This window comes from Gopherus flavomarginatus, chromosome 3 (genome assembly GCF_025201925.1).
Source record: "Gopherus flavomarginatus isolate rGopFla2 chromosome 3, rGopFla2.mat.asm, whole genome shotgun sequence".
Classification (NCBI taxonomy): Eukaryota; Metazoa; Chordata; order Testudines; family Testudinidae; genus Gopherus; species Gopherus flavomarginatus.
In genome coordinates, this window is record NC_066619.1 from 2,994,683 (window position 1) to 3,065,640 (window position 70,958).

General features: G+C 50.4%; 1 protein-coding gene across 2 annotated transcripts; it reads left to right on the forward strand.

Moving 5' to 3' along the window:
- Positions 1–6,614: 6,614 nt before the first annotated feature.
- Positions 6,615–21,966, forward strand: LOC127046544 (dynactin subunit 3-like). Of its 2 annotated transcripts, none has more exons than XM_050943718.1 (7): positions 6,615–6,783; positions 7,561–7,645; positions 9,824–9,910; positions 10,966–11,049; positions 12,041–12,099; positions 20,402–20,461; positions 21,404–21,966. In XM_050943718.1, exons 1-7 carry the CDS (start codon positions 6,655–6,657, stop codon positions 21,491–21,493), a joined length of 594 nt encoding a protein of 197 aa, XP_050799675.1. In that variant the 5' UTR covers positions 6,615–6,654; the 3' UTR covers positions 21,494–21,966. The 2 variants fall into 2 exon arrangements, with proteins under 2 accessions (XP_050799675.1, XP_050799677.1); XM_050943720.1 differs by having other exon boundaries at positions 6,616–6,741.
- Positions 21,967–70,958: the final 48,992 nt, after the last annotated feature.

The window sequence follows — 70,958 nt, forward strand, 5'->3', positions numbered from 1 at the left end:
ACGTTGGAAGTGACAAACCCTGGTTTGGAATGAGCGATAGTGGCATAAGGTGTGTGTGGCTGTAGCCCAGATTCGCCAGAATGCTTCTGGCAGTCCTCCCTCTGCTATCCCATACTGCATTGCTTCCTGGCCTTGTGCCTTCTGCTGCTCTGGGCTCCTCTTGACCAGATGTCACCTCCCTTTGTCAATGCTCATGGCCAGCGGCGTGGCGAGTTCACAGACATGGGCACGGACCCATTATTGCAGCCATGTGCCAGGTGTCTGTGTGTCTGGTCCGGAGGTTCTGGACTTCCTTGGCCTGTGGGGACAAGAGCACGGCTAGTCCCATCGGAACAGAAGTCAGCCGCATGCGAAGCTATAGGAGCAGCTAGTGGAGAAATGTGGGGGAATGGGCTGAAGCCAGGGAGCTCTGGCAGAATCACAGTACCACTCAGCACAGAACAGGACCTGCAGTGATGCTCCCATTGCCTGCACTTCCTCTGAGGAGCTGGACCAGATGTTTGCCGGGAGACCACCACTGGGTCCTGGCCTGGGTTTCTGCACAGCTTAGCTGGGGCATCAGAAGGTGCCCAAGTGACCAGGGATCCCGGCCTGGAGGAAGTTGCCTCGGATGGTCTAGATCTCTTTGCAAGACCTAACCCCACCTCAGAGATTCAGTCAGAGACGGAGCCAGCGATGCCCTGAACTCCGGGCAGAAGGCCAGCCGGCCAGAGCTGGGGAGGAGAGCTCTGCCGGGCTGTGCCCTGTGCTCTGGTGCAGATTTCAGCCACCTTATGCTGGGTGCCGTCAGGGTGTTGCCACGTCAGATGGATAAGAACTAGTTGTCTCTCTCCCCCACTCAACTTTTCTCCTCCCCGCCCAGCATGCACTAAATGGTGTCCACACCAGAGACTTCAAAGGGTTTATATCCCTGAAGTATCAACTCCTCCAACCAGCTCCCCAACATGCCCCCTGTGACGGAGCCACGGGATCGGTGCTATGCCCCCAGCTTCGGAATGGTCTCTGGGAGGAACCTCTTAGATGTGCCAGACCCCGAGGGGTCTCACTCTTCAGGGTAGGCCACCCAGCCTCACCGCCTCTGGAGACCGAGCCCTGGGACTGCAGCCCTCCTGCTACCCTCCCTGAGATCTGCCCTGCGTGTCCCATGGACACGGTATTTGCAGGGACTCTCAGTCTTTGCAGTGACACTCAGGCAGCACTTTGCAAACAGTCGGGTTTATTAGTCAGCTGGGCACAGCCTGGGAAGGCCTTAGGTTAGCACAGAGAGATGAAGGTTACAGCGATGGGAGGGGTTCTCCCATCCTCAGTAATCCACCCCCCTGAGAGGCAGGAGCTAGGCTGACAGAAGAAAGCTTTCGTCCACCCAGCGCTGCCATTGCTCAGGGGGTGGATTTTCCACACTCTGAGCCACGTAGCGGGGTCAACCTAACTTTTTAGCATAGACCTGGCCTCGTATTGAGCTCAGCTTGGCATCCCAGGGTGCAGCGCTGTTAGAAGGGAGAGGTCAAGCCAAGGCTGTGACTGCGGGCTGCTCGGCATGTCCTGCAGGGTTACGGGGGTGTCGGGTCTGCAAAGGTCTGCAGCTGTGGACGGGATCTGCCCCCCACTTCTGAACATTGCTTTCCATCGGCTGCCAGGCCCCAGGGGAGGTGGTGATGACTCCTCTTCGTGCAGGACAGGCGGCGCTGGGAGGAAAGGCACCAGCCCCAGGCATGAGGCTCTTTGAAGTGTGACTCCTGCTGCAGGGAGCGCCCAGCTCCGACTCGCGTCAGTACCGGCCCCTCTGGAATGAGGTGAGCGGCGGCTGCAGCCTGCGAGCGCTGATGAGGTCACACCTCAGCTGGCACCACTGCCCCAGCGTTGCAGATTAAACGGCTGTTGCCAAGCTGCGTGTTTTATTTCAATGCAAAGAAATCTCCCGGGTCGGGGCCGTTCTGCTGCGGGACATTGAAACGCAGAGTGAGGGGAGGTGATGGGAGCCAGGCAGCCGCCTGTGAGCATCGCGGACGCTCCAGTCCAGCCGCACTCACCAAGGATGCTGTGGCCCAGGCTTGCTGGGCTGTGGAGTGCAGGTAGGACCTGCCAGCTGCCACGGGCACGGAACCAGGACAGTCCCCTGCCTCTGCCCTACCTCCAGCGGCCCTACATTGCCCCCCTGTACCAAGCACTACACAGGCCGCGGCCCTAGCCCAGCCCACGGCACCAATGGGGCAGCATCTGGGGCCCTCGCTGTAGGATGCTGCAGGGTTTTTGGGTCAGGGCTCGAGGAGGGGGCTTGTGAGTCCCTGAACAAAGCTCTAACTAGTGCTGGATGCCGGGGGAGTCACTTCAGATTAGGGGCAGCGTTCGGGTTCAGCCCCAGAGTTCAGTGACCCCGACCTGATGTGCACCCCAGTGAGACGAGGTCACTATGCAAGCCCTGGGCTGTGGAAGCAGCGGGCGCCTCCTTCTCTGCACATTCCTTGGCTGAGCTGCTGGAGTGCGGAGGGCACCTGGCCGAGCCATCCATCTTCTGCTCCCTACCCCAGTGTTCGTGCCAGCCCGCTCAGGGTGTGCACCGCTGCCCGCTGCGGGGCAGAGTCCTGGGACCAGCCCAGGGGCAGCCAGGCCTCGGTGTTGGAGTGGGAGTCAGGTCTAGTGGTTAGAATAGGAGAAGGGAGCCAGGAATCAGAGCCCAGGTGGCAGAGCCAAGGGCCAATCAGCTGACTCTGCCCACCAGTCAGGCAGCCAGCTGTGCTCGTTAGCATACCTGGGTGCTGGCTCTGCTGCAGGCCCAGATTCCTGACACACAGACTGAGCTGCTCAGGGATATGTGGCTTCCTTCTATGGGTGTGTGTGTGTGTGTGTGAAGGTCACTGACGCAGCCCCCTTAGTGACTGTGCCCTGTTACCGGCTAGTCGCTGTCCTGAGTGTAAGCTGGCACCTCCACCGCAGTCCTTCCCTGCAGGCCTGTGCAGCCAGTGCCCAGCCAGCTGCCCCTCGGCTCCTGGGGGCCTGGGAGTGCTGGGGTTGGTAGCCACACGATGGGTTCAGCGTGCCCTGGGCACTTAGCAACCTTTGGGAACAAGGTTTAGTTTCTGGAGGCTCTGCGCTAACTCTAGGGCTGTTTGCACGAGGGCTGCAGGGCGAATGCCACTCCGAGTCCTGCCCGCCCTCTGTGCTTGGAGCGGTGCCCGCTGGGGCAGGGTCCACATGTGGGTGCAGCCCTTAGGTTGGCACGTAGCAGCTGTGAGTTGTGAGCCTCCCCCAGCCCCTCGCTGGCACTGCTATGCCATGGCTGCCAGCGTTACCCCTCTGGTCGCCCAGCACGGCCTCCTCCAGGAACGCAGGCTGCGGGCACCAGGCACCCCACAGGGCAGCAGAGTGAATTTCCTGGGCATGACATTTCTTATGGCAACGGGCAGCTCAGTGTGTTCTCTCGCTAACACCCAGCCAGCTCCGGAGGTCTATGCACCGTTAGTGAGCATGGCGACAGGACTGGCGCTAGGGTTTTGAGCGCCCTAGGCAGACGGCAATTTCGCCGCCCGCGCGCTGGTCCCGCGGCTCCGGTGCAGCTGCTGCAGTGGTGTCTGCGGGAGGTCCACCGGAGCCGCGCGAGCAGCCCACTGTCCGCAGGCACGACTGCTGCAGCTCCACCTAAGCCACGGACCACCGGACTGCCCGCAGGCACCACTGTGGCAGTTCCATGGGAGCTGCCTGCCACCCCCTCCAGCGGCGCCCTGACCCAGGGGACACCCTGGGCGGGCGGCTGCCACGGCGGCGCCCTGACCCAGGAGGCCCCTGGGCTGGCGGCTGCCGCGGCAGCGCCCTGACTCAGGGGACACCCTGGACTGCGGGCTGCCGCAGTGGCGCCCTGACCCAGGGGACACCCTGGGCTGCCAGCTGCCGCTGGCAGCTCAGACTCCCTCTCTGTCCCAGCAGCAGCGGCTGCTCAACCATTTAAAAAAAAATTTGGGGGCGCTTTTTGGCACCCCCAAATCTCGGTGCCCTAGGCAACCGCCTAGTCCGCCTAAATGGTTGCACTGGCCCTGCATGGCGAGTCCATTGGGTGCACCCCCTAGGGGTGGGGACTGGCTTGCTGCCGCCAGGCTGGGTGTGCGGGGTGGACACGGGTTGGCTAGTGTGCTGACACTTGCTAGCTCCGTCCTTCCCTTCCTGGGCGGAGCAGCCATGCTTCATCCTCGATGTGCCCGACTCCTGGGCTGCAGGACCGAGCAGCTGGGCGACGCCTCGGAGCTGGCATTAGGCCCAGCCCGTGGCTGAGAGAGTCACTGTGCAAATTCTGCTGCCATCTAGCCTTTGGCACAGCCGTGCACCCTCCCGGTTCTGTGCTGAGGCAGCATTTCCCAAACTTGGGCTGAGATCCTGGCCCTGCTCCATGGGCCGAAGGGGAGGGGGAGGGGCCCTCTGTACCAAAAATGGCATCCCCTGTTTTCCAGTCACCCACTACTTGCAAGGATATGATCCTGGGTGCGTCTGGCTCAGTGTCCTAGCAGAGATGGCACAGGAGGGGGTGTCAGTTGGTGTCTGCTCCAGACCAGCACAGCACACTGGGGAACAGGACCACTGGCTCCTTATGCACCAGCTATAACGTGTAGGGGACATGCTGCATGAGTACAGGGGACTTCAATTTGCCTGACAGATGCTGGGGTCTCCTGCTGCCAGGGCTAAAACATCCTGGGAATTTATTAACATTGCAGATCAGTGTTTCCTACCACAAACAGTGTTGCATCCAACACGGAGATTTCTATATTGGATCTCGTCTGAGGCTGGTGCGACCGCTGCTGGAATACTGCCTGGTTCTGTGCCCACCTTTCCAGAAGGATGTTCTAAATTAGAGAGAATTCACAAAAGAGCCTCAAGAATGCTTCAAAGGTTAGAAAACCTGCCTCCTGGTGAGACCCTCATGGAGCTCAGTCTATTGATCCTAACAAAGAGAAGGTTAAGGGGTGACTTGCTCACAGTCAATCGGTACCTACATGGGGAATCCATATTGGATAGTGGGCTCTTCCACAAACACCTAACATGATCCAATGGCTGGAAGTTGAAGCCAGATGAACTCTGATTGGAAATAAGGTGCACATGTCTTAACAGGGAGGGTAATGAACCACTGGATCAACTTCCCAAGGGGCGTGGTGGATTCTCCATTGCCGACAATTTTAATCAGGATTGGCTGTTTGTCTAAAAGCTCTGCTCTGGGAATTAGTGTGGGGCAGGTCTCTGGCCTGAGCTGTGCAGGTGGGCAGAGTAGATCACAGCCTGGAACCTGTGTAGCTAGAAATCAATAGGAGTTTGGCCATTAATGTCAACAGAATCAGGATTCCCTCCAAGATACCTCAAACCAGACCCCTAAATCCACCTATGGGGCTGGATTTCCAAAAGGACTAAGCACACACAGATCCCCCTGAAGCCACAGGGGTGTGTGGGGCGGTCACAGCAACTCTGCATGGCACAGGATCATAGCCTACGCAATTCGCTCCCGGGCACGAGGCAGAGAGGAGGCAGCGGCACGTGGAGAGCCTCAGAGTTCTCGACCGCAAGCATCCTGCTCAGCTGTTCGAAAGGCCTGTTCAGGACTCAGACGGCGCGTCCCTCCCCTCAGCCGGGTGGGATAAGCAAGTGCAGAACTGTGCAAATCCTCTCCTGTCCGAGACGTCCCTCCCAGGGAAATGGCGCCTTCTGCCCAAAGACCCCTTAGTGTTTTACACATCTGGCCTCGTGCCTTGACTCGGGCAAACTTGCCTTGTCTTCAGTGGGAGTTCTCTGCACTAGGACTGTACGGTCAGGATCTGCGTTCACAGGGATATCCCACCCGGCACGGACGTGCAGCCACCTCTAGGCTGGGATGCAGTAGCTGTTTAACAGCAGCGCTACGGAAGAGGCCGGGGGAGAAGGTGGAGGATCCTGTACCCAAGTGAGACGGGCTGGGGAATCAGTGGGGAACTTGCCCAGACATCAGGATTAGCTGCCCTGCCCTTGCTGGAATCTCTGGGAGCTGGGGGGTCCGTGTCCCCCTACCGAGGGACAGAGGAATTGCTAGCAGAGTTTGTGATGACGGGGGGTCTGTCTGGGGGCAGGGTGTGAATTCTGGCCCACGGTGCGGAACTGTGCTTATGAAATAGTGGTACCAGCGCAGAGGGGCCGCACCCAGGGACCCCAGCCCGGGGAGCTGGGCGGGAGGCGAGGGGAGCAGGCTGGACAGCTCTCCGGGCAGCGCTGGGGGGACGCCTGGCTCGGTCCCGGGGAGCCGGGCAGGAGGCAGCGGGACGCGAGGGGGAGCAGGCCCAGGCCCGGTGAACCCGACGCGCCCGGCCCGAGGGCAGTGCGCTGCTCCCCATCAGCCCCCTACCCCGGGGGCAGGAGTCACCCCGGGGGCGCACGCGGGGCACGGCGCCCCTCCCCCCCGGAGGCGGGGTGTTTGTCACCCAGCGCAGGGCAGGCTGGGGACACCGTCTCCATGGCAACACTTGGAGCTGAGGGGAGCGGCCCGTGCGGGGACATATAATCTCCATGGCAACACCCCGTCGTTTTAAATGAAGCACGTCCGGGTCATTAGCCCCCGCCTTCGTCTCTGACTTGAGGAGAGGCCGCGTCCGATTGGCTACCGTCACGGAGAAGATCCGCCCCCACTTCCGGCTTGCTGGTGTTGACAAGATGGCGTCTACCGCGGGGCTGCAGGAGCGGGTGGAGGCGCTGGAGCGCCGGGTGTTCGGGGCCGGGGCGGCCCGCGGGCCGCGCAAGGTGCGGGGGTGGGCGGGCTCTTCAGCACCCCCCGCCCGGCCTGTGTGTGACCTCCCGGAGCGGGCCCCAGGCGGGGGGCTGCCCCCCTCCCCCCCCGGGAGCATCCAGGGGCCCTGGGCTGGGCCAGCGGGGCCCGTTCCCTGCGGCTCGGGGCCGAGTGCCGGGGCAGGTGGCTGCAGCCTCCGCATTGGGGGCAGGCGCGCGGGGGGGATTGGCCCCCGAGGGACACGGGGGGGAGGGAGGCGCGCGGGGGGCGGGATTGGCCCCTCACGGACACACGGGGGGGAGAGAGGCGCGCACGAGGGGGGCGGGGATTGGCCCCCGAGGGACACACGGGGGGGGGCGGGCGGGGATTGGACCCCCGGGGGATGTGGGGGGGGGCAGCCAAGCTCTGGCTGTTTGTTCTTTCAGCAGCCAGGCCCTGTTCCCCCCCCCGGCTGCGGTTCTTCTCCAGCGGGCCTGGCTCGCTCCACTGCTGCCCTGAGCGAGGCTCCCCGGGGCACAGGGGAGCCCGAGAATAGTGCGAAGCCTTTTGTCCCAGTGCCCCGGACGGGCTGCCTAGCGCAGGCTGCTTCATTTACTTCTGAACTGCAGCCACCTCTGGGGTACAACCTGGGCTCTGTTTAGCAGCCTGTAGTGACGTTACGGACCCGTTCAGGCTGCTAGTTGAAATATGTTGTGTGTGAATGTCAGTAACTGAAACAGCTTTAAATAGACGTTTTATCTTCTCTTTTTGCTGGTCTGTTCCTGACAGTTGAGTTGTGGGATCCTGGTCACTTAATCATGGTTTGGTTTATAATACCATCTCTTTCTTTCCAGGCAGCAGATGGCTTGGTGAAAGTTCAGGTGGCTTTGGGGAACATCGCAAGCAAAAGAGAGAGAATTAAAATTTTGTACAAGAAAAGTAAGTATTCATCCAGCATTTGTGTGTTCTGTTTTTTTTGTTTTACCCCCAGGGTTTAGATCCAAACTGTGTGTTACATGGTGGTCTTGTTGGGTGGCCTGTCTGAGATTATTTGAGTTGGGTTTTGGAGTGGGTTTAAAAACAACCCTCATCATTAGCTCCTTGGGAGGCAAAGGACTGAGTAGACAAGCTGGGATCTCTCGAGTGCAGTGCACCTCTTGAGAGGTGAGAGTACGGAATCTGCTTTGGTTTCTGTTTTGGTATCAGAGATCTAAAACCTAAGGATTCAGCTTTATTCCTTCCCTAGGACTGTGTGTGCTCTCCACTGTGATCAGATCCCCCTAGAAATCTGCAGCCCATCAGGCCTGGTGTCATCAGAAAGGGGTAGGACATGTTCAGTGTATGTCCAGCTGGAGAAAATCAGGGACTCTGACTGCTCACTGGCATTGGAGTTTATTTCTCCCTGTTGAGTCTATCAAGGACAACTCAGGCCCGGTGTACACTGTGGGGGGATCGATCTATGTTATGCAACTTCAGCTACTGAATAATGTAGCTGAAGTCAACATACTTAGACCTGCTCACCATGATGTCTTCACTGCGGTGAGTTGACTGCTGCTGTTCCCCTGTCGACTCTGCCTTTGCCTCTCGTGATTGTGGAGGCAACCTTGGGATTTTTGTAACAGAGAAGAGATGTCGGAGAAATAGCATGCTGTTCCTGGAGGGGACAGAGTGGTGCCACTTTAGCACACCCTCAGCCAGCTTCAGAAGGCAAGACTTGGGTGTGCAAAGGAAAGACATTTCAGAGGGCAGGGGAACTAGCAGGCCACATGATGGAAAGTGAGCACTCTGTGCCCTCCCTTTAAAGAATGGACTGTGAATTCTGCAGCTGAATTTAAAATTGGCCAATGTGATACTTAGCACGTTAGTGGGACCTTCTGTAAATAATGGATGCCTGTTGGCTTGGGCCATGTATGTACACACTTTTTTAATAAGATCAAACAAAGAAACTTACAGGCTTGGTGCAGCAGCAATGTTGTACTGTTGACTCAAAAGCCATTCCTCTCCGATCCCCCACTGAAGATGCCTCTGCATCTTGATACATCTGAATTGTGGTCTAATACAGTTAGCCAGCTCAGATTTGTAAGCTCTTTGAAGAAGTGTGTATCTTTCAGATGTTCTATAAAATGCTGTGTAAATTCATGGTACTGTAGAAGTACTGTAGCTGCTGATTCTTTTTAATAACTGTCATAAACAGATAGTTAAGGGTTAATGTCTCTCTTACCTGTAAAGGGTTAACAAACAGGGACCCCAAACACCTGACCAGAGGACCAATCAGAAGACAAGCAACTTTCAAATCCCTCGGGGAGGGAAGCCTTTGTTTGTGGGTTTTGGGTTTGGCTTTGTTCTCTCTGAGTCCTGGACGGGGCTAGAGGTGTAACCAGGTTTCTGCCAATCTCCCTGCTATCGTCTCTTATCTGTTCAGAATTGTAAGTAGAAAAGGCGGTCATAGTCTTTTAATTTGTTTTTCATTTGCATATGTGTACTTGCTGGAAATAGCTTAAATTGTGTTTCTGCTGGAGAAAGTTTTTCTGTTCTTTATAAGTTGAAAGACCCCTGTAACTTTTTACCATTTAAGTGCAGAGATAAACCTGTTACTTTTTTTTCTTTTTTTTCTTAAAAGCTTTGCTTTAAGACCTGTTTGAGTTTTTCTCCTAGTTAAGGCTCAAAGGAGCTTAAGTTTGTATTGCCTGAGGGAGGCAATGGTAAAGTTCCTCTTTGTGTTAGATTCACGGAGTTGAATCAGGTGATCTCCTAGTGTTCCCAGGGCGGGAAAGAGCTGGGAGAAAAGAGGGAGGGGGAAGGGAATAGTTTATTCCCCTTGGTTGTGAGACTCAGGGAATCTGAGTCTTTTGGGTCCCCAGGGGAAGGTTTGGGGAGACCAGAGTTTATCAGGCGCTCTAAATAAGTCCTGATTGGTGGCAGCCTATCAAATCTAAGCTGATAATTAAGCTTAGGGAATTTCATGCTAATACCTGTATTTTGGACGCGAAGGTCCAGAATTGGGAATTATATTATGACAATAACATCTTGTAGTAAGTAGGAAATTGTGACAGGCAGTACTTCCAGAACTAGTCACTTCTCTTCTTCTCCCTCTCTGTCACCTACTTCTGATCTTAGTTGAAGATTTAATAAAATATCTGGATCCTCAGTACATTGATCGAATGGCTGTTCCCGATGCCATGAAACTGCAGTTCATCTTAGCAGGTACGTCATGAAATGGAAGGAGTATGCTCATTTCCCAAAAGGTCACAAGTTATGGGGGTGGGATTTTAATTGAATGCATTTCATTTAATCTCTCTCAATCATGCGCTTAGGACAGAAATGCCTCCTTTGGTGTCTAGTCTTCCTCTGTAAACTGGCTAATGCTTCAGTAAAAGATCAGAAATTGAGAAAGTACAGTATGAATCGTACAGAGAAGAACAAGTGTGGTTCAGTCCCCAGGCTCTGGCTCCCTGGCAAGCACTTGGCATGCAGCTGGCACAGTGGAGCCAGTGCCTGCATGAGGAGTGCTTTTCTCGCTGTTGAAGGCCTTCCCTTAATGAGTGACCGTGACTCCCTCTGACTCTGTCTGGCCTTTGGTCAGAAGCTTTGGGGGGAGCGGGGAAAGGGTTGTGTGGAATTGCTGCCCTGTGTCTTGCAACTGTTGCTGTAACAATAGTGTTCATAAGAACAGTTAAGTGTATATGTACTGTGATGTGCATTAAGTATCCATGCCTTGAGCTTGTAACCCTGTCCAGCTCTCTCACAGGGGATCTGAGTCGCCCCTCTCCTGTGGTAGGTGTGTGTAACTCCATTGTCTCCAGTGGTGTTTCCCCCGATTCAGACTGGTGTAAGTGAGGGAAAGTCGGAGCCATGAAGTTGACTTTTTTAATGAGGATCAACAACTGAGCCAATGAAAGAACAAAAAGCATGTGCTTTTTCCATCACTAGTTTAGTGAGGAACATCCTGGCATCTGCTCCTGGTTCTTCTGTTTATGTACTGTGTGCTGCCTTTCAGCTTCTGTTTCCCTATCTGATAATACCTACCCCAGAAAAGGCTGGGGAGGTGTTTGCGAAAGGCACAGAGATTCTTGGCTGAAAGGTGCAGTAGTAATGTAAAGTATCATTGTGGTGAAGTCTTTCTGCTGCATGTAGGTTTGATTGCCTTATGAGAAGGGGAAACTGAAACAGGCCAATTAATCAACTGATTTTTTTTTTCTCATCTGTGAAAAGCTGAAAGTTTTTGACTTAAACTTCTCCTTCTCTGTCTTTTAAACCAGAGGAGCAGTTTATTCTTTCCCAAGTTGCTCTTCTGGAACAGGTGAACAACCTCCAGCCGTTCTTGGACAGTGCACACATCAAAGGTAACCCATGCTCATCTGCAAGCTGCCTTTTCATAGCTGCTGTCCTGTAGTTAGTGAAGATAAGTGGCCTCTCTTTCGTTACCCTGGGCACTAAGAACAGTGTGGAAATGCTGTTTTTAAAAGTTCTCTAGCTGTCTGCCTCAAATAACCAGAAACCATTGTAAGCGTTTCCAATTCTGACAAGTTTGCAGTCTAAGAAGGTTGTGGGTGCTAAAGCAGTGCAGCAGCATGCAGAAGAAATGCAGAATGTGGCACGGTTGTCATCTTCAGCAACATGGGCATGAATGTATTCTCCTGGTTACGATACTGCCACTGTACAGGGAGGCTGAATTTAAGTGACCCCAGAACCATGTTATACTGGCAAGGCTGTTAAATATTCCTGAGAAGTTGGTCCAGTGAACCAGTGTAATTGTGAGGGGAAAATGGAGGCCAACAAATGCACACGTTACTCTACACAATCCTTAGAATCTTATAGGGGGAAAACTCAGTAGAACGTCTCCCTTCTAAGGTGTAGCTTCCTGTTCACTGAGTATCTCTGCCCCTTGCATTGTGAGGTCTCTGTAGTCTCCATGCAGTTGCTTACCAGTAATAGTCACACACAGTAATCCAGTTGCCTGCTTCATACAAGTCTCTTGTGCATCTAATCTTCCGCACGGGACCCACCTCTCATGGCCCCAGAGGCAGCAGAGGGGTGACTTTGGAACGTTGTTTTCAGTTGGTTCTGATCAGTGTATACACAAACAACTAAAATGTTGGCATTTCACTTACTTAGCAGTAAAGTGGCAGTAAGCAGTGGTGGTCCGGTGGCCAGCAGTATTTATCTTCAGGGCATTTCTGAGCTGTAATGTGCTTCTACTGACAAGAAATGTATTAAATTAATCCCAATAGAAAGATTTTAAAGATGCTCTTAGACAGTCGTCTCTAGTTTGGGAACTGCAATTCCTGGATGTCAAAACTAAGCCAGGACTGACTTTTGTTCTGTACTTTGCAGCTGCTCCTGACCATGCTGCCAAACTGCAGCGACTTGCGCAAATCCACATACAGCAGCAGGTAGAGTGAATACTCATCACGGTTAATCTTCAGTGGGCAGGGATGGGGCCTCTTGTTAACTGTAGGTAATTCGTGGGCAAGGATGGGGTAATTAGTAGCACAGACTAAAACCACTCTAGTTACGATTATCAGTATTTCTTCTTTCCATTACGTTGTTTTCAGTTTGTCTAGATCATGGAATTTCCAGGAGTCAGAAGGGATCTCTGCTCCGGAACATCTCAATGTACAAATAGCTTTGGGTGGCTTTTTAAAAACCGCAGTGGATTTAACAGAGTAACATTTCTACATTAGAGAGTAACTGGGGCATGGAGAGGTGAAGCGACCAGCCCAACCTCACACAGGAAGTTTGGGGTAGAGCTTGGAAGTGAACCCAGGGCTCCTGAGTCCCAGACCAGTGTCTTACTCCCCAAACCATTCATCCTTGTATCCTGGTGTGTTTGTGTTACTAGCTCCTTTGTCTCTTCTTCCCCCAGGTCTGTACCTCCGCATTAGGGCTTGTCTCTTCTGCAGCCTTAGGCTCATTGGGAGGGTGATTTGCTGACTGTGTCTGTAGATTGCCTAGCCCAATAAGGCCCTGATCCCAACTGGGGCATGTGGCCACTAGTGCAGTGTAGATTTTGTAGTACACCTCTACCCCGATATAACGTGACTCGATATAACACAAATTCGGATATAACGCGGTAAAGCAGTGCTCCGGGGGAGGAGGGGGGGTCTGCACACTCTGGTGGATCAAAGCAAGTTCAATAAAACGCGGTTTCACCTATAATGCGGTATGGTTTTTTTTGGCTCCCAAGGACAGCATTATATCGGGGTAGAGGTGTAGTTACAGTAGCACCTGGAGGCCTCACTCAGGATCCTGTTGTGTAGGAGCTGTACAGAGTACAGTTGCTGCCCAAAACGCTTGCACTCCGGGGAGAAAAGGTGCAGTGAGAGGGAGGCAGTCAAATATTATAGTGGTGGAGTCATTTAACTGCAAGGTTCCTGAATTACAGGCCTTCCTCTCCACTGCCACCCCCCCACCCCACCCCCCGGTTTCCTTTTGCTGCCTTGTACTGCTCAGTTTAACAGCACTAATAAGGGATGAATCTCAGACCTGTTGACGGCTGTGAACTCACCCTTCAGTGAACATAACAAGCCCCCATCTAGGTTAAAAGTTGTTTTGGACTGAGTGACTGGAGGTTGCTATCATTTGTGAATCATGGGAAGCAATTTTATTTTGTGGGGAATGTTGGGGGGGATGGGCAGTATTAGACGGTTGAAGCCTTCTTAGGAAGGGAGAGGTATCTGGGGGTGGGGCAGTAGAGGAATAGAGGGATGGGTTTGGGAATGCAGCGAGGGGAGTTATGGGGAGAGGGATAAATGGAGATGGATGGTAGGGGAGGCAAGAGAGGTTGTGGGTGCAGGAAGTGCAGCACCCCCTAGCTCTGCCAGTCTCCCTTAACTGCTGTGCCAGTGCACCCCAATGCCCTGTAGCCCCTGCAGCTCTGCCAGCCTCCCTACTCCACCCTATCCCACTGTACTGTAGTTGCCTTTTGCTCCAGGCACTGCATGTGAGCTGGGTTATAGGCAGGGGAAGTAATGGAAATAGAAGTGTTTGTAGACAAGGGAATGAAGCCTTCAGGGAGATGCATTCCCAGATGGGAGGCCTGGTGTGTCTGTGTCTGTGTGTGGGGGGGGGAGTTGGAGGAGGGGGCACCTTGAAGAGGTTAGGAGCATGGCTTGGGAGGTGTGCTGAAGCTTGGCTGGTGGGGTGCAGCTGGTGTATGTGGGGATGAGGGGAGACTGGGACAGCTGGCTCAGCATGCTGATACCTACAGCCGCTTAAGTGACCACTGACTCCTACCAACAACCTATCTTTTGTTTAACACCCCTAGGGAATCCCTTGGCAAAGAAAGCACAGTTAGTGGAATTCAGGGTGCTCTGTAGTATGTTGTCCCCTTGCAGAACAGCAAGCTGAGTAAAACTCCACTGCTTGAAAACCAGAAAATGCCCAGTTATGGGTGCCCATGTGAGCTTAGCTCTGCCCTCTTTCAGCAATGCCCCAATATACCCCCCAGCTGCTGAAACGTGCGAGCTCTTCACCTCCTCTTACGGACCAGTTGTGCTCAGCCACAGGATTCCATCGAGTGCTGTTCAAGCCTATGCCACGTTCCTGGTGTTCTCAGGGGCCACTGCCAGCTCTGGGGAAGCATTTTGATGCACTTCAGCTGCAGATAGTGTGTTAGGTGGACCTTCACTAACTGGTGGAGGCAATAATTGGGCCTGAGGATATATGTGGATTTCTTTGAGGTGCATGCAGAGCTGTGGTTGCGATAGAAGGAGATCTGTGTTTTGCACCCTCTGATACTTGTGAGCGAAGGGAAGAGGTACGTGGGTACCCTCAGGATGCAGCATGCATCAATTGTATTTAGGTTATGTCCGTAGCAGGACAAAGAGCTTTTCTAATCTAGGGTATCAGCAGTGAGGGGGAAGAAGTGGATTCTAATGCTTTTGGGATGGATAAGTGAAATGAGATGGTCTCCTAGGAGGAGGTTTAAGGGAGTGGTAAAAGGCTGAGAAGTGGTTCTCAAATTGTATACTTGTGCTCTTTCTGGGGAGCTGGCTACGGGCTTGTCCGCACTTGAAGTTCTGCAGCGGCACTGCTGTTCTGCTTCAGTGTAGATGTTACCTACGCTGTCGGGAAGGGTTCTCCCATTGGCATAGGGAATCCACGTCCCCACAGGCAGCGTAGCTTGGTGTCAAGCGGAGTGCCCCAAGTGTCAATCCCGGGGCCGATTTTGTTCAATGTCTTCATTAATGATCTGGAGGATGACGTGGACTGCACCCTCAGCAAGTTTGCATATGACACTAAACTTGGGGGAGTGGTAGATATGCTGGAGGGTAGGGATAGGATGCAGAGGGACCTAGACAAATTAGAGGATTGGGCCAAAAGAAACCTGATGAGGTTCAGCAAGGACAAGTGCAGAGTCCTGCATTTAGGATGGAAGAATCCCATGCACCTCGACAGGCTGGAGACGGAGTGACTAGGCAGCAGTTCTGCAGAAAAGGACCTAAGGGTTACAGGAGATGAGAAGCTGGATCTGAGTCACCAGTGTGCCCTTCTTGCCATGAAGGCTAACAGCATTTTGGGCGTATAGGTAGGGGTATTGCCAGCAGATTGAGGGACGTAATCATTTCCCTCTATTCAACATTGGTGAGGCCTCATTTGGAGCACTGTGTCCAGTTTTGGGCCCCACACTACAAGAAGGAGGTGGAAAAATTGGAGAGAGTCCAGCGGAGGGCAACAAAAATGATTTAGGGGGCTGGAGCACATGATGTATGAGGAGAGGCTGAGGGAACTGGGATTGTTTAGTCTGCAGAAGAGAAGAATGAGGGGAGATTTGATAGCTGCTTTCAACTACCTGAAAGGGGGCTCCAAAGAGATGGATCTAGACTGTTCTCAGCGGTACCTGATGACAGAACAAGGAGTAATGGTCTCAAGTTGCAGTGGGGGAGGTTTATGTTGGATATTAGAAAAAACTTTTTCCCTAGGAGGGTGGTGAAGCACTGGAATGGGTTCCCTAGGGAGATGGTGGAATCTCCTTCCTTAGAGGTTTTTAAGGTCAGGCTTGACAAAGCCCTGGCTGGGATGATTTAGTTGGTGTTTGGTCCTGCTCTGAGGTCCCTTCCAACCCTGATATTCTATTATGAAAGAATTCTTCTGATGACCTAGCACTGGCTACACTGGGGGTTAGGTCAGCTGAACTGCATCGCTCAGGGGTGGATTTTTCTCATCCCTGACCATTGTAGTTAAACCAACCTGATTTGCTAGTGTACACTAGGCCTGCGTGTGAGTGTACGGCAGGGTCTGGAACTTCCAGAATCGCACGGTGCCAAGGGCCAGCGTGAGTGTGCGCTCTTGAGGCATTGCTAGAGGAGAGGGAAGGTGACATGCGGCAGCTCTTTGCTCCTTCAGTAGTGCTAGATGGCATCCTGTGGATAATGGTAGATGGGCTTTTTGTGACAGGCAGGGTCCAGGCCCCCCAGGAGAGAACAGGGGTCTGAACCCTAAAGAATAAGCAACTGAATCAACTGGTTATACCCAGTGTTACTGTGTAGGAATATGTCAAGTGAGGTCTTTTATGGAAACTTGTGATGGTCATGAGGTGATATGTACACAGGTAATGGTTTTGTGTGTGTGTAGAACAGTGTAACTGTAACTAGAGCCTGGCCTACACTAAAGAGTTAGGTCAGCCCATCTTACGCCACTGAGGATGTAAAAAATCCACCCCCCTGAGTGAAATTAAGTTGAACTAGCCCCGGCCATTAGCATAGGCACTGTCCATGCTGCGTCTGTCCTACTGTAGCATTTCGGGTGTAGACAAGCCGTACAATGCAACTGCAGCATCACCTCACAACAGAAGGTGAATTAATCAGGCAGGGAGGGTTACAGGGTAGTTGTTTGCAAAGCTAACTGCAAGGATCTAGCACTGTACGACCTAGGGAAAGACAATGGGGACCATTACGTTTAATGGAAGGACATGGAAACTGAAAAGAAAACCTCAGGTCTTGAAAAACTAAGGCCTGGTCTATGCTAAAAAGGAAAAAATCTACAGCCCTGAACAGTATAGTGAAGTCAGCATACCCCCTGTCTAGACAGTGCTAGGTCAGTGACCTATCTACAGCTTCCCAGGGACATGGATTACCTACACCAACGGGAGAACCCCTCCCATCAGCATAGGTCGCGTCTGCAGCTGGAGCACTTTAGTGTACAGCTGTAGCGTTTCAGATGCAGATGAGCCCTAAAGAAGTGGGGGAGGTCCCCTACACCTCTCACAGCTGCTCTGCTGTGTAACCAGGAATTACTACCCGAGTCGGGGAGGGGGAGGGAAACCCTGCACACCCTGTTAAAAGGGAAGAGGGTTTGAAGTGAAGGTTATTCAGAAACAGAGAGCCAGGATCTAAGCAGGTGGCATCAGTATGAGACTGGATCCTCTCGAGGACACAGTAACTTGTACTAGAAAAGGCAATTTAGTAGGTGTGGCGAACTGGGAATGTTCTTAATGTTTTCTCTGAATACTGTGTTGGTGCCTCAGTGTCCCCTATGCAGTTCTTAAGTATCTAGGTGGTGGAATAAGGGTGTGTGATTGCTGCAGAGCAAAGGGCCAGTGCACCTAAATGCCTGGCACTCTGTCTCCTAGCAGCTGATGGCCTGGGCCCCTTCTCTGCAAAGGTGCCAGCTAAAGGTGTTGGAGACAGAGGTCAGGTGACCTCCTGGTTTGGGAAAGGAACTGAGCAGAGGAGGAGGGGCTGGAGGGGGTTTTTCAGTCTGGAGCTGGCTGGGGATGAGGAGTGAAGTGCAGATGTGGGGGTCTGGCTCACTGCCCCCCAGAATGGACCCGGCCGAGGGGTCTGGTTCGCAGTACCTACAAGCTCTGTTTTAGACCGTATTCCTGTCATTGAATAAACCTCTGTTTTACTGGCTGGCTGAGGGTCACGTCTGACTGCGAAGTGGGAGTGCAGGACCCGGTGGCTTCCCCAGGACCCCACTGGGGCGGGCTCGCTGTGGGAAGCACACGGAGGGGCAGAGGATGCTGAGTGCTCCAAGGAGAGACCCAGGAGGTGAAGCCATGTGAGCTTCTTGCCCTGAACAAGTCTGCTCCAAGGGAGAGGAGACTCCCCAAAGTCCTGCCTGGCTTTGTGGGGAGCAGTTCCAGAGCATCGCCCGGGGACTCCGTGACAGTAGGGCTGTCAAGTGATTAAAAAAAATTAATTACAATTAATTGTGCTGTTAAACAATAGTATACCATTTATTTAAATATTTTTGGCTGTTTTCTACGTTTTCAAATATATTGATTTTAGTACAAAGTGCTCACTTCATATTTATTTTTTATTACGAATATTTGCACTGTAAAAAAACAAAAGAAATTTTCGATTCACCTAATTCAAGCACTGTAGTGCAATCTCTTTATCATGAAAGTTGAACTTAACAAATGTAGAATTACATACAAAAACAAAACAATGTAAAACTTTAGAGCCTGCAAGTCCGATCAGTCCTACTTGTTCAGCCATCACTCAGATTAACAAGTTCGTTTACATTTGCAGAAGATAATACTGCCGGCGTTGCAAGATATTTACATGCCAGATGTGCTAATGATTCATATGTCCCTTATTGCTTCAACCACTGTTCCAAAGGACATGCCTCCATGCTGATGACGGGTTCTGCTCGATAACAATCCAAAGCAGTGCGGACCGACACATGTTCATTTTCATTATCTGAGTCAGATGCCACCAGCAGAAAGTTGATTTTTCTTTTTGGTGGTTTGGATTCTGCAGTTTCCACATTAGAGTGTTGCTCTTTTAAGACTTCTGAAAGCATGCTCCATACCTCGTCCCTCTCAGATTTTGGAAGGCACTTCAGATTCTTAAATCTTGGGTTGAGTGCTGTAGCTATCTTTAGAAATTTCACATTCGTATCTTCTTTGCATTTTGTCAGATTTGCAGTGAAAGTGAACAACATGTGCTGGGTCATCATCCAAGACTGCTATAACATGGAACATATGGCAGAATGTGGGTAAGACTGAGCAGGAGACATACAGTTCTCCCCCAAGGAGTTCAGTCGTAAATTTAATTAATGCATTCATTTTTTAACAAGCGTCATCAGCATGGATGCATGTCTTCTGAAACGATGGCCAAAACATGAAGAAGCATATCGAACTTTAGCCCATCTGGCATGTAAATATTTTGCGATGCCAGCTACAAAAGTGCCATGTGAATACCTGTTCTCACTTTCAGGTGACATTGTAAATAAGAAGTGGGCAGCATTATCTCCCATAAACGTAAATAAACTTGTTTGTCTTAGCGATTGGCTGAACAAGAAATAGGACTGAGTGGACTTATTGTCTCTAAAGTTTTACATTGTTTTGGTTTTGAGTGCAGTTGTGTAACACAAACTACATTTGTAAGTTGCACTTTCACAGTAAAGAGGTTTCACTACAGTACTTGTATGAGATGAATTGAAAAATACTGTTTCTTTTGTTTATCATTTTTACAGTGCAAATATCTGTAATAAAAATAATATAAAGTGAGCACTGTGCACTTTGTATTCTGTGTTGTAACTGAAATCGATGTATTTGAAAATGTAGAAACCCATCCAAAAATATTTAATACATTTCAATTGATATTCTATTGTTTAACAGTGTGATTAATCGCAATTACTTTTTTTGAGTTAATCGTGTGAGTTAACTGTGATTAATTGTGTAAAAGCAGCAAAGGATCCTGTGGCACCTTATAGACTAACAGATGTTTTGGAGCATGAGCTTTTGTGGGTGAATACCCACTTCATCGGATGCATGGGATTAATCGACATCTCTAGAATTTAGCTAGTACAGAAGTGAAGCCTGAGATTGCCTGTGTCTTTTTTTTGTGTGTGTAACTTTGCTTTTCCTCACTCTTTCATCTTTGGATCTGCGTTTTCTGTGAAATTCTGTTTGCTTTTACCCCAAACTGTGGGGAGTGTGTGCACCAAAGTGAAGTGATAACGGGGCAGGTTTCACTCCTTCGGGAGTGACGAACCAGAGGGGAAAAGTCTGTGTGTCTGGTAGTTAAGAACTCAGGGAGATGGATTTGGGGGGTGGGGGTGACTCAGGACCAGAAGGGCTAGTAGATCATCCTGCAGGGAGTAACTATGGGTGTGGAAACCAGTGTTGAGAACCTTATGCTTGTAAGCTGGCTAGTGGTGTCAGGGCTCTGAGCCACAGCAGCACAGCCAGAAGGCACCGAAAATTACAGGCATGCGGGGACAACCCCTTACTGGTCTGGGTGATCCCCACAATGTGTGTGGTACTGGGGCATTGCTGGAAAAGAGAGCTGAGGCTGTTGTCTGGGCAACCTGAGCATTGCCTGGGTTTCAGAAGCTTGGGTTTTGCTCAGCTCCGTGGTCTACAGGGTGATGACGTTCCTCCCAGCAGCCGTATCTCTGCATTAGCATAGATGTTGCCGTTGAGTGTCCAGTCCTGCCAGCTCCTGTGCTTTAGACACTTCATTTGCTTTGTGGTTTCCTGCACCTTGTTTGATTGTCCTTTTCTGTGACTGTCAGAACTTCCCGCAGCAACCCCGATCACAGCCTGGAATGGCCAAATGCGAAGCCAGGCTCTGACCTGGGCCAAGGTGCTTCCCCCTGCCTCAGTTTCCCTGGGACAGTTACCTTCCTCCTGGGGGCTGGGAGGTAAATGCTCTGAAGTGCTTTGGAGCTGGAAAGTGCTGTATCCAGATTAGGATGTCCCTTATTGCCCGTTCACTTGGTGCTCTCCTCCTGTTGCAGGACCAGTGCGAAGCAGTAACCGAAAACGTCAGGGTGCTCCTAGAAGACTACAATAAAATGGTATCCTTTAATCCCAGGCTGCGGGCACAGCCAGACAGTGTGTGGGGCGCTGGCGGCTTGCAGGGCGGTTGTTAATCTGAAAATAGCTGTACCAAGGGGCAGAACGGCACTCTAAGGATCCTTCAGCCCACTGGATATCTTGGGTAGCTGACTGTTCTAGCCCCCGGCTTGTGAAAAGGGAGAGCCGTCTGTGTCGCGTGCCGTTCCCTATAGCACAGCCTCTGTGGGGTGTGACACGCAGCGCTGTGTCATGTTAACAGACAGAACCCAAGCGCTTATACTGATACTGCCCTGAGCATCCAGCTAGCCCAGTAGTGAGCACCTAGATCCCCCGCACTGAGGAGCTCACGCTGGGCTGGAAGCCCTGAGGCCTGAATGCCTCACAAGGGCTGGTCTCACCACAACAGCAGAGAAACCTGGACGTTTGCACTCTCCATTCTGACAGCTTCTTTCCCAGAGCCCATCCTGGGCCGGGAGCTGTCAGCATGTGGGTCGCTTGGACTGCAGATCAGTGAGAGCACCTGCCTGAGCTACATTATGGCTCTGCTACCTTCAGGGTGAGAAGTGTGGATCCAAGTGAAGGCTGTGGGCCTCCTTCCTGTGGTGCGGCAGGATAGAGAGCAGGGCGTCAGGTGGGCTGTTCTGACTCCGTACTGAGCCCTGCTGTCATCTTGGGCCCTTGAAATCACAGCTCTGGGCAAGTGCTTCCCTGGGCTTGAATCTGATCGCTTGCTGCGGTCCATGAGCCCAGGCTCCACTGTCCCCCGTCACAGGGTAGAGGCGGAGGCCCCAGGATTGGTCTGTGTTCACTTCTGTCTGAATCAGGTGTCTGACAGTGGCTGGGCTCAGTCCAGGTTCGTTCTCCGGGACCACGCCAGCCTTGGCTTCACTGCCATGTTCTTTGCCACATTCCACCTCTTCTTCCTTAAAAGCCTTTTTCAGACCCTGCTTCTGTCTAAGCAGTTTGTCCAGTGGGATGAAATGCTGACGCAGCTGGAAGCAGCCAAGCAGGTGAAGCCTATGGCAGAGTGATGGCAGCGATGTATCGCCAGGAGAAATGCAGCTTGCAGCCCCAGGGCAGCACCAAGCTTGGGTGAACTGGGGAGGATTGCAGCTGTCCTGGCATCATAGGTTCCAGTATGCAATGCTCTGGCCTGGCTGCTTGGAGCAGAGCACTGCATGCTGGGACTTGTAGTCTCAGCAGGCTGCACCTACAATACTGAAGATGAAGGTGGCTGCCAATGATGCCAGAGGGTCTTGTAACCCATTTTTGGTCTATGAGCTGCACTTTGCCCTCCCCTCCCTTCTTAAAAATGAAGCCAGGTGACTAGCGTCCTGTTAGAACTCGAGGATCTGCACTTCTCCTGACTTGCACTTCCCTGAAATAACTTTGACTTCTAATAATTTATTTAAAACTCCCTGCTCAGCTCGCTGGGATGTGACGGAAATGCGGATCTATTACATTTACCTGTGGACCAGAATAAAATCCTCAGACGTTAATTACGTTGTGGCTCACTTGCTGTTCTTTGTGAATGTCTGGAGTTATGGTAAAAACATAAGAACGGCCATACTGGGTGAGACCAAAGGTCCATCTAGCCCAGTGTCCTGTATTCTGACATGGGCCAATGCCAGGTGCCTCAGAGGGAGTGAACAGAACCGATAATCATCAAGTGATCCATCCCGTCACCCATTCCCAGCTTCTGGCAAACAGAGGCCAGGGAACCATCCCTGCCGATTCTGGCTAATAGCTATTGATGGACCCATCCTTTGTTAACTTATCTAGTTCTTTTTGAACCCTGTTATAATCTTGACCTTCACAACATCCTCTGGCAAAGAGTTCCACAGGTTGACTGTGCGTTATGTGAAGAAATACTTCTTTTTGTTTGTTTTAAACCTGCTGCCTATTCATTTCATTTGGTGACCCCTAGTTCTTGTGTTCTGAAGAGTAAATAACACTTACTTTCTCCACACCAATCATGATTTTATAGACCTCTATCATATCCCCCCTTAGTTGTCTCTTTTCCAAGCTGAACAGTCCCAGTCTGACTGATCTGTCCACATGTGGAAGGTGTTCCACATCCCGGATCATCTTTGCCCTTTTCTGTACCTTTTCCAGTTCCACTATGGTGCTGCTAGTGGCATGGGAGTTCATGTGGTCCCAATGATGGGCCTGCTGCTGGTGCCACTCTGATGAAATCTCCCTTGCGTAACTGCAGGTACCTGCTGCTGTGCCAGAGTGGGGCTCAGCAGGGCCAAGATGTATGTTTATAGCTGACTAAATAGCAATGGGCGCTGGACAGGCTGACAGGAACTGCTCTGACTGGCACCAGGCAGTAAATTTCAGCCTGGTCTCTGGCACAGCAGGGGGGACTGTGCCCATCTGGTAGGGGGAAAACTAGCTGAGCTGCTTTGGTTGGCTGGTGCATGTGCTATAAGGGACTCCAGTCAATCCCTCCCCTGAGAAAAGGGCCATTTCCTCTGATGCTCACCCACCGTCCTTTGCACAGGACTGAGAGCTTGTGAAGTCATGAGGAAGGGTCTCCCTGCCCCCCCTTCCCCTGCTTTGTAACTCAGTCCCAAGAGGGAAAATAAGGCCAAGTGCCTGCAGTGTGAGGGTATAAAAGTGATGGGTCCTCCCACACCGAGAACTGGAGAGAAGCCCAGCGGGTAGGTGCAGGTGCAGGGTCTGTTGCAGGCTTCCAGGCCCCATGGCCACTAGGATCCATTTGGGCCCTTCTTAAAACTTTTGTCTTGAGTAGGAGAAAGGGGAGTGTCCTGGTTAAAGGGGGGCAGCTGTGGAGCCTGGCAGGATCGAATTGGCTGAAGAGGTGGCACCAGCCTCAGATGAGCTCTGATCTAGAAATCTCCGTGTTGGATGCAACACCATTTGTGGTAGGAAGTGCTCATCTGTAATGTTAATAAATTCCCAGGATGTTTTAGCCCTGGCAGCAGGAGACCCCAGCATCTGTCAGGCAAATTGAAGTCCCCTGTACTCATGCAGCATTTCCCCTACATGTTATAGTTGGTGCATAAGGAGCCGGTCGTCCTGTTCCCCAGTGTGCTGTGCTGGTCTGGAGCAGACACCAACTGACACCTCCTCCTGTGCCATCTCTGCTAGGACACTGAGCTAAACGCACCCAGGATCATTTCCTTGCAAGTAGTGGGTGACTGGGAAACAGGCGATGCCATTTTTGGCACAGAGGGCCCTTCCCCCTCCCCTTCGGCCCACGGAGCAGGGCTAGGATCTCAGCCCGAGTTTGGGAAATGCTGCCTCAGCACAGAGCCGTGAGGGTGCACGGCTGTACCAAAGGCTAGATGGCAGCAGAGTTTGCACAGTGAGTCTCTCAGCCATGGGCTGGGCCTAATGCCAGCTCCGAGGCATCGCCCAGCTGCTCGGTCCTGCAGCCCAGGAGTCGGGCACGTCGAGGATGAAGCACGGCTGCTCCGCCCAGGGAGGGAAGGACGGAGCTAGCAAGTGTCAGCACACTAGCCAACCCGTGTCCACCCCGCAGGTCCAGCCTGGCGCCAGCAAGCCAGTCCCCCCCCCGGGTGTTAGCGAGAGAACATGCTGGGCTACCCATTGCCATAAGAAATGTCATGCCCAGGAAACACACTGTGCTGCCCTGTGGGGTGCCTTTTGCCCGCAGCCTGCATTCCTGGAGGAGCCTGTGCTGGGCGATCGGAGGTGTAACGCTGGCTCACAGCTGCTACATACCAACCCACCAGGGCAACCTAAGAGCTGCACCCACACTTGGACCCTGCCCCTTCAAATGGGTCTGCTCTCAGCCCCCTGCACCGCAGGCAGGTGGGGGGTCCATGTGGCTCCCACAGCTGCCTGTGCTCCCTGGCTGGCTGGGGCCTTGAGGGGAAGAGGTGGAGTCCGCTCTGGTGAAAAGTGGGAGGGCCCTGGCCCCTCTGCTTCCCCCCACCCCTGAGTCTAGTGCCACTGGTCCCTGAGCAACTCAGTCTGTGTGTCAGGAATCGGAGCCCTCAGCAGAGCCTGCTCTGGGCAACCTAACGACCACAGCTGGCTGCCTGACTGGTGGGCAGAATCAATAGACTGACCCTTGGCTCTGCTGCCTGGGTGCTAATTCCTGGCTCCCAACTCCTGTTCTAACCACTAGGCCTGACTCCCACTCCAACCCTGAGGCCCAGCTGCCCCTGGCCTGGTCCCAGGACTCTGCTCCCTAGCAGGCAGTGGTGCAAACCCCCAGAGAGTGGGCATGGACGGGGTGGGGAGCAGAAGACGGATGGCTTGGCAAGAACTTACCTAGGGCCCTGGTGAGTCTCCATCCCTCGGAGTCTTTACATCAGGGCTGGGTGGGTAGCGAAGATCTGCGAGAGCTCAGAGGAGTCTTGGCCTTGCTGGAATGTTTCCTTGGTGAGGTTCTGTGGGCTGGGTGCTGCAGGGGGTCTGACCTAGATGCTCTAATGATCCTTTCTAGCTTTGATATCTAAGAACGTGGGTAGCTGAGTGTGACATGCGGTGCCGCTGCATTGAGCTCAGAGCTCTCCACTCACGGGGGGCAGGTTTCACACCCGCCCTGCATAGATAAAAATGACAACACGGCACCAAGTGGGAGAATCCTAAGTGTGTGTGTGTGTGTGTGTGTGTGTCAGTGTGTGTGTTGTCCACCTAGGGGTGGTACACAGCACCCTGGGGAGTCCCATAGATGTGTCAGAAACACCCCTGCAACTTGCCAGCCAGCCCCGTTGGCATTTCCTTCTGAGCCCAAGATCCTTCCGGCACATTCTGCCATCAGCTCTGGAGGTGGGAGACTGGGGGGAGCTGGCTGGAAAATATTCTGCCAGTTTTGGCTTCGCTTGTGGCTCTGGGCAGTAGGCGGGTGATTTGTGAATCTCTCGGGTATCTGGAAATTTTCTTAAAAACCAACGAGTCTGGTGTCACCTTAAAGGCTAACAGATTTATTTGGGCATAAGCTTTCGTGGGTAAAAGCCCCACTTCTTCAGATGCATGTGGGTTTTTTACCCATGAAAGCTTCTTCCCAAATAAATCTGTTAGTCTTTAAGGTGCCACCAGACTCCTCGTTGGTTTTGTGGATACAGACGAACACGATACTGATACTTGGGAATTTTCTGTGACTGTCACTGGGACCAAACCGCAGCCTCTGGCTCCTTCCCCTTCCCCGGGTCTGCTCTCCTGTTTTGTGCGTGGAGCGTCTGCACCACAGTGCAACTCTCAGGCTTGGCTGAATGCCACAAACTCTGGCCAAAGCCTGGCAGACACAAAAGGGCTTGACAGTGGTTGAATTCACCTGACTCCCTAGTACGTGCAAACTATCCGGGCCTGGAATGCAGCCAGCTCTAGCAATTAGCATCCAGTGGAATAAAAGCTAAGAATGACATTGGCCAAGCCACAAGCCAACCCCCCCACCCCAGCTCGGGTCCTGCTTAGCGCCCATGGGTGCCTGTCCAGTGGGGTCTTGGCTAAGGGCCCTCAGACACACATAGGCAGTTTCTGATATGGCACTCCCAGGTGGGGCAACATGACCCCTGCTGTGAATTGGCAGTGTCCGCTGAGGGGGAGGGAGCCTGTAGATGTGTGGATTCACCCCTGCGGCGCCTCCTGCTGGTCACTTCTGGGAATTAGCCCATTCCCAGCCAGGAGCGCCCTCTGCAGGCCGGTGATCCGCTGGCCCTCATGTCCCTCCCTGGACCCCAGTGCCCTTTTAACTGGGGTGCTTCCCTCTGGCAGTACCCCACCAACATGTGTCTCCCCTCCCTGCGGAACCCCCGACCCACTATTCCCACTTTGCCTCAGTTTTGGCTACTGCCCAGTCCCCATCTAGCCCCCATTCACTGGGGCAGACTGCAGTATCAGCCACTCATCATAGGCAAAGGAGTTTGGACCTGCTGCCTTTGCCTACCCCCCGGGCTGCCCACTGCAACCCCAAGTACCTCTTGGCCTTATGCTAGGCCACAGCCTGAGGCTTTCCAGACAGGAGCTCCCCAGCTCCTCTGCCTTTCCTCAGCCCTGCTTCCCTCAGGTACCCTGGGTCTAGCTCCCTGCAGCCAGGCCCTTCTCCCTCTCCAGCTCCTGGCTCCACTGCGCTGCTTTCTTCTTCGGTGGCAATTTGGCGGCAGGTCCTTCCCTCCGAGAGGGACTGAGGGACCCGCCGCCGAATCAGGGCCGCCCAGAGGATTCCGGGGGCCTGGGGCCATCGGCGGCAGGCGGCTCCGGTGGACCTCCCGCAGGACGTGCCTGCGGGAGGTCCACCGGAGCCGTGGGACCGGCAAGTGGCAGGGGGGCTCCTGTGCGGCGAAATGTCTAGAGCCGGCCCTGTTCGGCGGCGGGGGGCCCTTCCGTTCTGGGACCTGCCGCCGAAGTGCCCCGAAGACCCGCGGCGGGGCCCCCCTGCCGGCGAATTAGCACCGAAGCGGGACACGCCGCCGAAGTGCAGCCCACTCTTCGGCAGTAATTCGGTGGCGGGGGGCCCCCGCCGCGGGTCTTCGGGGCACTTCGGCGGCGGGTCCCTGAACGGAAGGGCCCCCTGCCGCCGAATTACCGCCGTAGACGGGGTTGCACTTCGGTGGCAGGTCCCGCTTCTGTGGTAATGTGATGGCGGGCGGTCCTTCTGCCCCGGAGCGGAAGGATTCCCCTGCCAGCGAAGACCGGGAGCAGAAGCAGCTCCGGGGCCCGGCCCCGCAAGAGTTTTCTGGGGCCCCTGCGTTATTGAAGGACCCTGCTCCAGGGGCTCCGAAAAACTCTCGTGGGGGCCCCTGCGGAGCCCAGGGCCTGGGGCAAATTGCCCCTCTTGCCCCCCCCTCTGGGCGGCCCTGCACCGAATTACTGCCAAAGAGCCCGACTTGCTGCCCCTTCCCCTTGGCCGTCCCAAGCACCTGCTTCCTGACCTGGTGCCTAGAGCCGGCCCTGATTGAGATGTCTCCCTGTCCCATCTCTCATGCAGATGAGGCTAGGGGAGTTGTCTCTGCTCTCCATTTTGTATGCTAATGGAGATGTCTTAATCTTCTCACCCTTGTCAGGAGGGGTCTAGGTGTGTCTCTCGCCACCTGTCATTGCTCTCTGCAAGTCTTTTCTCTGTTGGGTTTTGGTTTAAGCAGAGGCTGGTGGGGGTATTTTTCATGAGTCAGACAGGCTGGATACTGCGCTCTGGTTCCCCAAGAACACAGAGCTGATTGGTATCAAGTGTTCTGTGGCTAAACAGACCCTTCCCAGTGCTGTCAATGCGCCTCCTTCAGCGACTGGCTAGGCAGCAGTTCTGCAGAAAAAGACCTAGGGATTACAGTGGACGAGAAGCTGGATCTGAGTCAGCAGTGTGCCCTTGTTGCCAAGAAGGCCAATGGCATATTGGGCTGTGTAAGTAGGAGCATTGCCAGCAGATTGAGGGAAGTGATTATTCCCTTCTATTCGACATTGGTAAGGCCACATCTGGAGTATTGCATCCAGATTTGGGCCCCCCACTACTGAAAGGATGTGGAAAAATTGGAGAGAGTCCGGTGGAGGGCAACGAAAATGATCAGGGGGCTGGAGCACATGACTTATGAGGAGAGGCTGAGGGAACTGAGCTTAATTAGTCTGCAGAAGAGAAGAATGAGGGGGGATTTGATAGCAGCTTTCAACTATCTGAAGGGGGGTTCCAAAGAGGATGGAGCTTGGCTGTTCTCAGTGGAGGCAGATGACAGAACAAGGAGTAATGGTCTCAAGTTGCAGTGGGGGAGGTCTAGGTTGGATATTAGGAAAAACTTTTTCCCTAGGAAGGTGGTGAAGCACTGGAACGGGTTACCTAGGGAGATGGTGGAATCTCCTTCCTTAGAGGCTTTTAAGGTCAGGCTTGGCGAAGCCCTGGCTGGGATGATTTACTTGGGGATTGGTCCTGCTTTGGGTAGGGGGTTGGACTAGATAACTCTTGAGGTCCCTTCCAAATCTGATATTCTATGATCCTATGATTCTATCTCAGTGATGTCTCTGCCCCCTTCTCTGGCCCTTTAGAAACAGAGATGTCCCAGGACAGCAGGCTCCTTTTGCGCAGGGGCAGCCCCCCACTGCGTTAACCGCAGCCCAGCAGCCTGAGTGAGTCTCACTAGAAAGCTCTGGGGGGTGCCCCTGCCTCGCTGCGTGGCCTGGGAAGCTGCAGGAGCGGCCCTGCCTCCTTTGTCATTGACCAGGCCTGGAGGTGAGTTGCCCAGCTGAGCAGGTTGCACTGCAGAGGTCTCCCTGGGCCCAGTTTCTGTCATAATGACATCATGGGAGGGGCGATGACATCACAGGGAGGGGAGATGCTGCTGCTGGGGCTGCTTAGTGGCCGAGTTCCAAGGTTTAAACAGAAAGACAGAGATGCAGGGCTAACTCCTCAGCCAGATCCATGTGGATTGCAGAGCCAGGGTCCTTAGTGGTTCCGGCATGCTCATCGCTGCGAATATCCGTCTACACCTGACCTGCTCCCACCTGTCCAGTCCCGGCTGCTTGGTATGGGACATGCCCTGACCCCAGGAGCACAAGGGGGCAGAGCCTGATCTCAGTTAAACCAGTGTGAATCCGGAGTGACTGCACCCACTGCAATGGAGTTATTGCAGGCTCACAGTGGACTGACCAAGGGCAGGATCCAGCCCAAGGTGTCTTGATAGGGCTAGTGTCCAGGGCCAGACTTGCAGTCCCTGATTCGGACAAAGCTTCAGTGGGAGTTTGCTTGCACCAGAACTGAAGAAGGGCCTCAGGATTCGGCCCTAGGATCCTATCTGGTGCAGCATCCACTGCGATGGGGCCCACGTGGCTTGGGGCCTGCAGCCCCTAGGGGCAGCTAGCAAGGCTGATGAAACTCTCCAGGCCAGAGATCTGATCTGCTGGGCAGGAGGTAAAGGAGACTTTGGTTAAGCTGCTTTGTGTGGCGCGGGAGTGGGGAAGACCTGGGGGAGGGCCAGGAGCAGTTCTGGGCCTGCAGAGAGTAATGAGAAGGTTTACAAGGAGAGGGTTCAATTTCGCCCTGGCTGCCAATCTCTGAAAATGGACTCAGTTTCCCGTGACCTTTTCCTGACAGCCTCCCAAGGTGTGCTTCGACTGGAATTCATGCTTTTGGCAGCCATGGCTGGCAGCTTTGCCTCTTTATTGCCGTTTCATTAAATCCAAACAAGGCAAGAGAAAATACCTGTTGTTTGATTTGCCGCTCAGGTCAATCTGGGGCTATTTCATTCTCATAACATCAAACAGATTAAATGCCCGTGGAGGAAAGCTTCAAGGACAGGTGCATTATGGGCCAGCTTGTGCTGTGCTGGCTGTGAATGTGTGTGCTGGTGAGGTGGCCACAGCCAGGATGAGAGGCCTGTTACCAGTGCTGGCAAAGGGAGCGCTCTCGTTGAGCTAGAGGCCTGCATTTAGGGATTCGAATGAGCAGGGTTCCTGGTGCTGCTCCCTCCAGAGCTGTGTGTGCTGGGGGCAGTGAGCGGGGCTTTGTCGGGATTCATTGCAATCTGCACACTGGATTCTTTTAGGAAGGGAGGAGGCTGGTTGTCACATATTCTTTGTATAGATAGGTTGCAGGGCTGCTCTTAGCAAGTCAGGCTAACACCAGATATGGACTGGCCACAGAGCTTCCTTCCCAGAGAGATACACCCCAGATGTGTTTACTCTTCTTCAAGTGATTGCTCATATCCATTCCAGTTAGTGCGTGCACGCTCGTCGGAAGATTTTTACCCTAGCAACTCCGGTGGGTCGGCAGGTCGCCCCCTGGAGTGGCGCCGCCATGGCGCTGGATATATACCCCTGCCGGCCCATCCGCTCCTCCTTACTGCCCGTGTCGGTCGTTGGAACAGTGGAGCGCGGCTTAGCTGTCCTCCACGTCCCTAGCTTCTCTCCGTTCGTCTGATCTCTTGTTGTGAATAGTTGACTTAGTTCTTAGTATTTTAGTTTTATAGTTTACAGTTGTTAGTTAGTTGTTGTACATAGTTTAGCGGGGTTTGGGCTCGAGCCCGTCCCCGCACCCGGTGCCGGAGCCCATGCCCGGTTCACCAGGGTTTAAACCGTGCTCGGCCTGTAAAAAGCCGATGCCCACAAGCGATCCCCATGACTCTTGCTTAAAGTGCCTCGGGGAATCGCATATCTCCGACAAGTGCCGCATTTGCAAGGCCTTTAAGCTGCGGACTAAAAAGGAGAGGGACTTTTGGTTAAAGACTCTCCTTATGGAGGCAGCACTTAACCCTCCGTCCTCGGCACAGAGCGCTGACAGCGCTTCTCCAGCACCGGACTGTGCCGGCCACGCCAAGACACCTCGGCACTGGCCTTCTCCGGTGCAGGGACCTGATCGAAGGCCTTCAACCTCTTCCACGCCCTCGGTGCAGACTCACTTGGATCGCCCGGCACCTACCCCTGCCGCGGCACCGACGCCTGTGGTACCGTTGACTCCGGTCCTGAGAGGGCCGTCGAGTCCGGTCCAGGAGAGCTCCCCGGTGAGACTCGTGGTCGAGCTGGCGGTCCCCTCCATGCCAGAGACATTCTCCTCTGCCAGGGACCTTATTGCCATGACTGAATCGGCCCTGCCTCAACCCCTGGCACCGCCGGTGCGGGTTCTCCAGTGCAGAGGCAAGCCTGCCGCTATGAGGCCTCCTTCGCTGGAGTCGACGAGCCGGCACCGATCCCGATCCAGGTCTCAGCACCGCTTCAGGTCTCGCATCCGGTCCCGATCTCGACGCCGCTCGCAGTCCCGGCACTGCTCATCCAGGCGGCACCGGTCGTACTCGCGGCGCAGATCCACCCCTCGTCCCGGTCGGTACTCTCGGTACCACTCCGGCTCCAGGCACCGCTCCCGGCACCAAGACTCTCGCAGCCGGTCCCATCGTAGACGATCGAGATCCAGGTCGACCTCCCGGCACCGCACTGGTTGCAGGTCCCGATCTCAGTCTTGGCACTGATACTATTTCCGGTACTGATCCCTGGCACCGAGGAGATGTCCAACGATGGGAGTGAGGGACTCATACCAGCCTCGCTCGGCTCCTCCATGGCCATCCTGTCAGCAGTCCCTGTCCTCTCAGGCAGACAGTGTATACGCCCCAGACACCGACGTGCCTGCTGCCTTGTTCAGCGAGCCTCAGCCTCAAGAGCATGGTCCGCAGCAGTGGGGGTTCTGGACGCCCTGGGCGTACCATCAAGCCCAAGGCCCTCCCCCAGGTCCACCGCGTTCCACGGCCTCGGAACACAGGGCACCGGAGGCCGCGATTACCCGCCCTCCCCCTCCTGCTATGGAGGAAGGGGTGACCCAGCCACAGGACTCCGAGCTCCCCAGGGAGACGGACACCATGCTTCAGGCGGAGCCCTCTTCAAACCCGCTCGTTCCAGGTCTCTCATCTTTGTCCTCCCCTGATGAGGCGGTGGCTGGAACCTCGTCGACCAGCCCTCCTCCAATTGACCTCACAGCCCACCAGGACCTCCTCAGGCGTGTTGCACAGAACATGAATTTACAAGCCGAGCAGGTCGCAGGGGTCCAAGATCCAGTGGTGGACATACTGTCATCCGATGCCCCCACTAGAGTGGCTCTCCCATTTATAAAAACCATACAGGTCAATGCCACTACAATATGACAGTCTCCGGCCTCTGTTCCGCCCGCTGCGTGAGGAGTAGAGCGCAAGTACATGGTGCCCTCAAAGGGCTATGAATATCTATATGTACATCCTCCTCCTTGCTCCCTCGTCATCCAGTCGGTTAACGAGAAGGAGCGCCATGGCCAGCAGGCACCAGCCCCTAAATCGAAGGACGCGAGACATATGGACTTGTTTGGGCGTAAAGTTTACTCTGCGGGAGCTCTCCAGCTCCGAGTGTCCAACCAGCAAGCCCTCCTTAGCTGCTATAGCTACAATACCTGGGTGGTGGCGGACAAATTTAAGGAGCTGCTTCCACAGGATGCACAGCAGGAGTTCTCTGCGATCCTCAACGAGGGGAAAAAGATCGTGAGAACCTCCCTCCAAGCTTCCCTGGACGCCGCGGACTCAGCCGCCAGGACTCTGGCCTCTGGCGTGACTATGTGCCGTATCTCGTGGCTGCAGGTCTCTGGCCTCCCCCCGGAGCTCCACCACACGATTCAGGACCTTCTATTCGAGGGTCAAGGGCTATTTTCGGACAAAACTGACCCTAGGCTGCAGAGCCTAAAAGACAACAGGGTCATTATGCGTTCGTTAGGGATGCACATGCCCGTAACTCAGTGTAGGCCCTTCCAACCCCAACAGCACTGCCCTTACCCTCAACCTCGGCAGAGACAAGACTTTGACAGACGACGAGGCAGAAACGGCCACCGGAGACAATCAGGCAACCAAGGGGGCCAGAACCAAAACTCCTCCAAGCCTCCCCCCGGGCCAAAACCTTCCTTTTGAAGGTGCGCCTGAGGGCGTTATACCAGTTTCTTTAAAGGATCCATCCCCGCCCTTTTCCAACCGGCTTTCCTTCTTCCTCCCTGCGTGGTCCCAGCTAACGTCGGGTCGTTGGGTCCTACGCACGTTGGAACTTGGATACCATCTGCAATTTATTTCAACCCTCTCCTTCCACCCTCGTCCCTCTTCAGGGACCCCTCTCATGAGCAACTCCTCCTACAGGAGGTGCAAGCGCTCCTCGCCAAAGGAGCCATAGAGGAGGTACCAGAGCACAAACGGGGCAAGGGGTTTTATTCCCACTACTTCCTGATCCCCAAGGCGAAGGGAGGTCTCAGACCAATCCTCGATCTGCGGGAACTCAACAGATACATGGTAAAGTTGAAGTTCTGTATGGTATCCCTGGGGACCATTATCCCATCCCTGGATCCTGGAGACTGGTATGCCGCCCTCGACATGCAAGATGCCTACTTCCACATAGCCATCTTTCCACCTCACAGGAGGTTCCTCTGGTTCGTGGTCAACCGGCAGCATTTTCAGTTCGCGGTCCTCCCGTTTGGCCTCTCTACAGCCCCAAGGGTATTCACCAAATGTATGGCTGTAGTCGCCGCCCACCTTCGCCGCAGTCGGATACACGTCTTCCCGTATCTAGATGACTGGCTTATCCGCAGGACCTCCGAGACGCGAGTCCTCAGTCATGTCCGCATTGTCAAGAACCTTTTCCTACATCTAGGTCTAATGATCAATGTGAAAAAATCAACTCTAATCCCCACTCAGAGGATAGAGTTTATTGGTGCCACCTTGGACTCGACTCTTGCCAAAGCCTGCCTACCACTGCCACGGTTCCAGGCTCTCACGGCCATCATCCGGAGGCTGCAAGCGGCGCCGCTAACTTCGGTACGCACTTGCCTCGCTCTCTTGGGCCACATGGCGGCCTGCACATTCGTGACGAACTACGCAAGACTGCGTCTACGGCCCCTCCAATCCTGGCTCAACTCGCAATACCGTCCAGCCAGAGATCCTATGGACGTGGTCGTCACCATTCCCTCGACTGTGCTAAACTCCTTCCAGTGGTGGCTGGATCTCTCCATGGTGTGTGCGGGGCTCCCGTTCCACCCGCCCCAGCCCGCGGCGTCCCTGACAACGGACGCATCGTCCCTCGGTTGGGGGGCTCACCTCGGGCACCTACGCACCCAAGGCCGTTGGTCACCTCACGAGCTGGACCTCCACATCAACGTCCAAGAGCTGAGAGCAGTCCGCCTCGCTTGTCAGACGTTCCGGCAACACTTGCAGGGCCGTTGTGTATCGGTATTCACCGACAACACAACAGCCATGCACTATATAAACAAACAGGGTGGCACGAGATCTTCACCCCTGTGCCAGGAAACTTTACAACTATGGGACTTCTGCATAGCCCATTCTATACACCTCGTCGTGTCCTTTCTCCCAGGAGTTTGGAACACGCTGGCAGATCGCCTCAGCAGATCCTTCCTTTCCCACGAACGGTCGCTTCACCCGGATGTTGCCCTTTCACTCTTCCGGAAGTGGGGGTTTCCCCGGATAGACCTCTTTGCATCCCGCGGGAACAGGAAATGCCAGGCGTTCTGCTCCTTTCAAGGCCTCTCACCAGGTTTGATGGCGGACGCCTTCCTTGTGCCGTGGACGACGCACCTGCTCTACGCCTTTCCACCGTTTCCACTTGTCCACAGGGTCCTACTGAAAGCGCGCAGGGACAAAGCCCGCTTGATCATGATAGCTCCAGCGTGGCCTCGGCAGCACTGGTACACCATGCTGCTAGACCTATCCATAGCCGACCCTGTTCCCCTGCCTCTTCACCTGGACCTGATTACCCAGGACCACGGCAAGCTCTGTCACCCGGACCTTCAGTCGCTCCACCTCACGGCGTGGCTCCTGCGTGTCTGACTCACTCTGAACTGTGTTGCTCCACCCCGGTGCAGCAGGTACTCCTGGGTAGCAGGAAGCCTTCCACTAGAGCTACATATTTGGCCAAGTGGAAGCACTTCGCGTGCTGGTGCGTGGAGCGGAACTTCTTTCCCGCCAAGCTATCCATATCTAACATCTTGGATTACCTCTGGTTCCTCAAACAACAGGGCTTGGCGGTATCATCTCTGAGAGTCCACTTGGCGGCAATCTCTACATTCCACCCAGGAGAGGATGGCCGCTCGGTGTTTTCCCATCCGATGGTGTCTAGGTTCCTTAAGGGCCTAGAGCGCCTCTACTCTCAGGTACACCGCCCTGCCCCAACATGGGATCTTAGTCTGGTTCTTGCCAGACTTATGTCCCCTCCGTTTGAACTGTTAGCAACGTGCTCCCTTCTCTACCTCTCCTGGAAAACCTCTTTCCTGGTGGCCATCATGTCCACGAGACGGGTTTCGGAACTTCGGGCCCTCACAGTGGGCCCCCCGTATACGGTGTTTCACAGAGACAAGGTGCAGTTGCGACCACATCCGGCCTTTCTTCCCAAGGTAGTATCGGCCTTCCACGTTAACCAGGAGATCTTCCTTCCTGTTTTCTTCCCAAAACTGCATTCATCTCGTAGGGAGCAGCAGCTACACTCCCTAGATGTTCGTAGAGCGCTCGCTTTTTATATAGAACGAACTAAGCCATTCTGCAGAACCCCCCAACTCTTTGTTGTGGTGGCTGAACGGATCAAAGGGCTGTCATAACTTAGTCCCAGATTTGGACCTTAGCGCCCAAAATATGGGGGTTAGCATGAAAACCTCCAAGCTTAGTTACCAGCTTGGACCTGGTACTGCTGCCACCACCCAAAAAATTAGAGTGTTTTGGGGCACTCTGGTCCCCCTAAAAACCTTCCCTGGGGACCCCAAGACCCAAATCCCTTGAGTCTCACAGCAAAGGGAAATAAACCTTTTCCCTTCCCCCCACCCCCAGGTGTTCCTGGAGAGAGACACAGAAGCAACCTCCGTGAATCTAAGCAGAGGGAGTCCACCCTCTCTAATTCCAGTCCTGGAAACAAAAGCACTTCCCTCTTCACCCAGAGGGAATGCAAAGTCAGGCTAGTAAATCTAACACACACAGATTTCCCCCTGACTTCTTCCTCCCACCAATTCCCTGGTGAGCTGCAGACTCAATTCCCTGGAGTTCCTCACTAAAGAAAAACTTCAACAGGTCTTAAAAGAAAGCTTTATATAAAAAAGAAAGAAAAATGCATACAAATGGTCTCTCTGTATTAAGGTGACACATAGAGGGTCAATTGCTTAAAAGAAATATGAATAAACAGCCTTACTCAAAAAGAATACAATTCAAAGCACTCCAGCAACTATATCCATGTAAATACAAAGAAAACAATAGAAACCTTACTGTCTTACTATATTTGTACTCACAACTTGTAAACAGAAGATTAGAAAGCAGGAAATAGAAATCCTTCTCATAGCTGAGAGAGATTCCGGCAGAAGACCCAGAACAAAAGACTCGCACACAAAAAACCCTCCACCCAGAGTTGAAAAAATCCTGTTTCCTGATTGGTCCTCTGGTCAGGTGCTTCAGGTGAAAGAGACATTAACCCTTAGCTATCTGTTTATGACAAGGGCTTCCTGTCTTCTCGCAGCGCATTTCCTCCTGGGTAATGTCGTGCATCCGCGCCTGTTACAACTTGGCTCACGTCCCATCGGGCCACATGACTGCGCACTCCACCAGGGCTCAAGCTTCATGAGCTGCTTTCCTCACACACGTGCCCATTCATGAAATCTGCTGTGCAGCGACCTGGTCCTTGGTCCACACTTTCGCCTCTCACTATGCCCTGGTTCAGCAGTCTAGGGATGATGCCGCCTTTGGCTCAGCAGTTTTACGTTCTGCGACATCTCACTCCGACCCCACTGCCTAGGTAAGGCTTGGGAATCACCTAACTGGAATGGATATGAGCAATCTCTCGAAGAAGAAAAGACGGTTACTCACCTTTGTAACTGTTGTTCTTCAAGATGTGTTGCTCATATCCATCCCACACCCGCCCTCCTTCCCCACTGTTGGAGTAGCCGGCAAGAAGGAACTGAGGGGCAGTTGGGCCGGCAGGGGTATATATCCAGCGCCATGGCGGCACCACTCCAGGGGGCTGTCATAAACAGATAGCTAAGGGTTAATGTCTCTTTCACCTGAAGCACCTGACCAGAGGACCAATCAGGAAACCGGATTTTTTCAACTTTGGGTGGAGGGAATTGAGTGTCTAAGGTCTTTGTTTTCTGGCTGCCTGCTTTCTCTGAGCTTTGGAGAAGTAGTTTCTACTTTCTAGTCTTCTGTTTCTAAGTGTAAGGACAAAGAGATCAGATAGTAAGTTATATGGTTTCTTTTCTTTGGTATTTGCATGAATATAAGTGCTGGAGTGCTTTGATTTGTATTCTTTTGGAATAAGGCTGTTTATTCAATATTCTTTTAAGCAATTGACCCTGTGTTGTATTATCTCAATACAGAGAGAACATTTGTACTTATTTTTCTTTCTTTTTATATAAAGCTTTCTTTTAAGACCTGTTGGAGTTTTTCTTTACTTCAGGGAAATTGAGTCTGTACTCACCAGGGAATTGGTGGGAGGAAGAAATCAAGGGGAGATTTGTGTGTTGGATTGCTAGCCTGACCTTGCATTCCCTCTGGGGGAATAGGAAAGTACTTTTTGTTTCCAGGATTGGGAACAGAGAGGGAGATTCACTCTGTTTGGGTTCACAGAGCTTGTGTCTGTGTATCTCTCCAGGAGCACCTGGAGGGGGGAAGGGAAAAAGGATTATTTCCCTTTGTTGTGAGACTCAAGGGATTTGGGTCTTGGGGTCCCCAGGGAAGGTTTTTCAGGGGGACCAGAGTGCCCCAAAACACTCTAATTTTTTGGGTGGTGGCAGCAGGTACCAGGTCCAAGCTGGTAACTAAGCTTGGAGGTTTTCATGCTAACCCCCATATTTTGGACGCTAAGGTCCAAATCTGGGACTAAGGTTATTACATGAGTGGCAGCTGGTGGGAGATAGACAGAACCCAGAAGCCAGTAGAAATATTATATTTTTCTTTTCTCTGCTAAGGGCTTTTTAGCAGAGAGAAACAGTTGGTTTTAAAAGGGAACCAGAGAGATTTTTTTTTTCTGCTCTCTCTGGCAGTTTGTGGCTTGCATGTTAAGCGAGAAGCCATTAAGAAACTGTTGAGGGTCTTTTGTCATGCAATAGCCCTCCCATTAGGAAGCAAGTACCGGCACTTATATGCATGCAAATAAAGTGGTTTTTCTGGTTTCCTTTCATTGAACATTAGCTAGAGAGAGAAAAGGAAAAAAGCACTGTTGCTAGGCAGACTTCAGGAGGCAACAGAACCTGCAGTTCAGAAGATAAACACCGGAGGGCACCCCAACACAAGAAAACAGGAACCATGACTTCTAAGGCAAAAATTGACGCCGAAGTACAAATCAAAGAAGCTGAACACAGGCGACAGATGGAGATGAAAGAAAAGGAAGAAAGCATGAAACTGGCAGCCTTCCAAAGAGAACAGGCAGCCCAAGAGGCAGCACACAAAAGAAAACTAGAAGAAGAAGAGAGAGCCTACCGAAGGAAACAAGCAGAAGAAGAGTTGGCCCACCACCGAGAAATGGAAAAAACAACAAAAAGAAATGGAAAAACAACAAAAAGAGAATGAAGAGAAGGAAAAACAGAGAAAACATGAACTGGAGTTGGCAAAAGCTGGGCTGCATGTGCCAGCCAACCCTAACAACCCGGCGCCAATTATTGCTCCACAGCACAGGAAATTTCCCACCTACAAGGCAGGTGATGACACCGAGGCCTTCTTGGAAAATTTTGAAAGAGCCTGTCTTGGGTACAGCATTCCCGAAGACCAGTACATGGTAGAATTGAGGTCACAGCTCAGTGGACCTTTAGCAGAGGTGGCAGCTGAAATGCCTAAGCACCAAATGAATGACTATAAACTTTTTCTAACCAAGGCCAGATACAGGATGGGGATAACCCCAGATCATGCCCGTCGGCGCTTCAGAACCCAAAAGTGGAAACCAGAGGTGTCATTTCCCAAACACGCCTACTACATTGCAAAAAACTATGAGGCCTGGCTAACAGGAAACAACATTCAAACCTTGGAAGAACTGAACCTCCTCATACAAATGGAGCAGTTCTTGGATGGTGTTCCTGAAGACATCACGCGGTACATACAAGATGGAAACCCCAAGAATATCGCTGAGGCGGGGGAGATTGGAGCCAAATGGATGGAACTGGCAGAAAGCAAGAAAGCTACTGTCAAGGGGAACGATTACCCCAGGGGGCACACAGACCATAAACCCTACAACCGAGGACAGCCAAAGACCCCACATACCACCCAAGTAAAGCCACAGATACCCTACCCTTCAACCTCACCAGTCTCCAGTAACTCACCTCGGCCCAGTGACCCATCAGATGGAAGATGCTTTAAGTGTAATGAACTGGGACATATCAAGGCCAACTGTCCCAAGAACACCATGCGAGTGCAATTCATTACACCACCATCACACCAAAGATCCCCAGGCCCGGATGCCTCTCAAATACCCTTGGAGCGAAGGGAAAATTTGAGAGTGGGCGGAAAGAAGGTTACTGCGTGGAGAGACACGGGGGCACAAGTGTCAGCTATCCACCAATCCTTCGTCGACCCCAAATTCATCAACCCAAAGGCCAAAGTTACAATTTACCCCTTCATGTCACAAGCTGTAGACTTGCCTACAGCTCAACTGCCTGTCCAGTACAAAGGCTGGTCAGGAATGTGGACTTTTGCAGTCTATGACAATTATCCTATCCCCATGCTACTGGGGGAAGACTTGGCCAACCAGGTGAGGCGGGCCAAGAGAGTGGGAATGGTTACACGTAGCCAAACCAGGCAAGCTTCCAGACCCATTCCTGTTCCTGAACCGTCCACAGAGGCCCCGTCTGTGTTACCAGAGACCCAGACAGAGGTAGAGGACCCGGATTCCATGCCTACCACTGAAACAGCCACAGCATCTCCAGTCCCAGGCCCGGAACTGGAACAGCAACCAGCACCAGCAAGTGCAACTACATCTTCAAACTCAACGCCAGAGGGCGCCAGCGAGCCAAAACTGGCAGAAGCAACAGACAGCCATACCCAAAAGGCTCAGCCAGAGCCTGAAATACCCTCAGGTGCACCAGCGGAGAGCGGTTCACCAGCAACGGAAACAACCCCATCACCTACATCGCTTCCAGAGGGACCAAGCCCAAGTCCACAGTCTGAGGAAGAACTGGTGACCCCAGACTCAAGGGAACAGTTCCAGACTGAGCAGGAAGCGGATGACAGCCTTCAAAAAGCTTGGGCGGCGGCACGGAGCACCCCACCGCCTCTCAGCTCTTCTAATCGATTCCGGTTTGTTATAGACCAAGGACTTTTATACAAGGAAATTCTTTCTGGTGGACACCGGGAAGAATGGCAGCCGCAAAAACAGTTGGTGGTTCCAACTAAGTACCGGGGGAAGCTCTTAAGCTTAGCCCATGATCATCCCAGTGGCCATGCTGGGGTAAACAGAACCAAGGACCGGTTGGGGAAGTCCTTCCACTGGGAGGGGATGGGCAAGGACGTTGCCAAGTATGTCCGGTCTTGTGAGGTATGCCAAAGAGTGGGAAAGCCTCAAGACCAGGTCAAGGCCCCTCTCCAGCCACTCCCCATAATTGAGGTCCCATTTCAGCGAGTAGCTGTGGATATTCTGGGCCCTCTCCCAAAAAAGACGCCCAGAGGAAAGCAGTACGTACTGACTTTAGTGGACTTTGCTACCCGATGGCCAGAAGCAGTCGCTCTAGGCAACACCAGGGCTAACACTGTGTGCCTGGCCCTAACAGACATCTTTGCCAGGGTAGGTTGGCCCTGCGACATCCTTACAGATTCAGGGTCTAATTTCCTGGCAGGGACCATGGAAAAACTGTGGGAAACTCATGGGGTGAATCACTTGGTTGCCACCCCATACCACCATCAAACCAATGGCCTGGTGGAAAGGTTCAATGGAACTTTGGGGGCCATGATACGAAAATTCATCAACGAATTCTCCAATAATTGGGACCTAGTGTTGCAGCAGTTGCTGTTTGCCTACAGGGCTGTACCACATCCCAGTTTAGGGTTTTCACCATTTGAACTTGTGTATGGTCACGAGGTTAAGGGGCCATTACAGTTGGTGAAGCAGCAATGGGAGGGGTTTACGCCTTCTCCAGGAACTAACATTCTGGACTTTGTAAGCAACCTACAAAGCACCCTCCGACACTCTTTAGCCCTTGCTAGAGAGAACCTAAAGGATGCTCAAGAAGAGCAAAAGGCCTGGTATGACAGACATGCCAGAGAACGTTCCTTCAAGGTAGGAGACCAGGTTATGGTCTTGAAGGCGCAACAGGCCCATAAGATGGAAGCATCATGGGAAGGGCCATTCACGGTCCAAGAGCGCCTGGGAGCTGTAAACTACCTCATAGCATTTCCCAATTCCTCACTAAAGCCTAAAGTGTACCATGTTAATTCTCTCAAGCCTTTCTATTCCAGAGACTTACAGGTTTGTCAGTTTACAGTCCAGGGAGAGGATGCTGAGTGGCCTGACGGTGTCTACTACGACGGGAAAAAAGACGGTGGCGTGGAAGAGGTGAACCTCTCAACCACTCTGGAACGTCTGCAGCGGCAGCAAATCAAGGAGCTGTGCACTAGCTTCGCCCCATTGTTCTCAGCCACCCCAGGACGGACTGAACGGGCATACCACTCCATTGATACAGGTAATGCTCACCCAATCAGAACCCCACCCTACCGAGTGTCTCCTCATGCCCAAGCTGCTATAGAACGGGAGATCCAGAACATGCTGCAGATGGGTATAATCCGCTCATCTACCAGTGCATGGGCATCTCCAGTGGTTCTGGTACCCAAACCCGATGGGGAAATACGCTTTTGCGTGGACTACCGTAAGCTAAATGCTGTAACTCGTCCGGACAACTATCCAATGCCACGTACCGATGAGCTATTGGAAAAGTTGGGACGTGCCCAGTTCATCTCTACAATAGACTTAACCAAGGGGTACTGGCAAGTACCGCTAGATGAACCTGCCAAGGAGAGGTCAGCATTCGTCACCCATGCGGGGGTGTATGAATTCAATGTCCTTCCTTTCGGCCTTCGAAATGCACCCGCCACCTTCCAGAGGCTGGTAGATGGTCTACTAGCTGGACTGGGAGAATTTGCAGTTGCCTACCTCGATGATGTGGCCATTTTTTCAGACTCCTGGCCCGAACACCTACTACACCTGGAAAAGGTCTTTGAGCGCATCAGGCAGGCAGGACTAACTGTTAAGGCCAAAAAGTGTCAAATAGGCCAAAACAGAGTGACTTACCTGGGGCACCAGGTGGGTCGAGGAACCATAAACCCCCTACAGGCCAAGGTGGATGCTATCCAAAAGTGGCCTGTCCCAAAGTCAAAGAAGCAGGTCCAATCCTTCTTAGGCTTGGCCGGATACTACAGGCGATTTGTACCACACTACAGCCAAATCGCTGCCCCACTGACCGACCTGACCAAAAAGACCCAGCCAAATGCAGTTAAGTGGACTGATGAGTGTCAAAAGGCCTTTACCCAACTTAAGGCAACGCTCATGTCTGACCCTGTGCTCAGGGCCCCGGACTTTGACAAGCCATTCCTAGTAACAACAGATGCATCTGAGCGTGGTATAGGAGCAGTGCTCATGCAGGAAGCAACAGATCACAACTTCCATCCTGTCGTGTTTCTCAGCAAGAAACTGTCTGAGAGGGAAAGTCACTGGTCAGTCAGTGAAAAGGAATGCTATGCCATTGTGTACGCCCTGGAAAAGCTACGCCCATATGTTTGGGGACGGCGGTTCCAACTACAAACTGACCATGCTGCACTAAAGTGGCTTCATACTGCCAAGGGGAACAACAAGAAACTTCTTCGTTGGAGTTTAGCTCTCCAAGATTTTGATTTTGAAATTCAACACATCACAGGAGCTTCTAACAAAGTAGCTGATGCACTCTCCCGTGAAAGTTTCCCAGAATTCAGTAGTTAAAAAGTGTTCTTAAAATGTAGAATTCTGTTAGTTATATACTTAGGAGTATATGTAAAGGTGTATGTGTTGTATTAATCTGTTTATTTTCAAGTTCTAGAAGGAAATCGCCGCCAGTGAGCTTCCCCACTGTCTGCAATTTGGGGGGCGTGTCATAAACAGATAGCTAAGGGTTAATGTCTCTTTCACCTGAAGCACCTGACCAGAGGACCAATCAGGAAACCGGATTTTTTCAACTTTGGGTGGAGGGAATTGAGTGTCTAAGGTCTTTGTTTTCTGGCTGCCTGCTTTCTCTGAGCTTTGGAGAAGTAGTTCTACTTTCTAGTCTTCTGTTTCCAAGTGTAAGGACAAAGAGATCAGATAGTAAGTTATATGGTTTCTTTTCTTTGGTATTTGCATGAATATAAGTGCTGGAGTGCTTTGATTTGTATTCTTTTGGAATAAGGCTGTTTATTCAATATTCTTTTAAGCAATTGACCCTGTGTTGTATTATCTCAATACAGAGAGAACATTTGTACTTATTTTTCTTTCTTTTTATATAAAGCTTTCTTTTAAGACCTGTTGGAGTTTTTCTTTACTTCAGGGAAATTGAGTCTGTACTCACCAGGGAATTGGTGGGAGGAAGAAATCAAGGGGAGATTTGTGTGTTGGATTGCTAGCCTGACCTTGCATTCCCTCTGGGGGAATAGGAAAGTACTTTTTGTTTCCAGGATTGGGAAGAGAGAGGGAGATTCACTCTGTTTGGGTTCACAGAGCTTGTGTCTGTGTATCTCTCCAGGAGCACCTGGAGGGGGGAAGGGAAAAAGGATTATTTCCCTTTGTTGTGAGACTCAAGGGATTTGGGTCTTGGGGTCCCCAGGGAAGGTTTTTCAGGGGGACCAGAGTGCCCCAAAACACTCTAATTTTTTGGGTGGTGGCAGCAGGTACCAGGTCCAAGCTGGTAACTAAGCTTGGAGGTTTTCATGCTAACCCCCATATTTTGGACGCTAAGGTCCAAATCTGGGACTAAGGTTATTACAGGGGCGACCTGCCGACCCACCGGTGTTGCTAGGGTAAAAATCTTCCGACGAACCTGCACGCGCGGCGCGCACACCTAACTGGAATGGATATGAGCAACACATCTCGAAGAACAACAGTTACAAAGGTGAGTAACCGTCTTTTATAAGATCGTTTAATGCTCTGCCAGGTGTGGCCGAGGTTAGCTTAAATAAGGTCTGTTGCACACAGTGCTACTGGGTGGCTGAACAGTATAATACAATTTTATCATTCCATCACATCTCCCTCTTTACGTTCTACATTCCTGCCATGCATTTACAGAGTTTATTCTATCATGCTGCCTTTGAAGTTCAGTACGGACCAGTCTGCGAAGCGTCTCTGGATCAGACTGTTTCTGACTGTCTCTTAGTTAGAACAACTGGCTGTGGTTGGTTTAAATTCTTGAGTCATCTTCTTGTTTTGCAGCCACCCTGTGGGGTGTTTGCTCTGTTGATTATTGTTTCTGAGGGACAGTCCATGTTGACAGTTTCTGTTGGACTCTCCATTGTCGGTCTTGCTCACGTGATCAGGACTCTGAATTATTTTTCTTTGTGATAGTTGGAGGTCTCCTACTTTTCCTTCATCCAATATGACGTGAACACTGTCACCAGGTTCCAGACCCAGCAGTTTTCTAACCAAGGGAATAGCTGTTTTAAAAGCATTTGTAAGCTCGTTTTGCCTTTTTATCAGATTCGGCTACTCTCGCCCACTCTGGCCATTTCAGAGAGAGGTTCTTTTCCAAAGCTGGAACAGTAGTTCTGAGTTGTCTTCCCATCAGGAGTTGTGCTGGGCTGTATCCAGTAGCTGCTATTGGTGTTGATCTGTAACTCAGAGGAGCAAGGAGTGGATCTTCCTGCTGTAGGATTTTCTTGGCTGTCTGTACAGCTCTCTCAGGCTCTCCATTTGCTTGTGGGGAATGGAGGCTCCTAGTAATATGTTCAAAATCATATTTAGTTTGGAATGACTTAAACTCTGCTGCAGTGAATTGTGGCCTGTTGTCTGCCTCTAGTTATGCTGGAATACCGAAGTGAGTAAAAGTACACTTCAGTTTCTCTATTACACAGCAACATGTTATGTCTTTCAAATACGTTATTTCTATATACCTAGGAAAATAGTCCACTACAATCAGGTCATGATGTTCTCTGAATTTGCATAAATCTGCAGCTAGTCTCTTCCAAGGGCTTCCTGGTAGGTGTGTTTGTACACTATATGGTTCAGCATTGTTTCTTAAGTTGATTTGTACTGAATGTCCCATCAAATGTCCAATATCATCAAATCCTCCATCCTTCCACCTGTCTCACTAGGCCCATCATGGCTGTCACAGTTTTGCTGAGAAGGTTGTTGGTCTTTGATCCTTTTATCAAGTTCACTCTGAATGTGCAGCTTTTGTCTTTGTAAGTTGTTTCTGTGGTGAACGGGCCCATGCAGTTCAGAATCCCTCCAGGGCTAATCGAGGTGATGTCAGGTGATTTCAGCTCTGGGATGGGTTGAAGATGATTTTAAGTCCCTTCTGCACTGACTGTGATGTTTGCTTCTGAGTCAATTTTAAAGTCAATAGTCTTGCTATGAATATTCAATTTCACTCTCCGGGCAGGCTCTGTGTCATCAGATGTGATAGAGCCCAGAAACAATGGATCTCAATTGTCTGTAATATGGGCCAACTCCCTGATTGCCTTGGTACGGCAAACAGCTGAAAAATGTCCTATTTTTTGCATTTATTACACCTTGCACCTTTGGCTAAACATACGGCTGTTGGGCTATGCATTTTTCCACATCTTGTGCATTTAGGCTCAAAGGCTTTGGGTTTTGACTTGAATTTGTCCCTCTTAGCCTGGGAGTTCTCTCTCCTTGCCTCAGGAGCTTTAGGATAATGACTTTTAGCCGTCATGCTCTCTACAGTTTCTAAGCTAATTTCGGATTTTTTAAGTGCTCAGGCCTTTAAGTGCTGTTTGACTAGTTGAAACTGCTTTGCTATCTGTATAGCTGTGGATAGGATTAAGTCTGTTCATAATTATAGCTGCTGTGAAAGATTTTTGTCTGTTAGCCTAATAACCAGCCTTTCTGGGATATTTTCTTGTTTTGCTTTTCCAAAATCACAGTGTTTTGACAATGTATGCGAAGCTTTTATAAAAGATTCAACATTTTCTCTTGGTTCCTGCATTCTCTGCTGAAAACACGCTCTTTTGTAAGCCACATTTCTCTGAGGTATAAAGTATGCACCAAACATCCCCAGGAAGGACCCTTTATAGTCATCCTTGTGACTGTCTTCAGTAAAGTCAAAGGACTGAAAGATATTCTCTGCTTGCTTCTCTGTAGCATAACTAGAACCCTTCACTTTCAGTTTTTATTTTATTTTATTTTTCCTGGGAATTTATCAGTGTTTATTATCACAATAACAAAAAATGGTGAAAATCAGTGCAAAAAAAACTAATAATATTTTTTCTGGGTAAATGTGGGGGTTTATTTTGGTGAATGGAAAGACGGGGGGAAAGTATTTAGTAGATTAATGCTTTGAATGCCATTAATCAATGTGGTTTGCTGCAGAACTAAAACAGAACTCAAAACACCCCACTTCTCAGTTTAAGAAGACCATATATCTCTAATCTCCAAATAAAACTTTTCATTTGAATAAACTGTTTATGGTTGTAGACCTAGAACTATAATTAGACTATAAATATTTATATTTAATAATTGGGCCACACCATTTGCAGTGCATACACTCCACTTCATCCTTTTCTCCTGCGTTTGGTTTTTTTAAACTTTTGAATACTTCCTTGTGTTCTGAAATGTATTCAGATACAGATTTTCATTTTCTTCTCATTTTAGTGTGTCAAATCTTTAAACTGTTGTCTGCTGGCAGCTTGAAATGTGTACGTGGCAGGTGTGAGAGTCATCAGTACATTCAAATGCGCACACACTTCAGAGCTTGTGTTTGCTCCTGTTTGTTTATTGTGTGTGTCTTCTAGACTAATACTTAAGAACATAAGAACAGCCGTACCGGGTCAGACCAAAGGTCCATCTAGCCCAGTATCCTGTCCACTGACATTGGCCAATGCCATGTGTCCCAGAAGGAGTGACCCTAACAGGTAATGATCAAGTGATCTCTCTCCTGCCATCCAGCTCCACCCTCTGACAAACAGAGGCTAGGGACACCATTCCTTACCCATCTTGGCTAATAGCCATTAGTGGACTTAACCACCATGAATTTATCCAGTTCTCTTTTAAACGCTGTTATAGTCCTAACCGTCACAACCTCCTCAGGCAAGGAGTTCCACAAGTTGACTATGCGCTGTGTGAAAAAGAACTTCCTTGTATTTGTTTTAAACCTGCTGCCTATTAATTTCATTTGGTGACTCCTAGTTCTTTTAGTATGGGAATAAGTAAATAACTTTTCCTTATCCACTTTCTCCACATCACTCATGATTTTATATACCTCTATCATATCCCCCCTTAGTCTCCTCTTTTCCAAGCTGAAGAGTCCTACCCTGTTTAATCTCTCCTCATATGGGACCCGTTCCAAATCCCTAATCATTTTAGTTGCCCTTTTCTTAACCTTTTCTAGTGCCAGTGTATCTTTTTTGAGATGAGGAGACCACATCTGTACACAGTATTCGAGATGTGGGCGTACCATGGATTTATATAAGGGCAATAATATATTCTCAGTCTTATTCTCTATCCCCTTTTTAATGATGCCTAACATCGTGTTTGCTTTTTTGACTGCCTCTGCGCACTGCGTGGACATCTTCAGAGAACTATCCACGATGACTCCAAGATCTTTTTCGTGACTTGTTGTAGCTAAATTAGCTCCCATCATATTGTATGTATAGTTGGGGTTATTTTTTCGAATGTTCATTACTTTACATTTATTCACATTAAATTTCATTTGCCATTTTGTTGCCCAATCACTTAGTTTTATGAGATCTTTTTGAAGTTCTTCACAGTCTGCTTTGGTCTTAACTATCTTGAGCAGTTTAGCATCATCTGCAAATTTTGCCACCTCACTGTTTACCCCTTTCTCCAGATCATTTATGAATAGTTGAATAGGATTGGTCCGAGGACTGACCCTTGGGGAACACCACTAGTTACCCCTCTCCATTCTGAGAATTTACCATTAATTCCTACCCTTTGTTCCCTGTCTTTTAACCAGTTCTCAATCCATGAAAGGACCTTCCCTTTTATCCCATGACAGCTTAATTTACGTAAGAGCCTTTGGTGAGGGACCTTGTCAAAGGCTTTCTGGAAATCAAAGTACACTATGTCCACTGGATCCCCCTTGTCCACATGTTTGTTGACCCCTTCAAAGAACTCTAATAGATTAGTAAGACACGATTTCCCTTTACAGAAACCATATTGACTATTGCTCAACAGTTTGTTTTTCTATGTGTCTGATAATTTTATTTTTAACTATTGTTTCGACTAATTTACCTGGTACCGATGTTAGACTTACCGGTCTGTAATTGCCGGGATCACCTCTAGAGCCCTTTTTAAATATTGGTGTTACATTAGCTAACTTGCAGTCATTGGGTTCCGAAGCTGATTTAAAGGACAGGTTACAAACCTTAGTTAATAGTTCCGCAACTTCACATTTGAGTTCTTTCAGAACTCTTGGGTGAATGCCATCTGGTCCCGTGACTTGTTAATGTTGAGTTTATCAATTAATTCCAAAACCTGCTCTAGTGACACTTCAACCTGTGACAGTTCCTCAGATTTGTCACCTATAAAAGCCGGCTCAGGTTTGGGAATCTCCCTAACATCCTCAGCCATGAAGACTGAAGCAAAGAATCCATTTAGTTTCTCCACAATGACTTTATCGTCTTTAAGCACTCCTTCTGTATTTCGATCGTCAAGGGGCCCCACTGGTTGTTTAGCAGGCTTCCTGCTTCTGATGTACTTAAACATTTTGTTATTACCTTTGGAGTTTTTGGCTAGCCGTTCTTCAAACTCCTCTTTGGCTTTTCTTATTACACTCTTGCACTAAAGCTGGCAGTGTTTGTGCTCCTTTCTATTTGCCTCACTAGGATTTGACTTCCACTTTTTAAAGAAAGTCTTTTTATCTCTCACTGCTTCTTTTACATGGTTGTTAAGCCACAGTGGCTCTCTTTCAGTTCTTTCACTGTGTTTCTTAAATTGGGGTATACATTGAAGTTGGGCCTCTATTATGGTGTCTTTAAAAAGCGCCCATGCAGCTTGCAGGGATTCCACTTTAGTCACTGTACCTTTTAACTTTTGTTTAACTAACCCCCTCATTTTTGCATAGTTCCCCCTTTTGAAATTAAATGCCACAGTGCTGGGCTGTTGAGATGTTCTTCCCACCACAGGGATGTTGAATGCTATTGTATTATGGTCACTATTTCCAAGTGGTCTTGCTATAGTTACCTGTTGGACCAGCTCCTGTGCGCCACTCAGGATTAAATCTAGAGTTGCCTCTCCCCTTGTGGGTTCCCGTACCAGCTGCTCCATGAAGCAGTCATTTAAAGTATCGAGAAATTTTATCTCTGCATTTCGTCCTGAAGTGAAATGTTCCCAGTCAATATGAGGATAATTGAAATCCCCCACTATTATTGGGTTCTTAATTTTGATAGCATCTCTAATTTCCCTTAGCATTTCATCATCACTATTACTGTCCTGGTCAGGTGGTCGGTAATAGATCCCTAATGTTATATTTTTATTAGAGCATGACATTTCTATCCATAGCGATTCTATGGAACATGTGGATTCGCTTAAGATTTTTACTTCATTTGAATCTACATTTTCTTTCACACACAGTGCCACTCCTCCCCCTGCACGACCTGTTCTGTCCTTCCGATACATTTTGTACCCTGGAATGATTGTGTCCCATTGATTGCTCTCAGTCCACCAGGTTTCTGTGATGCCTATTATATCAATATCCTCCTTTATCACAAGGCACTCTAGTTCACCCAGCTTATTATTTAGACTTCTAGCATTTGTGTACAAGCACTTTAAAAACTTATCCCTGTTTATTTGTCTGCCCTTTTCTGATGTGCCAGATTCTTTTTTATGTGACTGTTTATCATCTGATCCAGCCCTTACATTATCCTCTTCCATCCTCTGTTCCTGACTATAACCTGGAGATTCCCTATCATCAGACTCTCCCCTAAGAGAAGTCTGTGTCCGATCCACATGCTCCTCTGCAGCAGTTAGCTTTCCCCCATCTCCTAGTTTAAAAACTGCTCTACAACCTTCTTAATGTTTAGTGCCAGCAGTCTGGTTCCACTTTGGTTTAGGTGGAGCCCATCTCTCCTGTATAGGTCCCTCTATCCCAGAAGTTTCCCCAGTTCCTAATGAACGTAAACCCTCCTCTCTACACCATCGTCTCATCCACGCATTGAGACTCTGAAGCTCTGCCTGCCTACCTGGCCCTGCGCGTGGAACTGGGAGCACTTAACAGGCAGCTTTGCATATACACACAGACTAATGTGTGATTGTAATACATAGATCTCATGCAATGTATTGTATTTTCCTAATAAAGCAAGTTATTTTTTTCTATATTTGAATGATACAAATGTAGAGGAAAATCAGAAAAAAATGAATGATAATTTTTGTAAAACCCAGGATTTTTTCAGTCAAAACTGGTTTAAACTGAAAACAAAGGGGCTTAGGCATAAGTTAAAGAAGATACCTGAATATCTCCAGTTTCCTTAGGGAGTTTTGTAGCAATGCAAAATACCACTTTGACGAACTGGGACTGTTCTTACTGTGGTCTTCGAATGCTGAGTGGGGAGTGTTGGCCTGGGAGGACGGTCTGCATTGGGGGATGGGAGACTGGCCTTGAGGGAAGATGCCTGAGCATGTAACGTGAGAACCCGAAAAGGGGTCGGAGGCCAGGTGACACCTCTGCCCAGGAAACTGAACAAAGGCTGGGGGAGGAGAGGCTGGGGGAGGGGAGAGAGTTTCAGGAGCTGGCTGGGGAATGGAGGGAAGCTCAGACGGGGCTCTGACCCCCCAAGGGGGCTGTGGTGCCCCTGGGACCCCAAGATGGACCTAATTGGGGAGGGTCCTGTTGTCTGTGCCTGCAAGACCTGTCTGGGACTGTGTTCCTGATGTCTAAATAAACCTTCTGCTTTACCGGCTGGCTGAGAGTCACGGGGCGCATGACCTTGTGTCCCTGCACATTCCATGACAACCGCTTCCTGTCTGTCCATTCTGAAGGTGATGTCAACGCTGAAATTCTCTGGGGGCATTGAAGAGTGGCATGTTGATGAGGTCCTGCAACCTTTGTTGTTTTTTTTCCTTCGACTTGCGACCTTTTTTGCTTTGTTCCTTTGTTTGCAACCAGGGTTGCCGTTGTCCTTCCGTGTCTATTCTCTGGCATTAGTTTCCTTCTGGTGCCATGTCACAGACACCTTGTACATAGACTCATAGACTCATAGACTCTAGGACTGGAAGGGACCTCGAGAGGTCATCGAGTCCAGTCCCCTGCCCTCATGGCAGGACCAAATACTTTCTAAACCATCCCTGATAGACATTTATCTAACCTACTCTTAAATATCTCCAGAGATGGAGATTCCACAACTTCCCTAGGCAATCTATTCCAGTGTTTAACTACCCTGACAGTTAGGAACTTTTTCCTAATGTCCAACCTAAATCTCCCTTGCTGCAGTTTAAGCCCATTGCTTCTTGTTCTATCATTGGAGGCTAAGGTGAACAAGTTTTCTCCCTCCTCCTGATGACACCGTTTTAGATACCTGAAAACTGCTATCATGTCCCCTCTCAGTCTTCTCTTTTCCAAACTAAACAAACCCAATTCCTTCAGCCTTCCTTCATAGGTCATGTTCTCAAGACCTTTAATCATTCTTGTTGCTCTTCTCTGGACCCTCTCCAATTTCTCCACATCTTTCTTGAAATGCGGTGCCCAGAACTGGACACAATACTCCAGTTGAGGCCTAACCAGCGCAGAGTAAAGCAGAAGAATGACTTCTCGTGTCTTGTTTACAACACACCTGTTAATGCATCCCAGAATCACGTTTGCTTTTTTTGCAACAGTATCACACTGTTGACTCATATTAAGTTTGTGGTCCACTATGACCCCTAGATCTCTTTCTGCCATACTCCTTCCTAGACAGTCTCTTCCCATTCTGTATGTGTGAAACTGATTGTTCCTTCCTAAGTGGAGCACTTTGCATTTATCTTTATTGAACTTCATCCTGTTTACCTCAGACCATTTCTCCAACTTGTCCAGATCATTTTGAATTTTGACCCTGTCCTCCAAAGCAGTTGCAATCCCTCCCAGTTTGGTATCGTCCGCAAACTTAATAAGCGTACTTTCTATGCCAACATCTAAATCGTTGATGAAGATATTGAACAGAACCGGTCCCAAAACAGAACCCTGCGGAACCCCACTTGTTATACCTTTCCAGCAGGATTGGGAGCCATTAACAACTACTCTCTGAGTACGGTTATCCAGCCAGTTATGCACCCACCTTATAGTAGCCCCATCTAAATTGTACTTTCCTAGCTTATCTATAAGAATATCATGCGAGACTGTATCAAATGCCTTACTAAAGTCTAGGTATATCACATCCACCGCTTCTCCCTTATCCACAAGGCTCGTTATCCTATCAAAGAACGCTATCAGATTAGTTTGACATGATTTGTTCTTTACAAATCCGTGCTGGCTATTCCCTATCACCTTACCACCTTCCAAGTGTTTGCAGATGATTTCTTTAATTACCTGCTCCATTATCTTCCCTGGCACAGAAGTTAAACTAACTGGTCTGTAGTTTCCTGGGTTGTTTTTATTTCCCTTTTTATAGATGGGCACTATATTTGCCCTTTTCCAGTCTTCTGGAATCTCCTCCGTCTCCCATGATTTCCCAAAGATAATAGCTAGAGGCTCAGATACCTCCTCTATTAACTCCTTGAGTATTCTAGGATGCATTTCATCAGGCCCTGGTGACTTGCAGGCATCTAACTTTTCTAAGTGGTTTTTTACTTGCTCTTTTTCTATTTTCTCTTCTAAACCTACCCTCTTCCCGTAAGCATTCACTATATTAGACATTCCTTCAGACTTCTCAGTGAAGACCGAAACAAAGAAGTCATTAAGCATCTCTGCCATTTCCAAGTCTCCTGTTACTGTTTCTCCCTCCTCATTGAGGAGTGGGCCTACCCTGTCCTTAGTCTTCCTCTTGCTTCTAATGTATTGATAAAAAGTCTTCTTGTTTCCCTTTATTCCCATAGCTAGTTTGAGTTCATTTTGTGCCTTTGCTTTTCTAATCTTGCCTCTGCATTCCTGCGTTATTTGCCTACATTCATCCTTCGTAATCTGACCTAGTTTCCATTTTTTATATGACGCCTTTTTATTTTGTAGGTCACACAAGATCTCAAGGGTAAGCCAAGGTGGTCTTTTGCCACATTTTCTATCTTTCCTAACCATCGGAATAACTTGCTTTTGGGCCCTTAATAGCGTCCCTTTGAAAAACTGCCAACTTTCCTCAGTTGTTTTTCCCCTCAGTCTTAATTCCCATGGGACCTTGCCTATCAGCTCTCTGAGCTTACCAAAATCCGCCTTCCTGAAATCCATTGTCTCTATTCTGCTGTACTCCCTTCTACCCTTCCTTAGAATTGCAAATTCTATGATTTCATGATCACTTTCACCCAAGCTTCCTTCTACTTTCAAATTCTCAACAAGTTCCTCCCTATTTGTTAAAATCAAGTCTAGAACAGCTTCCCCCCAGTAGCTTTTTCAACTTTCTGAAATAAAAAGTTGTCTGCAATGCAGTCCAGGAACTTATTGGATAGTCTGTGCCCCGCGGTGTTATTTTCCCAACATATATCTGGATAGTTGAAGTCCCCCATCACCACCAAATCTTGGGCTTTGGATGATTTTGTTAGTTGTTTGAAAAAAGCCTCATCCACCTCTTCCGCCTGATTAGGTGGCCTGTAGTAGACTCCCAGCACGACATCACCTGTGTTTTTTACCCCTTTTAGCCTAACCCAGAGACTCTCCACCCTTCCGTCTCCTATGTCCATCTCCACCTCAGTCCAAGTGTGTAAATTTTTAATATATAAGGCAACACCTCCTCCCTTTTTCCCCTGTCTATCCTTCCTGAGCAAACTGTACCCATCCACACCAACATTCCAGTCATGTGTATTATCCCACCAAGTTTCAGTAATGCCAATAATGTCATAGTTGTATTTATTTATTAGCATTTCCAGTTCTTCCTGCTTATTACCCATACTTCTTGCATTTGTATAAAGGCATCTAAGATACTGGTTTGATTTTGCCTCCCAGCTTTGCCCTGACCCTCCTTCCTCTCTGCCATTATAGCCCGTGCTCCCTCCTGCTTCCAACCCATCTCCCAGGTCTTGTTCCCCACTTACCTGTGGGCTTTGCTCACCTGTCCCCGTCGAACCTAGTACATGGTAGGTTGTGAGGCTGCTACTAGCAAGCTGGGCTTCTGTAGCATATAGGGACCGGCCACAGAACTTCTTCCCAGAACCTAATGGCTGAACTGTAAAATTCAGTTTCGCCGCCCATTATAGCGGTTCAGGCCCTGGGTTGGGATTCAGGGAAATTTGGGTCAGTTATCATCTCTGCAACTGTTCGCATGGCTGGGCCTCCATTCCAGTGGAGAGTGAGGTGCCTGTCTTTCTCCCACCCCCTTGTGCTTTGAATCCTGACTCCCTGCTGTTTCATTAAGCTTTTCCCACTCACATCACTCCCTGTAGCAGGGTCAAGCACGCTGAAGTCTGATGTGATGCTTTGCACTTCCCATGGCTGCTGTCTGAGGGGCTACCAGCCTCACAGGCACCAAGGGCCAGATTTAACATCCCTTTGTCATGAGAATCCCTTGAGCAAGGGCTGATGAATCTGGTCCTAACGAAGTACATCTTCATGTCAGTGCCAGGGAAACCGAGGCACGGAGAGACACAGAGATCAATTCCCTAAGGGATATAGGCCCTAAGTCCAACATTGAAGTAGCATCGACACTCACAAAACTACTATTCAGATGCCATCTAATCCTGTAGGTGCCCAAATCCCCTAGGGGTTTACGCTTCTGTTGATGGGCATGTGAAAAGCTGCCCATCTTATGCCTCCCTCCCAAAGCGAATGAGCTGCTCAGAGCCTGCATCAGACCTAAGCCCCAGCAGGACTCTCAGACTTGGCCTCCCCCTGCCCCATCTCACTTGTGGGGGCCGACGTGTTTGGTGTGCTCAAAGCACCATTAATTTGCACAAAAGGTGGCCAGGTTGAGAATTTTGGGAATTGGGGTGGCCAGAATACCCAGGAGCCCTGGCCCTCAGATGAGACGTCGGAGAATTGTGTTTTCAGCCACACTCACCTGCGTATAGGGCAGGGACTTGCCCTCTGGTCTCCCCTATTGCAGGTGAATGCTGTGATGCTGTCTAGAATATGGGTGACCATTTATAATATTATGAGTGCCAATATCACAAAATTGCAAGGAATCATACAAGATATGCCGTGTAAGGTATCAGTGGAAACGTTATGATTTGCTAAATATGATAAACTTATTTATATGCATGTATCATCTTTATATTGTGAGGTATAAATATGTGTGCTATATTGATATCTCAGACTTGTGCTGTGTTTCTGGGTGACACACCCAGACAGATTGCCATCAGCACTACCCAGCCTACTTAATGGCCTATCGAGGGCAATCAGCTGTACCACAAACCCATTGAGAAAAGCCTGGGACTATGCCTAGGAGTCAGCAGGACATGTAGGGACACGCCTGTGGACAGGGGACTCCAGGAGCTTTTTCATGCCCATCTGCTGGGAGCTTGTGTTTGGGACAGAGATTGTACACGTGACATGGCAAAGGATATAAAAAGGCAGCTGCATCATCTCCATTTTTGTCTTCAATCCTGCTTCCCACCCCAGGATCAACTTCTCTACAAACTGACGCTCTGAACAAAGGACTGACAGACCCAATCAAGCTTTGGGTGTGTTCCAGAGGGAATTTACAAGTCAGCAAACTCACCAGTGCTGCTAAGAATCAGCGACATGGACTCTGAAGTCATATGTATGTATCTGATTGCTTTGACCATTTAGCAACTCTCTTCTCATTCTTTTCTTTTATAATGCAACCTTTGGTTTTAGGAACTAAAGGGCAGGCTGGCAGCGTGGGATTTTGGGGAAGACTGGGTGGCCCTTTGGGGTCAGAAGAACATTTGGTAGAACGAATAGAGTTTGAAGTAACTTCTCACTGTACTGGGCCTGTGTGCTGACTGGGAGCCAGAGAACTGGGATACACTAATGGGGGCTGGGTGATTTCGTTTGTTCAGCTTCTTGAGAACCAACATGTGACTGGTTGATGAGTCTAACTTCAGTGTTAAGTACCAGTTTTGGGAGCCTCTGCTCTCTTTTGTGCAGCCTGCCCTGACTGTGGCATTGTCAGTGTGGGCTCCCCTAGGCACTTCGACTCCCACGCTGGGGTGGAGCTGTTCCACTGTATATAAATAATGTTATTCAATGGAGCAGAGACTGAAACCCAACTCTCCCCCAGGCCGCCTGAGCAGCAGAACCATGCCCAACCCTCACTGAATATCCAATTCTTTACAACAGGTGGACCAGCTCTGGCGGGAGAGATTGAGCAAGACCTGGTCCCACTGCCCAGTGGTTAGAGCACTCAGCTGGGAAGTAAGGGTACATCTTCAGAGCAACCCCAGCCCCTGGGTCAGCAAGTTTCAGAGCCCAGGCCCACGGGCTCACCCTGCGGCACCAGAAGTAGCCACGCAGATGTTCTGGTTTGGGCGGGGCGGTGGGTTTCAGCGTCTAAGTGGGAACCTCTGCATGGCTGCTTCTAGTGCTGTAGCATGAGCCCAAGGCTGTAGCCCCAAGTGCTGAGACTGGTGGCGACGGATTTGTTTGTGCTGTGTAGACGCACCCTTCCGGACCTGGGCTGATGGCCCAGCTCCCCGTCAGGCAGAGTGGGTTTGAAAACAGCCTCCTCCAGCCTTGGGGAGTGTCCTAGTCACCAGGCTACTGGGCATAAGGACAGGGCCGGCTTGAGCAAGTGCGGGGCCTGATTCGTACTCACCCGGCGGCGCTCCGGGTCTTCGGGAGTTTGGCAGTGGGTTTTTCGCTCCGGGTCTTTGGTGGCACTTGGGCGGCGGGTCCTTCACTCGCTCTGGGTCTTTGGTGGCACTTGGGCAGCGGGTCCTTCACTCGCTCCGGGTCTTTGGTGGCACTTGGGAGGCAGGTCCTTCACTTGCTCCAGGTCTTCGGCGGCACTCAAGGACCCACTGCCGAAATGCAGCCGAAGACCCGGAGCACTGCCGGGTGAGTAAAAATTGAAAAAATGCCGGTGCAGGGCCCTCTTCGGTGCGGAGCCCGATTCCTGGGAATCGGGCGAATTGGCATAAAGCCAGCCCTGCATGAGGTCGTGCAGCCAGGCGGGTGAGTGGGCATCCCGCGGCCTTTCACTCTCTCTTCTGATTCCCCCAAGGAAGGGGCGGGGCTGATCTAGTTTAGGTACCTTCCCGGGGCTCATCACGTGATCAATCAGAGAAGTCAGCCAATCAGAGACCAAAAATGATTCTCACCCCACCTTCTTTCCCCCCTATTATTGCAGGACCAGCAGCCAGGGTCTTTTGGATTCCTTGGGCTGGGCCAGGCCAGGCAGCCTGGTTGACTAGCTGCCCACCCCACCCACCCAAGCTTTGCCCATAACTTTATGGGAGCACGAATCAACGGGAAAGGGAAACGCAAAAGAAGCCTCGAAGCATTTTCTCCTTTGTCGTTCAGGACAGGTGGCCTATTTGCTTCTGATGGGAGAGGGGCCCACCCTGTGGGTTGGTTTGACGTCTCAACCCACCGCCAGAATTTTGCCGGGACTTGGCTTTGTAATGTTGGCCCTGAGCTGTAGGGCGTCGGAGCTCAGCTGCAGGTTCTGCAACTTGTAAAGGTGCTGAAGAAGTGAAATCCATCCAGCTGCTGACTGAAGGGAATTGGTGGCAAGGCCTTCTGAAGCAGCATTGCACGCTGTCTGAGGAAGCATGGCCTAGTGGTTAGGGCTTGGCAGAGATGGGTTCAAGTCCCTTAGCTTCCTCGTGGCCCACCTGAGTGCTGGGGATCCCAGCACAGCCCTGCCTCGCAGAGGGGTTGTGAGGATGGACACCTTACGGCTGGCGGTGCTCAGGGGCGCTGGTGCTGGGGGATAGATCGCTCCAAGCACTGTTTCCCTCTTGAGCTGGGATCCTACAGCACCAGCGACCGTTCTGCGGGGGAACTCAGTGTCTCAGATTACAGGTTGCGCCAAGCTCTTCGCAGTCTCTGGCAGTGTCCCCTTTAATGCGCTAAGCTCCAAACCTCCCCCTTTTTTCAAGGGCAACCCCCACTCTGAGTCTCCACTACTCTGAGCCTGGGCTTCCTGGCTCCAGCAGCTCAGTGGCTCACCATGGCTCTCCAGTGGGTCCACTTGAGTTCAGACGCCTGGTAGAGACTTCGCCTCAGCAGAGCTTTGTGGTGCCACAGGGCAGCCGGGGTTAATGGGCCAGCTGGCTGGCTGGGGCCATCAGGTACGGTGGGATAGCAGAACCTGTATGAGAGCCCATTGGCAGCAATTCCCATCCTGGAGTCGAGAGCCTCCAGGAGTTCCCCTCACCCCCCATCTCACCCCCGATCCCAGTCCCAGGCTGCTCCACCAGCCACCTTCATCTCCATGTGCAGCTGGGCTGGTTCCACGTGGTCCTCTTCCCTTGGCTGCTGGTCATTAAACTCGAATGCCCCGTTATCGGCCTCCATCATCTCCCCAGCCACATGGGGGCAGGTCCTGATAGTTCATTTGCACCAATCCAGCCTGCCTGTGTGACTCCAGCACCCCATTCCCCTGTCCTATGGGAGAAATTAACCCCTTCACACCCAGTGGGTGGCAATATACATTGAGTGGGGAATCTGAATCACTCATATTTTCTTTCAAAATATTACCAAAAATGCCCACGTCTCCATGCTTGGGGACCAGGAAAGGAATGGGCAGACAGACAGAGAGGGGAGGGTGCCCAGCGCTTATGGAAAGCCATTCACCCAAGCACCCACTGAGTTACTGAGCTATCAGGAGTGGGTAACCCAGGAGATGAAGCCACAAGTATGAGCCAATTGAGACGCTCAGCAGCGAGTGCTGTGTCCCAGAGCTGCACGAAGAAATGATTCCTCTCCTTGCTCCAGGTCAGAAAGCTGCGTGTGTGGCCCAAAATCTCATCGTCTACCACCGCGTTCCTCCAGCACCAGGGATTCCGGGTAAATGGCTCCTACCCCTGTGTGGCTTTCCCCATGCGGGCCCCTGCTAGTTGGGCTTGCTGAGTGCTTGGAATCATTACGATCCCACGCTTGGGCTCCCCACAGGGCCGAGCCCTGCTTGGAAATCCCCTGCGCAGATGCCACTGGATTTCTTGGCGGTCCTGTCAGCTGTGTTTAAAGTGGGAAATGGGGCAGCATTAACACTGCTGATTACTCCGACTTGGCTAAAAGCAACCGCATTCTGGAGCTGTTTGTTTGCAAACCTCTTCTGGCTGAGTCCTTGCCTTAATCTCTACCATTAGCTGAAAATGGAGGGACTATCCCTCAGAGCCTGGGAAGAGGGACAAACGCACGGGGCTTTTCAGAACTTCCCAGAACAAGGTGCTTAATTTGGACTGAACCCTGGGAGGACACGGCGCCCTGGGAGGTAGCATGATGGGGAGGTCTTGGAGGACACGGCGCCCTGGGAGGTAGCATGATGGGGAGGTCTTAGACCACACAGCGTGAGGCTCACGCATCAGTTTGTAAGTGCCCAGAGGAAAATAAGGATATTAGGAAAATCCAAGATGGAGTTGTCAAGAGCAAATCATACCAAACCAACCTATTTTCCTTGTTTGACAGTGTCACTGGCCTAATGGATGGGGGAAAGCAGTAGACGTGCTATATCTTGATTTTAGTATGGCTTTTGACCCATTTTGACATTCTCACAAGCAAACTAGGGAAATGAGGTCCTGATGAAATTACTCTAAGACGGGAGCACAACTAGTTGAAAGACCGTAGCCAAAAAATAGTTAGCAATGGTTCACTGTCAAACTGGGAGGGCATGTCTAGGAGATGGGTAACCTAGGAGATAAGTCCTGCAGGGGTTTGTCCTGGTCTGGTGCTACTCAATATTTTCACTGATGATGTGGATAGTTGAATGGAGAGTATCAGCAGGGTCGCCGTGTTAGTCTGGATCTGTAAAAGCAGCAAAGAGTCCTGTGGCACCTTATAGACTAACAGACGTCGTGCATCCGACAAAGTGGGTATTCACCCACGAAAGCTCATGCTCCAATACGTCTGTTAGTCTATAAGGTGCCACAGGACTCTTTGCTGCTGATGGAGAGTATACTTATAAAATCAGCAGACGACACCACACTGGGGTCGCAAGCACTTTGGAGGACAAGATTAGGATTCCAAACAATCTTGATCAATTGAAGAATTGGTCAGAATTAAATAAGGTGAAATTCAATAAAGACAAATGCCAAGTATTGCACTTAGGAATTAAAAAATCAAACACAGATTGTTCTCCATGTCCACTGAAGGCAGGACAAGAAGCAATGGGCTTAATCATCAGCAAGGGAGATTTAGTTTGGATATTAGGAAAACTTTCTAACGCTCAGGGTAGTTAAGCTCTGAAACAGGCTTCCAAAGGAGGCTGTGGAATCCCCATCATTGGAGGTTTTTAAGACCAGGCTGGAGAAACTCCTGTCAGGGATGGTCTTGGTTAACTTGGCCCTGCCTCAGTGCAGGTGGTTGGACCAGATGACCTCTTAAGGTCCCTTCCAGCCCCACATTTCTATGAACGAGACACTCTGCTCGTACTAAACACACATGAACAACCAGCGCCATATGGTAGCAATGCTGGGAGCTTTGGGGCAGGCCAACTCTTTGACCCCAATGTGTCTCTGCTGTAGTTTTATCTACAGCATCATTGGTTTCAGGCCAGGAGGGATCATTAGATCATCTGGCCTGATCCCTTGCACAGCACAGGCCAGAGAGCCCACTCAGGGAGTCCTGCATCCAGTGCAGAATTTGTGATGGAGCTGGAGCATGTCATCAGCAAAGAGAAATCAAATTTCACTCTACAGACGCCAAGTGATGGAGAATCCACCAGGTCCCTGGGAAGCTGTTCCAATGCCTAATCCCCCTCCCTGTTAGAAATGTGCACCTTGTTTCCTGTTCAAACTTTGCTGATTTCAGCTTTCAGCCATTGTACTTCATTCTGCCTCTGGCTTCTAGATTAAAGAACCCTCTGCTATCCAAAATCTTCCCATGGAGGCACGTGCAGACCATGATCCAGTCACCTCTTAACCTTCTCTTTGATAAGCTAAATAGATTGAACTCCTTGAGTCTCTTGCTCAAGGCAGGTTTCTTGTCTACCTTAGGGTTTTTCAAGGCTCTCATCCCTATGGCTGTTTGAGCGGCGGTGGGGGGAACTGTAGAATGACCCCAATGGAGCCAGCACCACCAGCCCCTGCAGCAACATGGACTTTCCTTACACAGGAACGGGTTTCTACTCACTGAGCAGGTTGTCTCCCTCTTGATAAAAGGTGCTAGAGGTGACCCAGGGAATTAGAGAGCAGTGAGCCTCTCTCCAGCATCTGCTATAGTGGGTTCTACATTAGTAGCAACCACTCCAAAACACGAGGCATGCTGGGAGCCAGCTGCATGAAAACCTCTTTTCAGTGCCCCGCAGCAACCAGAAAGGCAAATCCTAGGCTGTGGGAATACAGGGACAGAGAAAGCACACAGCAAACGGGCACCCGGAGAACTCTCTGGCCAGCAGAGTTAAGGACAATAAGAAGGCAGGATTTTTAAAGTCTGTTAGGAACAAAAGGAACCGTAACAGCGGCATTGGTCCATTGCTGGCAGGAAATGGTTGGATTCTCAGTTGCAGGGTAGCAGGGCTGGCTTTAGGAGCTGCAGGGCCCGATTCGAATACCCGGTGGGGCTCTGGGTCTTCAGCAGCACTTCTGCAGCGGGGAGTCCTTCACTCGATCCGGACCCCTCGCTGCCGATATGCTGCCAAAAACCTGGAGTGAGTGAAGGACCCCCTGCTGCAGAAGTGCCGCCGAAGACTGGGTATGTAAAAGAAATTTAAAAATTAAAGAGGAGCCTAAAGTGTGGGACCCTCCTAGGTGCGGGGCCCGATTCCGGGGAATCTGCCTAAAGCTGGCCCTGCAGGGTAGACGAGGCGGAACTGTTCAGGGACTATTTTCGTTGTGTATTTAGGAAAAGGCCAGATGAGATCTCTCTGTCAGATGATGGTGATAAGGAAACACCTTCCATCTAACATTAACTGGGGAAAATGTTCATAGAATCATAGAATATCAGGGTTGGAAGGGACCTTAGGAGGTATCTAGTCCCACCCCCTGCTCAAAGCAGGACCAATCCCCAACTAAATCATCCCAGCCAGTGTTTTGTCAAGCCTGACCTTAAAAACCTCTAAGGAAGGAGATTCCACCACCTCCCTAGGGAACCCATTCCAGTGCTTCACCACCCTCCTAGTGAAATATCCAACCTAGACCTCCCCCACTGCAACTTGAGACCATTGCTCCTTGTTCTGTCATCTCGTACCACTGAGAACAGCTGAAACATCCTCTTTGAAACCTCCCTTCAGGTAGCTAAAAGCAGCTATCAAATCCCACCTCGTTCTTCTCTTCTGCTGACTAAACAATCCCAGTTCCCTCAGCCTCTCCTCATATGTCATGTGCTCCAGCCCCCTGATCATTTTTGTTGCCCTCCACTGGACTCTTTCCGATTTTTCCACCTCCTTCTTGTAGTGTGGGGCCCAAAACTGGACACAGTTCTCCAGATGAGGCCTCACCAGTGCCGAATAAAGGGGAAATATGTCCCTAGATCTGCTGGCAATACCCCTACTTATACAGCCCAAAATGCCGTTAGCCTTCTTGGCAACATGGGCACACTGTTGACTCAGATCCAGCTTCTCATCCACTGTAACCCCTAGGTCCTTTTCTGCAGAACTGCTGCCTAGTCATTTGGTCTCCAGCCTGTAGCAGCGAATGGGATTCTTCCGTCCTAACTGCAGGACTCTGCACTTGTCCTTGTTGAACCTCATCAGGTTTCTTTTGGCCCAATCCTCTAATTTGTCTAGGTCACTCGGTATCCTATCCCTACCCTCCAGCGTATCCACCACTCCTCCCAGTTTAGTGTCATCTGCAGACTTGCTGAGAGTGCAGTCCACTCCATCCTCCAGATTATTTATGAAGATATTGAACAAAACTGGCCCCAGGACCAACCCTTGGGGCACTCCACTTGAAACCGGCTGCCAACTAGACATGGAGCCATTGATCGCTACCCCTCGAGCCTGACGAACTAGCCAGCTTTCTATCCACCTTACAGTCCATTCATCCAGCCCATACTTCTTTAGCTTGCTGGCAAGAATACTGTGGGAGATGCTATCAAAAGCTTTGCTAAAGTCGAGGAATAACACATCCACTGCTTTCTTCTCATCCACAGAGCCAGTTATCTCCTCATAGAAGGCAATTAGGTTAGTCAGGCATGACTTGCCCTTGGTGAATCCATACTGACTGTTCCTGATCACTTTCCTCTCCTCTAAGTGCTTCAGAATTGATTCCTTGAGGACCTGCTCCATGATTTTCCCAGGGACTGAGGTGAGGCTGACTGGCCTGTAGTTCTCCGGATCCTCCTCCTTCCCTTTTTTAAAGATGGGCACTACAGTAGCCTTTTTCCAGTCATCCGGGACCTCTCCTGTTTGCCACAAGTTTTCAAAGATAATGGCCAACGGCTCTGCAATCACATCCGCCACCTCCTTTAGCACCCTGGGATGCAGTCCTAAGAATGAACATAACTGTGCTGCATTGTCTGGCAGTGCTGCTTCAGGAACCACCTTCTCTTTCTCGGGCAATTTCCTGAAGCTCGTGGTATCAGTTACAACTCCAAGGTATTCAGATGAAGGTTTGAAAAAACTCACATTCATCTCAGTGTGCTCTCAATCTCAGTCTTCCAAACATTGCATGACAGCATCCTTATTTTGAAGATTATCCTCTTAATCCGTTCCTGTAACAATTATGTCATCCAAATAGCTCTGGACTCTGTTCAGTCCCTTCTGGCTCTCATTCTTGGCTTTATGGAACAGGGCAAGTGTCAATGTGATACCAAAACGCAACAAAGCAAGCCTTTTTGTGTGGTGATTGTGAGTTATTTGCAAGATGCCAGATCAGTCTCCATTTGTAGAAAATCCAATTTACTGAAACACTGTCCTCCACCGAGAATAGCAAACAAATCTTCAACATGAGGCAGTGGACACTGGTTTGCACATAAAATTAGATTCAGTGTTACACCGAAATCTCCATGAATTCGGACTGAGCCATCCTTTTTTAAAACTGGTACGATGGGCGTAGCCCGCACACTATGTGAAACTGGCGACAGGACTCCAGTGTTCCCTAAACAGACCAAAACAGCATCCACCAGAGGCTTTAGAGCAATATTTTGGCTGATTATCAGACTTAACAGTGAGCTTCGCTGACCCTTTGCTCATCTGTCCAAACTCCGTTTCAAAAACTTTGGCGTGTCTGTCCAGTATTTCTTGAAGATTTTGAGGTATTTTGAAAACCCATGCAATGGATAATACTGTAGTCATGCTCACACCCCCGAAGATATTCTAGGATCTGATGGATCTCTCAATGGATGATCATCTATAGAGGGGTGGTTCCTGATGGGGTTTCCTGTGGGTCTTCCCACTGTAGCCCAGCCATGGGATCTCCTTTATCCTATTGTTATAGCCACACCTACACCTTATGTATATGTATGAGGGTTTGAACCCTCTTTTCCTTATCTGTACTTCTACATCCCATGAATATTTGGGTGCACTGTTTTCATAGGTGGTTTCTTACTTGCCCTTATTTTCATTAGCATCTATGCACAACATGTGTCCATGGTAACCTGCGGTCAAAGCGGGTTGCAATCAAGTATCTTGTGGTCTTGGACAGTATGCGGTCTTCTTTTCCAGAACATCACCCATTGGCACATTGTTTCCAGTAATCTTGTAATCTTACTGGCACAGCGTTAGTTCTAGGTCACTCACTCATGTCAAGGATTCTAAAACCTACGGCCTAGTGTGGCTAAGCTAAAACCTTACAGGCCCCAAGGTGTAGGTCTTGCATTAGTCAAGCCTTAGTCATATACCTAATGCTCACTCATCCCTCCTAAATACTTGTCAATCTAATACTTCTATAACCCTACACTTTAAATCGATTTAGATACATTGATTATATATGAAATAGCCTGTGAGATAAAATAAAGTAATTGGCTACAGTGGCAATTGCTCCTTCAACAGCCTTGCTGAAGGTCAGTGCTGATACAGACAGGAACATTTTCCAGACTTGGTCATTGCATAATCCAGAGACTAATTTGTCACACACGGCATCACTTTACGTTTGTCCAAACAACTTCCTTAGAGCAGCAACAAACTGTGGTACCGACTTGCCACGTCCCTGCTGTCGCTAGTGGAACTGATATGGTTCTTCTGTCACCGATGGGGTTGGAGAAGAACGTTCCTGCACTGGTGCAGTAATTGTGGCGTACGTGGCTGTTCCGGACACAGCTGGTGACACTAGGGCATGCAGCAGTCCGTGTGCCTTCGGGCCCATCACTGTGAGCAAGGCTGAAACTCGTCTGTCTGGAATGGGCTTGCTGGTTACAAATGGTTACAAATGTTCCAGTTACACCACCCATGAGTCGCAGTTTTTGTCAAATTCACCAGCATTGCCCACAAAAGTTGCCATTTCTCTGTTCTCCTTTTGGATTTCACACCCCTGGACGTTCTCTGTTCTCTGCCACAGGGAAAGTGTATTTGTGTTACTGCACAATGTGCGCACGACCTACCTCCTCTGGCTGCACAGAACTGTCGAATTCTTCCTTCAGCTGGACTTGGGGTCCCTCTGCGGGCCACAAACTTTCAGTGTGGGCTGTTTCTCTGCCTGCCTGCTTGCGGGAGATCAACCAAAGAAAACTGCGTACTCCCACCTCACTGCTTTGTTTCTGTAGCAGCTAGGCAGCAATGGCAGAAAACTCCCCCTCACGGCTTTGTGTGCAGTTGCCTGTTCCGTTGTTCTGTTGTTAACTGCCAATCCACAGACCCTCAGCCCTCCGCCCCCCCCACTCCCCAAGCTGGCTGGCTCACACTGTCCCAGCAGCAAAACCCCAGCTGGTCACCTTATGCCTCTAGGTGACCCTTCTCCCTCTTGTTATCGTATTGTTTACTTACTGTTCGCCTTCATTGGGCAAAGGCAGCCAAAGGCCCTTAAACTGAATTCAATAAATGTTAAATTAATTCAGGAAGGGTTGTCCAGGCTTTGGCATGAAATTGCCGTGTCTGACAAAAGCTCAACGATCTGCATGATGGCCTGGTCCGAGTAGGCACATTCAGACCTTAGTAGATGGCTGCGAGGTATGTAACAAGGAAAAAAGGTTACCAGACCTTTACTCTACAAAATTACCTTACGGACCTTGGCAGTGGATTGCAACATATTTGTTTTTCTGGAAAGGACACGCATACATTATTGTACTCAATTACTTCTCCAGATTTATTGCCTTGGCTGTATTTACATAGACCTCATTGGCACAGGTCAGCCAGAAACTACAGTCAATGTTTGCAAGTCGCAGAGTTCCTGAACTTCTCACCTCTGATAATGGGCCTCAGGCCTCTTATCTCTGACGCATTTCTAGTATTGGCATAGGACTTCGATTTGTAGTCCGCATTAGCGCGGGAGCAACACGGAGGTGGCGAGAGCAGTGCAGACTTTAAAAAGACTTCTGCACGAATCAATGGACCTAAATAAAGCACTCCTGGCAGATTGGGGAATACCTCTTGCATCTGGACTATCTCCAGCAGAACGTCTGATGGGGTGAAGATTGAGGGTGTCTTTACCTGTGGCACTGGTTAAGTAACCTGATCTGAAGGAATATTGAAAATGGGATGCTGAAATAAAAGTTTAGCAGCAATAAAACTTCAGTGTTTGTCACAGAACAAAAGCATGACCTGACCTGAGCCCGAGCGACAAAGTTTGGCTCAAAAGCTCCCAGATGTTTGAAATTGTTTGGAACTTGGCAGAAATTCCCAACCTGGTGGAGACTCCAAAAGGACTTTTCTGGAGGGATCAGGATGAGCTGCAATATTTGGTAACTCAACAAAGAAAGAATCTGGGAGCTGCAGGGAGGGTGTCAGGAAGTGAACCCCCTCCCCAGGGATCTCCGTATGCAAACTCATTGGAAGTGAGAACACGGTCTGGAAGACTCTCAGACTCCTTCAAAGACTTGACCTTCAGAATACCACTCAGGACTATTTAAATGCAGTTGTTAAGGTGACACTGGAGTGTAAATAGTTTTAAGACATTTTAAATTTATTTGTGAATTGGTCTCTCTCTCTCTGTAACACCCCCACACACCCTGTTTACAATGTTGTTTTTTTTTTATTGCAAAGAAACAGAGATGTGCAGTGGTTATAGAGTTCCCAGTCCTCCAGAGCTACCAGAGGGTACCAGGATGTGTTGCAGTTGAGGGTAATAAACAGCGGGTTGTTCCTATCAGGGAGTTGTCTAGTTATTATTTAAGATGTGGTGCTTTGTGCTTATGTCCTCACACTACAAGGTCTCCATCACTGGTCATTTTTAACTCAAGATTGGCTATTTTTCTAGAAGATCTACTCAGGTTCAAACAAGACTGGTTTGAAAGAAGGAGAAACTAACGAGCTCATCATTATCAAAGAACATTCATTCCCCAAACCAAATTCACCAGCCACTGGTGTGGAACAGAACAATGAAGCCATCCAACAACATGAAATGGCTGCTTTCCCAAAGACCAAGACTTCAGGGAAAACCTATCTTAATCCACCAGTGATGCTCGTCAGCAAGGACAAATGTTAAAAAGTTACCAGAGATGCTGTCAAAAGGCCAATGGGGAAACCCAACTGACAGATGTAATTATTGTGACATGTGGTCACTGAGCACACTGGCAAGAGGATGTCAGATGAGAGATCAATATCAGGAATCAGGGAACGAGAGAGGGTCACATCCAGTGGGACAGGGAGTGGAAATCCCAGTATGTTTGCTCCTTTTGCCAGCTAAAATAAAGAACAGCTTATGTGGTGTTCAAAGTGTCTCCAGGAAGTGTGGTGCAAGGAATTGTCAAATGCAGCCCTGGAGAAAACATAAAACTATCTGTTAAGCCCAGCAACACACCACAGAGAACTGTAATTAGCTACCAGATCCTGTGCCTGATGAAAGCTCTAATGGAGGTGCTCCTAGACAGCCAGGAGAAGTTGCCACATGAGTTGGAAAAGAGTGTTTAGTGTGGTATGTCAATAGTAGGACATACTGGGGCACCTGGCATTGGCCACTGTTCGTAGACAGGACACTAGGCTGGATGGACCTTTGGTCTGACCCAGTATGGCTGTTCTTATGTTCTTAGGAAAGTAACAGCATCTTGGGACACAGGTGCCCAGGTATCTGTGATAAAAAATGGAAAGAGGACCATCTCCCAGAGCTAGACGTAAGATCCATTGAAGAACTGTCAGATACTGAAGGGACACTTGATGTCAAAGCAGTGAATGGCACGAGAGTCCCTTTGAAAGGTGGGGTTGAAATAGAATCGTGCTCATCACCACCTACTGCCAGTCCTGGGACTGAGGTCGGTATCTCTAGGCTGGTGAGTTTAGGGAGACAGAGCAACCTGTCACAGGCGTCAGCGTCATTGCAGAGATCATTAGGGTGACTCCAGGAAAGGTGAATGCCCCTTTCTCACAACGTGCGCTACTCTTAACCTCAGCTCTTCATCTAGAGGGAAACGGAGCAAACCCCCCACCCAATTCAGTACACCAGAGGGCAGAGGATATTTGCACAGTCAAGAAAGGAACAAGGGATCTCTATTCAGAGAGGAGAAGCAGCTGACGTGACACGAATAGCATGAACCCATTGCACAGAGAGAGACAGCCTGGTACTATTTATTCCAAATGAAACCGTGCCCTGGCGCAGAGGGCTGGATGTTACACAATGCTGCACTGCCTCTCATCAAACAGGTGTGAATGTTGGGAACGTCACTGAACAGGGAGAACTACCTCAAGGAGTTTTCCAGAGTTCATGCTCTGTCCATCCTCTGATCATGGCCTACCCAGATCTGCAGGAACCATTCACCTTGCGTGCTGATGTCTGAAAGGGGGGCTTGGGGACCAGTATCAGTAGCGAGAACTCGGGGGGATTGCCTGTGGATCCGGAACTCCATCACCTGCAGGGAAGAACTGCCATTTACAGTCTGGGAAACGGGACTTGCTATCTCTGAAGTGGGTTCAGAGATTCCCTCTTCTGTGCACCTTCACTTACAGCCTGTACTGATGATAACCCACTGACATAGGGGATGGCGTCAGCCAAGCTAAGTGCTTCTGATCTCAGATGGCTTTTGGAGCTTTCAGATTTTAACTTCACCCTAAAATTCCATGCTGGGGAAGTGAACACCAATGCTGACTCCTTCTCCGGGGAACCTTTCAATATGGAAGCCTACATGAGAGGATGCGTGCAAGAGTATGGTCCTGACAGCATTTCAGCAGCTCTTCCAGCTGCGAAAGCCCCAAATGAGGGTCATGTGAGTGGGTCTCAGGAATTACGGCACATCTATCCACCCTGCAAGTGAATGAATACAACAAATTGTACCCAATAGCAGAAAAATTGTACCTGAGGAGCTAACACAGGGGTGGGCGAAGTTTTTGGCCCAAGGGCCACATTGGGGTTGCAAAACTGTAAGGAGGGCTGGGTAGGGAAGGCTGTGCCTCCCCAAACAGCCTGGTCCCCGCCTCCTATCCTCCCACTTTCTGCCCCCTGACTGCCCCGCTCAGAACCCCTGACCATCCAACCCCCCCGCTCCTTGTTCCCTGACCGCCCCTTCCCAGGACCCTTTGCCCCTAACCGCCCCCCAAGGACCCCACCCCCATCCAACCCCCGCCCCCGCTCCCTGTCTCCTGACTGCCCCGACCCCTATCCACACCCTGCCCCCTGACAGGCCCCCCTGGGACTCCCACATCTATCCAACCCCTCCCCCATTCCCTGTCCCCTGACCACCCCCTGCCCCTTATCCAATGCCCCTGCTCCCCACCCCCTTACCATGCCACTCAGAGCAGCAGGACCTCGCAGCCCGTCCGGAGCCAGCCATGCTGCCAAGCTTCCTGGCACGAGCGGTGGGCCAGAGCACTGGCGGCACAGCGAGCTCAGGCTGTGGGGGAGGAGGGACAGCAGGGGAGGGGTCAGGGGCTAGCCTCCCCGGCTGGGAGCTCAGGGCTGGGCAGGATGATCCCGCAGGCTGGATGTGGCCCACAGGCTGTAGTTTGCTCACCTCTGAGCTAACATCAGCTCAAACAAGAGATCCTGCGGTTGGAAGAATTATAGCGCTAAAGAAAACAACCACAAACTGAGTCTCAAGGAAAGAAAAAAGGAATCCTAGGACATTTGACTGTTCCTCTATGAGAAGACCTGGCTTCATGTAGACTTCCCTGGTGTTTTGAGATGCCAGACAGCCTGTAGGACCCAACTTGTACAGCAAGGCAGTATAGAGAACTAGTTTATAAACAGTTGCATGAAGAAATGGCTCACTTGGGAATAGAACAAGTAGTAACCTCACAAGAACAGGTTCTTTTGGCCTAAGATGCGACAGGACATAGAACATTGTGTAACAAGAGTTTTGTCGTTGTGTGAAGCAAAAAAGGCTTAATGCACGTAGTAAAGTACCTATGCAGAGCGTCATCTCCAGGGCACCCTTTGAAATGATTTGCATTGATTACCTTCATTTGGAGAGGAGTAAAGGAGGGTCTGAAGATATCCCGGTGATTGCAGATAATTTAACAAAATTTTCCCAAGCACCCGACAACAAAGACGTCTGGTAGAGTTGTTGCTGAGAAAATATTCAGTGATTCCACAATGAAATTTGGGTTCCCTTCAAAGCACACCATGACCAAGGAAAGGAATTTGAGAGCTGCAGGAATACACAGGTATCCAAACATCTAGAAGAACTCCTTACCACCCTCAAGCAAATCTAGCTGAGCGTTTTCACTGAACTTTACTCTGCATGCTCAGAACTCTGGAAGAAGACAAGAAATGAAACAAGAA

Excerpts from the sequence above, each read along its gene's own strand:
- LOC127046544 (XM_050943718.1), top strand. The coding sequence starts at position 6,655 with ATGGCGTCTACCGCGGGGCTGCAGGAGCGGGTGGAGGCGCTGGAGCGC. Across the intron at positions 9,911-10,965 it reads ACTGCAGTTCATCTTAGCAG|AGGAGCAGTTTATTCTTTCC; the intron begins GTACGTCATGAA and ends CTTTTAAACCAG. Across the intron at positions 12,100-20,401 it reads AAATCCACATACAGCAGCAG|GACCAGTGCGAAGCAGTAAC; the intron begins GTAGAGTGAATA and ends CTCCTGTTGCAG.